General features: G+C 32.5%; 6 protein-coding genes across 6 annotated transcripts in view; 3 read left to right on the top strand and 3 right to left on the bottom strand.

Annotated features, from left to right (window-relative positions):
* Nucleotides 1–24921: 24921 nt before the first annotated feature.
* Nucleotides 24922–35755, bottom strand: LOC132938011 (titin-like). Its single transcript, XM_061004663.1, has 2 exons — nucleotides 34804–35755; nucleotides 24922–26251 (listed from the first exon to the last, which is right to left on the bottom strand). The coding sequence occupies exons 1-2, from the start codon at nucleotides 35752–35754 to the stop codon at nucleotides 25361–25363; spliced, it is 1842 nt and encodes a 613-aa protein (XP_060860646.1). The 5' UTR covers nucleotide 35755; the 3' UTR covers nucleotides 24922–25360.
* Nucleotides 35756–39728: 3973 nt separating this feature from the next.
* LOC132939406 (zinc finger protein 512B-like) lies at nucleotides 39729–40826 on the top strand. The gene has a single exon (XM_061006557.1). The coding sequence runs from the start codon at nucleotides 39783–39785 to the stop codon at nucleotides 40650–40652; it is 870 nt and encodes a 289-aa protein (XP_060862540.1). The 5' UTR covers nucleotides 39729–39782; the 3' UTR covers nucleotides 40653–40826.
* Nucleotides 40827–43906: 3080 nt separating this feature from the next.
* On the top strand, nucleotides 43907–44989 carry LOC132939407 (zinc finger protein 512B-like). The gene has a single exon (XM_061006558.1). It carries the CDS (start codon nucleotides 43950–43952, stop codon nucleotides 44790–44792), a length of 843 nt encoding a protein of 280 aa, XP_060862541.1. The 5' UTR covers nucleotides 43907–43949; the 3' UTR covers nucleotides 44793–44989.
* Nucleotides 44990–49028: 4039 nt separating this feature from the next.
* LOC132939408 (uncharacterized) lies at nucleotides 49029–50068 on the top strand. Its single transcript, XM_061006559.1, has one exon. The coding sequence runs from the start codon at nucleotides 49082–49084 to the stop codon at nucleotides 49919–49921; it is 840 nt and encodes a 279-aa protein (XP_060862542.1). The 5' UTR covers nucleotides 49029–49081; the 3' UTR covers nucleotides 49922–50068.
* Nucleotides 50069–52216: 2148 nt separating this feature from the next.
* LOC132938010 (uncharacterized) lies at nucleotides 52217–61009 on the bottom strand. Its single transcript, XM_061004662.1, is given in 4 exon segments — nucleotides 52217–52637; nucleotides 52639–53718; nucleotides 53720–53925; nucleotides 59658–61009. Coding segments are annotated over 4 exon segments (2820 nt in total). The 5' UTR covers nucleotides 60889–61009; the 3' UTR covers nucleotides 52217–52334.
* Nucleotides 61010–70821: 9812 nt separating this feature from the next.
* Nucleotides 70822–72089, bottom strand: part of LOC132939405 (mantle protein-like) — a 1539-nt gene continuing 271 nt past the window's right edge. Inside the window, exon 1 of the mRNA XM_061006556.1 lies at nucleotides 70822–72089. This exon is cut by the window's right edge and continues 271 nt beyond it. Within this exon, the coding sequence (XP_060862539.1) occupies nucleotides 71257–72089 (833 nt within the window). The 3' untranslated portion in view covers nucleotides 70822–71256.

Raw genomic sequence — 72089 nt, 5'->3', positions numbered from 1 at the left:
GGATCACTGTCTTAGATAACCTTAGTCCTTAGTAGGTTCTACGCTTACTTAAAAAATTACACAGCAATATTTATAGATTTTTTATGATAAACTACCTACATTTTTATTATTTATAAATAGCTTTAAATGTTGTTAATTAATATAAAAACATTTAGTATGTCTGTATAAATTAATTAAACTTAGGCAAATACATTGAATAGTGATTAATATTAAATTTAATAAATTTCACACACCTAGTTATCTTTGCGAACATTAAAAACAGCTGTAATTGTGAAGACTTATATATTTTTATTTTATTTTTCTCCATTCATTTATTGAACTTATTACTGGTCTACTATTAAGGGCTGTTGAAAGGTAGTCCAGAATGAAATCATTTATTTTTAAAAACAATATTATATAGTAAACTCAATGATCGATTTTCAAATTCTTTATACGCCATATAAGACAAACTAAAATAGGATTTATAACCAGACAAACTCTCAAGGCTTAACCGTCGATTGCAAAATCTTAAATTAGAAACTTTCCGCAAAAACATTTCATTACTCACCCGAAACACGCGAAATACTCGATCACAAAATATACCCATTGATTATAATTTATTATTATTTGACTTCAGTTGTACTGTTATCGTAGCGCCGGATTATCGTTAATAGTAATTACCGCGGACACGTCTGTAAGTAGAAATGCCTAGCTTCCAAGGCACCGAACATGTATTTTGTTTTATTGTACACGCATTGTTGTCACCCATTCGACTATGAAAACCTTATTGTATTGTGTAGACACATGTGCCTGTACCTACCATCGTTTCGGTTTAAAATGTTTCGACGGGTGGGGGTGAGGTGGATCAAACATTTGACGAACCTTGAAACCACTTATATGAATGCATAAAAAAAAGGGTTGATACGGCGGGCAACGGGTAATATTGTAATTGAAACTAACCGTTAACATGCGTTTACTAAAAAGGGTCCTAAACATGAATAATTAGAGACGACAGTTATTATATTATTTTTTTTAAGCTTATTTTTTATGCGGTCTATGATGTCGGCATTAAGCGCAATAATGTTACATTTCCTTGTATGTGTTTTACTCAACCATAATAAATCTATTTTTTTTATATCTATAATTTACTGTGTTAAAATGTTACGTTATTACGGTCGTAATTTTTCGATACTAAACGAATATTTTGTAAGTCATGATATACATAATATTTATTCTAACTACCACGCTTAGGTTTTATTAATATTTTAATTAGTTTTCATCAAAATAAATACTATTATAAAGTATAAATTCAATGTAGGTAAGTGGACAATTTTATTACTAATTCCCATAATAATTCGGTAAGATTTATGTATTTGTAATGTTTAAGCTAGAATATCGTAAAACCAAATGCCAATTATTGAGTAACAGACAACAGTAAATAAAACATAAATTATTATGCATTTCACGTGATTCTGTGAATCATATATACATTCTAACGATACTATAATAATAAAAACTTTTGTAGAGATAAGAAAAATATGTCTGTCTTCTAAAACTAGTTTTATGGTCAAGACATTTTGTGGACTTGTGTTTATTTAACTTACGAACTTCAGTGACAAATATAATTCGATTAAAGATGAAAACCTATACACCTATAAAATAATAATATATAGGTACGGTAATTTTAAATTAATTAATTTAGTATTAAAACAAGTTTAGGTCTTCTAGAAATTAGAGTCATTATAATCGTAAGATACAAAAATATAATTTTCTGCAAGAATATTTAAAATTTTGCAGGTAGTCAATTTGAATTATTAGTTTCTACTTTCTGATAACATTTTATTATTTAAGCGCAATTTCGTAAGTTCAAAATGTTTAGTATGTTTATATAAATTAGTTTAATTTCTCTTTGAAATTTGAAGTATTATCTTACCGACAAAATTGGCTTTTAGGTGTAGTCAAGTATATTTTCATCATCTGTCAGACACGTGGCACAGTGAAATTATAGTCACTCAGTAGTCAGTACTCAGTACGCACGTGCCAAGGGAACGAGTGGACAAATCACAAAATATTATAAAGGACACGCGGACAAGTGCCACTGATACAGTCACCGGTCTGTCCGTCAGTTTTAATAAAATGCCGCTTGTCCAGAGTATAATATTCTGAGCGAATATTGAAGAAAATACGTACAATTCAATAACAATATAAAATAATATGTCCTTGCGCTAGTCTGCGCCTGTCAAAAATTAAGAATATAATATTTAACATTATTATTTCGTATTCAATGATATTAATAATTTATCGAAGTGTTTCAGCGCATTCAAATGATTTATAATATAATTTGAATAATAATAGACATTCTGGATTATATTATTATATTATTACTCAACAACAACAATAATATTAGAGAGAACGTAACTTGAAAATTAACGTCATTTATATATTTAAATAGGTATAATATTATGTATTTATATTTTACGGCCTCGTTTAGTTGCATAAGTCTCAGATGGTATTTCTTAAGGCTATGGAATTGTTCAGAGACAATTATTATTATTATCTCAACTCCGGGCGATCGCCGCGATACACGGCGAAGTGTCGTGACGATAATCGATAATATAATATAATGCCCACGTATTTCCACACCCATTGTCTGTAAAAACCGAAATGACGAGAATTTGAAAACGCGAATGCGCTCAAGTCCCTAGTCAGCTAACCGCGTTTAAATGTGTAGGTACACACAATCGACGGACCGTTTCTACTCGAGGAGACCGTAAAATGCACTATAATTATTATCGTTACGGTACAATACATATAGTACCTATACTATATACACTTTGCAGGGTCCTCAGAACGAGCGCGAGGACGCGTACCATCATAAACACCGATTTCTGTACATGTTTACTTCGTGTCACGTCTTTACAAACACGAAATATTTGTACAGACAGACGGCGGTGGCGGTGGATTTTGTGGGTATTATTTCATACACCTACCAAATACGTACTATGAATTATATGGTGTTTACACGATCGAAGCTCAATATCGTTTACGAGCCACGTCGACGCCGAAAATGACCACCGAGTCGAAACGACCTAGTCCGAAACTCGCTATTGATCCAGTGGCGTATTTAGGAATTTGTCATGGGGAGGGTCCAGATAATTTTCAGGAAACAGAGCTGTGGGGGCAAAGTCCCCCACCACCCAATTACTCTTTATTAAATAATTATACCATATTTATAAGACGATATAAAATGTTTTGAGTTTTTAATTATTAAATAATAATATGTACGAAATAAATTTAAAAAAATCAGGTAAGTGGATGTCACTCTGCTGTACAGTAGGTTACAAGTGGGTCACTGTAATGGATAGTGTTAAATTTGAATTCAATGATATAATATCATTGTATAACAAAAACGATTCTGAGCGGAGACGGTTTGTCAGTCTGGATATTTTATAATTTATATTGTTATTATTTATTATAGACTGTAAGTTGAATTAATATTGAAATATATTTTTTTTATTCGTTTCTATGGTGATAAACAAAGCGTTAGAAATTAAAATCCCATTTTTCGGTGGTTTTTCTCGTGACATTAAATAACTATTGAGAAAATCAAAAAATGACCTCCCTAAAGTACCATCTTGATCCAATTTGCTAAAAGATAAGGTACTATGTATTGAAATCAAAGCATTCCTTCTGGTAAAAATTTTGTGTACAGGATAAAAAAAAAAATAAACACCATTGTAAAACCACTAGCTTCACTGCTCCGCTCAGAATCTAATATAATGTTATGTTATAACTTATAACTTTTATAAAAATATTTCCTAAAGGTTTGAGGATTTTAAGGTTGAAAAAGATCTTTCTGGAGTGGCTTTAGATACTGGAAATGTTCAAAACTACCAAATATTTTAAGTAAAAAATGAACTTGGTATTTTAAACCATTTTCGCTACCAAACTCATAACAAAAAAAAACGCAATAAATTGAAAATGTTGATAACTGAAGCTTCGAAACTTTTTACAAAATCCTACGTTTCTTATGATAAAATTTGTTTTTCTTAATTATGTGAAAACACAACATTTAACATGTACGAGTCACGAGTCACGAGTCAAGGGGGGGGGGCAGACCCCTTGGATCCCCCCCCCCCCCCCAGTAAATATACCATTGTATTGATCTGCCGAACTTGTCACCCTTTGCAGTAACAGACAGGACTCTCTCGCCTCCGTCCAGATATTGTGGTGATGTGATTGCGGTGGGGTGGTAAACGGTGGTCACTACAGGATCGCGTAAGTCTTGTTCGAATCGTATTGTTAAAATAATATATTATCATGATTATTGGTTTTTAGTATTTTGAATTCGGCCCTAAATAGATTTGCGAAAATTGGATTTCAGAACTCCCACACCGCGTCCTGTCGCTGACGGACTTTCGATGTTTGACGCCACTGTTATATACCTGAACACTGCGTACGTTTCTACAATAGAAATATGTTATCCAATAAACAATTATTTGTAAAATGCGATACACATTATACGACACGTGATACGCCACCAACCACGTGTTATTATTATTTATAAACTCCTCCTATGAATTCTAACTGCGGCGGCTCTTGTGGGTATTATTTCATACACCTACCGCCTACGTACTATGAATTATGTAGGTAGTGTTTACATGATCGAGTTAAACCAAAATCGTTTTTTTACTCCACGCCCCCGCCGAAAATGACCATACTAAGTCAAAATTACCTAGTTCGGAATACTCGCTATTGATCTGCAAAACTCGTTGTCCGTCACTAGAAAAAACTCTATCCCCCATCAAAGATTGAGGTGATGCGCGAGTGCGATGTGTCCGTGACCTCTGTATAGGGTGGTGAACGGTGGCCACTATAGGTCCACGTAAGTCTTATTCGCATCGCATCGTTAAGACAATATGTTATTATGATTATTGGTTTGTTGTTTTTTAAGAGGTGTTCAAAAAAGTTCTAGTCGAAGAATTAATGAAAGCCCAGTAAACGAATTCAATCAATATCTCGATGAACGCGAGAACGAAAACTTTTAATTTGTAATTATTAATAATCAGACGACAGATAGCTAAACAAGCGGCAGAACCTTTTAAAATGTCACAGAGTAACACTACTGGATACGACCATTTTTTAATTTGTTTGCCACACTTTGGCAGCCGTATAAACAATTGTTACCAAGTATTAGAAGGATTTGTAGAGGGACCAGTTAAGGGACTTCACACGCAGTTTTTTGGGCGATAATAATGTATATGTCTGCAGTGGTCTCAGACTTTCACCTAACTGTTGTAACAATTAAACAATATATCTAATCATTTACACGTATATTATCTTATGCATAAATGTGTGTCTATATAACTAACGTATGATATAACATTATTGAGAAAAAAATACAAAGCTATATTGTGTAATATATATATATATATATATATATATATGTAATACAACTATAAAGGTGCCAATGTTTGTTCTATATTTTGCAGATTATATAATGTTACATTAATTTCCTGTTAAAACGTTGAATGTAAAGAACATTATTATCATTTGCTGTATTATATTATATACAATATACTCATATATATATATAATTAAAAAACAAAGTTTATTATTCTACTATTAATTTTAAAACAACCAACTATAGATAGATACATAATAATACATAAGAATATGGTATACATATAATATTGCAAATGGTATAAATTATGTATATGTTTGCAGGCATATAACCTATAGGTATAGGCAACATAATGTACAAAATTAAATGGTATTTATCATAATATTTTTTTTCAAAGAACTTCTTATTTAAATTTTTGTCCATCTATTGACCACAATAATTGGTTGATGCGAATGCGGATAGAATATTTCAAATTTAGGATTAAAAATAATATAGGAACTGCAGTTAGTTAAACCTAAGATAAGTAGGTAACATAGTTTAATATTTTTAAATTTAAATTTATTTAAAGACTTTAGAAATGTATGAACAAATAGGTACCTATGTAGTTTCATTTTGTTACCATTAAATTTAATTATTACGTCGACAAACAGCACGATATTAAAAAAGTGCCTAGTAAAAATAAATCACGACTTTTCAGGCAACATAAAAAATACTATATTATGTAATAAAAAATGTAAAACAATAGTGTTGTTTTATTCCATTATAATATAATATTATGTACTCATTTTAAATAATTAAATCAAAAAATCAAAATTATATTTATACTTTATAGGTATATTTTGAATTAATTAGTAGCCACGAACTATTTGGTAATTAAAAATTATTATATATTATATATTTTATAGTAAAATATTTTGAACTACAGAAGTTTACAAAAATTACATTTTTATAGGTATAGTATATAAATAATTATTGGACAAAGTTCTATTAGTTATTAATAAGTTACAAATAGTGTTAAAAAATATAAAAATTAGTAGACATTACTGTTTAGTGTTTTGAACTTTGGTATTAGTAGCATTTTTAATTGAAAACGAAATCCAATTTCCAGAACTTTAAAATACACTTTTAAATTGTTAGAAATTTTCTCGAACCTTTTTCTATCGATGAAATAAAAAAAAAATGAATATCGGTACGCCATTAGCTATTAATATAAAATTCGACTTGTGATAACCTTTTCCAGGTTTCACATTAAAATTAAAATAAATATATATAGGTAGGTAATGTAGATTGGTCGTATTATATTATTATTACACTTCAAAAAATAAATAATTAAGAACAAAGCGTATTTATACGCACAATCACAACTATTATATAAAATAAGTCATTACTGTTAAATTGAAAAGTATTAAATGAAACTGTAATTATTTTTCTTCATATAATAATCAGCATCGCTATCATAAATATGTATACATATATTTTATGTTCATAGAAATAAAAAATCATTAAGCTTAAACCACTATTATGATAATAGGTCATAATTAAAAAGACAATATAGTTATAAATTTATTATGGTTTCCTTTTTAAACAAAAATATGAGTATGAATATTAAAATATCTCAACTTCTCAGTAGGTATAGGTACCCATATTAAAATAATTTTAGTCTTAAGATTCATTGTTTATTAAATTCCTGTGTGGTTGCAGGGCTCTCTATAATTATTTTATCGAGAGTAATTACCCCCATTGCTCTCAAGGTTACATTTCAGTCTCAAACATAATAATATTATTTGAAAACATTTTTAAAATTAAATTGAAATCTTTAGTGCTCATATTTGGTGTAAACCATGATTTTATATTACGAATTACAATTATCATAATAATTGAGAGAATTCTTTGAATTTAGTATCTACATATATATCTAGAAATAATAATTTCACTAAAATAAATTAGATGTTTATAATTGTTCATAAAAAAATCAAGTTTTATAGAATTTGTAATTATTACAAAATTACACAATTAAGTAAGTTGGCTGTATTTAATATAAACTTGTTCATTTGTATATTTTGCTATACAATTATTACAGATGGTTGTCCCACGTCAAAATAATATCCGTCATTCCGCTCGAAGAATTGTTTTATAAATCCACCCTTTTCTGTTTCTGCTGTATTTAGAGAAATTCATATTTTGTAAAAAGCTTGTCAAATGTCAGTTCTTGGCATTAAAACTTTTTGGTAAATGACATCCACAGAGCAATATTGTTTTGGCTGGACAGTGAAATAAGTTACTCACTTTCAAATTAAGGGTAGGTATTCTTTACAGACGTTCGTTTATCACAATGTTGAGTTTTCTTCAGAGAATATATTTTTTTACTACTTTAAGTTTATGTTTAAATGTTTTATGAGGAATGAATAATGATCCCATGCAAACATAATATGTAATTTAAGATCTTATCTCGAGTAAAACATACAATATCTCACTGGAATATGCCTAAAATGTTATACTTATAGAATATAATAAAATATGTATCTATTTAATTATATTATAATCTTGCGATATCGGTAAACTATAACTATTAGTACAATATTATTAATACCTGAGGTATTTTGAGTACGTAGTTCAAATAGCATCTTTTTTTCTAGTAATTCAGCGTTTGATTAAAAAACACAATATATTTTGTACTAAAATAAAAAAAGGGGCAAGTGGGTGTATATTTGCTGTACACTAGGTTACTGGTGGGTCACTGTAATGAATGGTGTTAAATTTTATTTCAATGATATAATTTATAATATCATTATATAACAATTCTGAGCGAAGATGCGAGGCGGTCAGACAGTCTATGATATAATATTACCAAGTTTATTAATTGATAATATTATTGTGAATAAAGTAATTTATATACCTATTAACGTGGAACCTTGTTTTAAATTTTAAATTCTTAGCTAATAAAAGTTGAACATTTTATAAATATTTAACTTCTAAATTATTTTTTAATTTTAAATTTAAAAAAATATGTGCCTATATATTTTGAATATTTCACAACTGCTATTATAACAATATATCAGGAGCCTTTGCCTTTTATTAAAGTTTCACTCTTTTTTACCCAACAAATACAATTTTATTGACATTTATAGAAAAAATAACTAAATAAATTGAAAATGTCTGAAATCAGTCAAAATATTTTGAAAATTTTATCAAGTATAGGAATCAATAAAATAAACATATGGTGTAAATGTCAAGTATCTATAGTTATTCGTTTATGAATTACAGAAAAATAAGATAATCGCTACATGAGATATCAAGTTTTCAATTTTCAGTTTTTAATTTCAAACGTTCATAAAAATTTTAATTGACTTTCAGATAGGCATTTTTTTTTTTTTTGATAATGGCAGATAAACTTATTAGAAATCCTGAATTAAATTTTCAAATCATAGAAAAATTCTTAAAAATGTTTTTTAAGAAATTTCTAATTTAAAATGATTTGCACATTTTCTGATTTTTACGTATTTTATCAAAATTCTAACTTTAAATGCTTATAAAAAAAATTGTGCAAATGTATTTTTAATATTTTTCAACTTCCATTGTAAAAATATATTAAGAGCCTTGTATTAAGTTTTCAAGAACTTTGATCCAATGAATGAAAAATCGTATTGATATTTATACAAAAAAAAAAAACTAAAAAAATTGGAAATTGAAAATGTCCGTAAACATCTAAAAACAAGTAAACATATTTTGAAAATTATTGTATCGTGTATAGAAAATGCTAATATAAACATTTAGTCAAAATTGCATGTATCAATTTAGTTGAAAATCCGATTTTGCGTCCAAATTACCGTGTTTCCTTAATAATTATTGTTGTTTTGTTTTTCCATGCGCTTTTGAAAATTATTGGGAATTTTAAATTTTGACCTCCCGAGTGCACTAACAAGGTTCACTTTCCCATCGAACTAGATACTGTTGAAGTAAATCGATGCAGTTTTACTGTTCCAAACGGTGATGACAAAAACAAAACAAAACACATCATTGTAAAATCAATACATTCATCGTTCCGCTCAGAATCTAAAACAATGTCTGCAGTACAACGGTCATTACTACTACGTCATTATTAATATATTATTATTATATTTACTATTACTCGTTTGTGTACCTAATACGGGAAATAACTATTATTAATACGAAAACATTTTCCAAGCACTGGAAGCACTCTGGAAAGAATTAAGAAAAAATTCCGTGATCACAAAACTTTGTACATACACATCACACTAAGTATATAATATTATATTATATTATCAGAAATTCAGAACCGTTGTGTAAGGTACCTACATAGTACATAGATTCTGCGGGAATGTGGCGTCAGGTGAGACTTTATAGAGCAGAGCTTATCAATAATAATTAATCTATTTTGCCGAAATTGAAATTGAAATTAATGCAAAACCGACTTGGCACTTTCTGCCGATTGGCGGCGAACGTAGGCACATTATTATACACGCACGGATATATTATAATTGTTATCATTATAAAATATATTCTATAACGGCGCGGGAAAACGTAGAAACCGTGAACGGGGTTGTGGTTGTTCTTGGCAAACAATAAAGAAACTATTCCGCCAACCCCGCAGACCAACTATACGATACATATATTATATTTACGCTATATATGTGTAATATATTAATAATATGTACGTACGCTTAACGGGGTAACGCGATAAGAACCAGAAATCTTGGAAATTTCCGGTTCCGCAAACAAAACTGCTTGAAGAAGACGGCGGCGGAGGAGGAGACTTTGCCCAATATTTGTCTGCTACTCCGCTCGTTATACTGGGTGTTAGCCCTTCGGTAGATACGTATTTATGTACTAAGTACTTATATTATACTTTCTATAAGTGTTGTATCGATTCCTATAAATAACTGCAGTTTACTTTTCTATGTTGTATATTTTTATTTTCCTATTTAATTGTATAACATATAATACTCTGGAATGATTTTTCGTGCTATATAATACTGTCATAACTCATAATATTATTATATATTTTAGTATTTATGTATTATAGAATTATGAACGTGTACCTTCAGTTGCAGGTGTGATCAATAACAATAATGCCAGTCGTAGATCTAGGATTCGTACAATGTGGGGGAGGTGTAATTTGCGAGGTATTTGAGGGCATTACTCATTTTAACCCTTTTACGGGATCAGATATAACTCTCTCCTGGCACTTCCAAGTTATTTTTCAATTTTTTCTTCTTCTACATAATATCAAATGTGTGGTACATGCATTAAATGCGTACATGGTTCACACTATAACGGTTTCTTAGAAGTTATGGAGTAGTTTTTTTATGTTTATTCGAAAAATGTAATTCTCACATTAATAAATATACTATCATTTTAGTAAAATAATATGTATTTACTATTTGGTAAACCTAGTTTTTAAATTATGATGTACTTAAAATCATTTTATATATAACTATTTAAATTTATTTCAACATTATAACATTAAAAAAAAGCCCTTAAATAAATAAAGAATAAAATAAAATATGATTCTATGGATAAGTTAAATTATTATTAAAATACTAATTATTAGAATAGTTTTTGAAAAAATTTGGTAAAATAATAGGTATAAATATAATTATATTATACCTAAGATATAGATGTATATAATATTATTAAGGGGGACGAAGTGGCCGAGGGGACTAGCACCGACGCCGGTTCAATCCCGGCTACGGGTGGCATTTTTCTTCGGGCAGTCACGGTGTCCGGAGAGAAAGGCCGCCATCCCCCACCCGGGCATGGCAGATACCTACGGGTGCCCACTTAAAAATTCTACTAAAAACAAACACTCTGCACGTGTAAAAACTCACCATTCTAAACCCTACCATCACCACAATACAACCCTACAAACAGGTAATGACCATAGATGCCGGGCTTAAGGATCAATAAAAAAAAATAAAAATATTATAAGATATAAACAGCCCTATTAATATTCTTCTCCCATTTTAGCTCTCAATTTGTAGAGTATAATTTAATATTCTTCTTTTTATTATTGGCCAACTCATCGATTATAATATGATATTATTAATAACAATATACAGCCTATACAAACTATCTTCGACTAATTGCTAAGTAATCATAAATTATAATAGGTACCCATTAAAAAACAATAGTAATAATAATAATAATAATAATAATAATAAATAAATATTAAAATCAAAACCACCATGAAAAAATGTACTTAGTACTCTACTGAACGGAAAATATTCAGTCTGAAGGTGAAATATTGAACACTTATTTCCTGAGCGGGGAGTGCACCCCCGCGCCACCCCAAAACCATGCCTAAACAATACACTGATTTAAGTATTTTGCTAATAAAACTGTTGACGCCAAACTACAAGCTAGTACCTACCTATTATAGCTAGTATACTTATAGTATATTGGACTGATAATTATTGTGGTTACGATAAACTGGCATAATTATTTTTTAACGTATTTTATCAAGGTTCCAATAATAACACTTTTTTTACACTTTACAAGGTAACCACAGAGAACATTTGAATAATGTAGGTATGATATTATATCGCACCGTCTCACTTTGACGCGCATTCCACGGCTTGTCATTTTTGAAAAATGGATGTCGTGATTTGTCGGACAGGAAATTATGAGGCTTACCAAACTATATAAGTACAACTGTACAAGACTTGTTCCGACAGAATTCTATTGCACTGTGCCACTGCACACCACTAAATATGCATTGGAATTCGTGGATGACGACACGAAAACGGTTTGATCGAAAGTCGAACGTCACGATGAACGCGGAGAAACAAATCGATGAGACTACGGTGACCACCATGTTTTCCTAAAGCTGACCGACAACAGAAAATACAACGCATATAAATGTGGACCGCGGTCGCTGGATTTATACTGCGGTCACTGTGCAGACTTTATACCATGTGTTTATCGTGTTAGGCAGGTTTCCACTATACACGTTCGCGTAAATCCTTTCCCGTGATTGGTTGGTTAGGTTAGGTTACCACACGATTAACCATGTTACCGTGTTGTTGGACGTAACTGAACATTTATCATTAAATTTGATTAAACATTTGTGGGCCCCCAGACAGTTAAAATTAGGCCCCCCTACAAAATGATTACCTACTTGCGTATTTTACTATACTTAATCAATAATTAATATGAGCAGTTTTAATAATAACCAACTGATTTTAATAAATAAAACAATGTTTATTAAACTATTACATTCTCATTCATTCACAGACGAAAAAAACAAATATTTTTACTTTTAAATAAAAATAAAATAATTCTTAAAAACTATAAAAATAAATTTAACTTAAAGTAAATTACGTAATGCTTAGTTTAAAAAACAAGTGTTCAAAGGTTAAACTCAGTCCAACTCAGAATATTTCCCAGAAAAACTCGCAAAGAAGTAACCGCGATATTATCGTTGGTCATGCACTCATCACCTAAAACGGTTATAGCCGATTATTTCTCCTTCATCTCATTCACGGAATGTTCGATCTTAACGATTCTCGATAAAATCGTTTTCGCATCACCAACCACCGTTTTTGCGAGGGAGGAGAGTGTTGGTCAGTGCGACGAAATGTAGGTGAAATAATTCTTGTGTACGTTTTTTGCGGGTCTCATCACTCACAGTTCACGTCACCTTATTGCCGAGGATTTGCCTAGGGCGGCGTGTCAAGATAAGTTGCACTTCAACTTTGTATTATAAGTATATTGTTCACAATTCTCGTACTAGGACGTCTGCCTGTCTACCCTCTATACGTCCATAATTTAGAACAGCGGTCACCAAATGGCGGCCCGCGGGCCGGATACGGCCCTCGGACAAATTTTATCCGGCCCGCAGATAATGAAAAAAAAGGAAAACCGACAATAATAAGTACATAATATTATTATATATATTACATATTATTATGTATTTGTTTGATTCGTCACCCGACAGTAGCTGTTTTTAAAGTTTTCAATATTAAACGTTATTATGAGACTTTACATAAATCATTTGCCGAAAAATGTCCAGTAGCTTGTGAACTTCGTAAATCAAAAATTCAGAACTGGCATATAAAATATTAAGTGCACGAATCATACACGAATCATACAAATTCATGTAGTTAGTTGATAGCAAGACTCACCATTTTTCACAAAAATTTGAACCAAATTTTCTATTTACATTATATTATATTTGTATTTTATTTTATTTTAAATAATTTAATTGGGTAATTATAATTTTATTTCCACTAAGCCACTATCACTATGTTACTGTTGCAATATAATAAGTAATATGTAAAGAATATTTGCTTTGCATTTTTATGGCCCCCAAAAATTTTCAAAATTCCCAATGTGGCACTCCAAAAATATTAATTGGTGACCCCTGATTTAGAATGTATTTTAGTTGCACATATTACCTATTATGATGTATCAACTTTGTGTGTACAAGTTCATAAAATAATAATTTATAATAATAACTATTATCAAATTTATTATTATATAACAAAAAAAAAAAATTACTTTTTCAAGAAAATATTTCATTTTTAGCGATAATGTTACAAAGGTGGATTATAATAATATAGTCTCTCCGATTTGGTCCGAAAGACTGTTGGTTGCTAGTCACGGCGTAGGTATGTCTGGTTTTATTAGAACTTATAGACTTTAGTAGACATAGTTCTGTGTTTAATGTTGCAGGACGTATTATAACAGTACTCAATAATCATAGTAATCACTATATTGATTTTGTATATATTTTGTCTTAAAATAATAAAAACCATACACATAGTATTATTACTAGGTATAAGCAATAAGAATATTTTATTTATGAAATATTATGTACTCATCATATAATATATTATATATTATATTATACATCACGTAATAATATGTATGGTCGTGATATATACTATGTGTAGAATGTAAATATTAAATATACACATATTAATGCGCACATCATAATATATTTACAAAATATTATGTACATATCGTATTCCTTCACTTGTACATAGAGTAACCGACGGTGAACGAGACTGCGTGGTGGTGTTTGAAGGGACGTACCGTATATTAGGTAGAGCGAGAGAAGATGAATGCTTAACAGGAAAAAAAGACTACAGGATTATAATAATAATAATAATAATATTAATATATATGGGTGTTTGCCGACGACGACGACGTTAATCCGTCGGGCAAACACTGCACTTGGGCTAAATTAGACGCTATAGGTACGTATACATTGTTAATGGGCCCCGGGTTTTAACGTTTGAACCTTCGTCTTATTTCGTTAAATTAATCGGCATGGACACATGGCGCGTATGTGTAGAATCGTAATAAACGTGCACACATATTATTAGGAAGAAATAACTGCACCTGTATAGTATAATATTATTGTGTCTGACGTATTCATTTATAATATTGTAAGTATGTTTATGTAGTTACCATACGCAGCTGCAGCTACGAGATTAAATTTCTCCTAAACATTTGAGCCAAACATGAAAATTGAGTCACTGCTGTGGGGACAGCCGTACGAGGACTTTTATTTTTCGGTGTAACGCTCACGACAGAAGGTAACGCAGGTATACAGACTATAATATTATTATAAAATACAAGTATATACTATAACATGTTAAACATTGTAATCAAAGTTCAACAATATAGCATAATGTTCTACTCATCAACTGCCCCGAATACACCGAAGCCCGCAAGATCCTTGATAACCCTATCGCACGTCTTCACCAAGCCCTCGACGAAGAGAGCACTGTTGCAATCGGTACATTTTTCCACGATATAAACCTAAGCCAACAATTGTAAATTGTTCAAAACATGTCAATATTTGTATTAAGACAGCGGTATAACCCAGTAGGACTAAGGGCTTCATCAGTCCATCCATTGGCCATGTTATGGTATAAGTTGTATATAATAAAAAGCAAAGTACATACCATGATATTTCTGAAAATGGTTTTGAAGAAACATTTTACAAACCGGGTTCTCACTACACCGTGAAGTATAAAATAATCACAATTACCACAGTTACCAAACGATACCGCATAGTAGAATACATTCAACTTTTGACCGCGTGGTTACATTTATGTGCGGAAAAGTTATAACTAAAATAAAATAATATTATGTTATTATCGGGTACAATATTCATATCATAGGTATTGCATTTTGGTATAAACATAAAAATAAGAAATTACACGACCACAGTGTAGTGTTATTTGTAGTCAGAGGTTATTACGGTTACGGGATATAGTAAGAACTACCTAGTATAAGGTAACGGATATCAAATTCTGATTTACTTTGTTTAACCCCTCCCCTCCCTTCAATGAAAAATCTTGGTTACGCACTGTGCATAATATAATGTATATTAATACTTTTTTTTTCTATATTAAGCTAATGTTGGTACGCTAAAAACCTCTGCAGTTGAAGACTTTTACCAAATATATAAAAACAATATTAAAAAGGGAAATTACATTTGGAAACAATTAAGTCGAATCACGAGGTCATCCAACTTTTGGTGGGTTTTATATATTTTTTAAATTTGTTCAATGATTTATAATTGTGCTTACTATTGCGTTCCTTTGTACAAAATTCGTTTCATGGACAATTCAAATTAAACCCTAGCATGATGATATATTTTCAAATACATTTTGAATATTGTAGCCGACGGTCAGCAAATTATTATACTGTTACAGCAATGGCAAACTAAACTGTCAAGTGTCAATTTTAATTTCCATTACGGTATTGACAATCTCTATAAAAGTATTAACATTATATTATATACTTTTAAATTTCACGCGTAAAAACGATGATGATAATGATTTGATTTAACTGTAAATTAGTTGAGTGCACTAATTTACGCTTAGTGCATATAAAAAAACAATTAAAGTATAGGGTGTCCGATAATAAAGAGGGTGGAAAGGATTTTGTTATTGACGTTATCCTGATGGTATTTACTGGTAATATGATATTGTTTAATTTATGGATATTCTGTGAATATAAAAAATTCTTACAAGCTTTGCGTAATATCGCGTCACACGGTGAGCGATGAAAAATATAGTCTTGTATAATTAGGCGTGTTGTATTTTTTTCGTATCTCAATCATATCTCGCCGTGTACTACCTATACTAATAGTTTAAGTAGGTATATAATATACTCACAAAGGAGATGACGCAATTTCGTATGCAAACTCTGTAAACTCGTTAAAACACGCATTATAATATACCTATTATATTATATTATACCAACACGAGCAGATTATTTTTTCGGCGTTAACGTCTGTGCAGTAGGTAATTTTAAAGTGAGGTCTGTTATCGTTGTGGTCACCTAAACCGCGTGAGAAATATTAATACTATTGTACGTAAGCACTCGTTGCGGTGGTGACTCTAGACTGCTGCAGACGTAAAGGCCGACGACCAATTAGAGCGTTCTTGGTAACTGGTTTTCAACCCACGTGTGTTTGTAAAAGTCGAGTCGACGTCTATGACACAATATATGACGTTATAGTCTGTAACGGAGTTTGCAGAGCTCAACCTCTTGAGGTCCATCATTATTATAATATAAAAGTTGTCGTTGAGTATAACTACTTAGACAAGTTTCCATGTGGTGCGTGGCTAGGCAAATCACGAAAATTCCATCGCTGTCGATTCGGGTCGTATATATGTCACGCGTTTGTCGCGCTGCATCGCCGCTGCCGCCGCCGCTTGGAAACCTCCCGCGGACGATCGTCCCTCGGGAACCACGCGAGTGAGCTTCGGCTCCCCCCCCCCCCCCACCTCCCTGGCCTTTGCACCCAGAACATGTTACACGCACGACTTTTGACATATCCAAGTATATATAATATATATATATATATATATATAGATGACGTCACTCGACGGGCAGATCGGATTACACCGCCCTTCCGCGACCCTCCCACGGGAACCCACGCCTCTGCTGCATGGTTTTCGGGTCGAATGCGTATCTATATATATACACATGACAGTTAATGCGAGTTTTCCGGTATGGCAATGGTCGTCGGCACTCGGTTCAGTGGGTTTTCCGAATGGATATCATCGTACAGGGGAAACGGCGTCGGTATACATAAACTGCAGTGCGTGTGTGAGTGCAAATTTTTATCATTGTGCGTATTAATTTATTATATATATATAACGCGAGCGCGAGGACCAGAGTCACCAAAGTCATGATATGATATGATATCGTTGCGAAAAAGCTACGTTCATGTAAAAATATTAATTCATACGCAAGACCGAACCGCGTACGACCACCCCCGCGTGACAAGTCACCGAAACAAACGACAAAATTTTATTGCATTTAGCTTTTTTATTTATTTTTTTTTTATTACACCTACGCTGTTACCTCATCGCCCCTCAACGGGTGCTCAGGACTTCCACACAGTCGTAGTAATTTATTACGGCAAAATCGAAGTTAAATCTTTTTTTCGTTATTATTGTTTTGTATTTAGGACAGCCGTGGCTGCATATTATTATAATATTATGAAGTATAAGCTCGCAAAGGTTTTTAAGGAATTATCAGCTCGATTACATGAGCCACATCGCTTACATGTGGCATTCACGAATCACAGCAGTTTAATATTTTTACGCCTATAGAATTGTCTATATATTATATATATGTGGTACACTGGCACACTGGTAAACTGGTACACTGGTACCAACGAGTAAATTTATTTTACTTTCTTACCATGTTATAAGTGTTTTTACACGAACGTGGTAATACTACATTGTACACAGTAGCGCTTTTCGTGTTACAATAATATCATCGTTAAAGAGCTAACGAAAATTCACTGTTTTTTGATTATTATTCACGAATATGTATACATAATATGTGTATTATATTATCGGGTCATGAGGGATTATAATGATATTATTACCTGTCAACGGTGTTTCGTACGAAAAAAAAATCATAAAATGAATCTTCACGCAAGGAATACCGCGGACGGCATTGCGGTCAGTGGTCATATCTATACGGCCAACACACTCAGATCCAAATACTCTGAGATCGTGCGATAATTCGATAATAATGTTATGCAATTTCATTAAATTTTGATTGTCTCGGGACCGCCGCCGAGTCGTTTGTTTTGTTTTGTAATACTAGGTACGTACATATAATTATTATAACACAATCCGTATTATGTATTTATACCTATATATACGTTATTCTATATGAAATTTTTTGAATTAATTTAGTATATCGTTCCATTCATTGTTGTTTTGATCGTTTTATATGACGTAGGTTGGTAGATCATTTTTAAACAGTAATTTCTTCTAACGTTTTCATATAATTATTGTATACGTTTTGATATTTATCACTCTTATCACTCCATCCTTTTTTTTGGAATCTATCATATTATTATGTTATTATTGTTAATGATAAATTTACATATATATTTCCATGTGTTATGTTATAACCAAATTTGTTATTGGTAGTTAAATTATGTTTTTTTTTTTTTGTATAGAGCTATTATCTTAAAAAATTAATCTTCCTATAATTATTATAATTTATTAATTGTACCTAAAACAATCAATATTTTTTTTTTTGGAAACATTTATATTATTATTATTATTATTATTTTATTTTTTTTTTTTTTATAAATCGTTTGAATATTTTATAATACATTGTTATATTATTATTTATTACAATATGCTTTTTGCATCACGTCGTCGCCAGATATTCAATACCTATAAATTGGCTATAATGTATGTTTAATGAAAGCTAAATATCGGGTTTATTTTATGTAATTCTTGTGTACATACTAAAATAATATTAATAATATTAACTCATGTGGTTTGTATTTCATATTTTATGAGTTGTATAAATACAAATTCAGTGCATAATTTCATTTGGTATTCAAGTTTTTAATTTCTTTATTTATAATGTAATATATCATACAACTTGCACAGTAAAAAATTGAGTACCTATAAAAATTAAATTACACAGTCGTTATATGTAATGCAAAATAACACTTCAAGAGTTATTTATATGGTAAAATTATAGCTATCAAAACATAAATAATAATACGTCCAAGTTGTTTGAAATAACTGTATATTATAGGGACAGGTGGATGGATGAATATAATATAATATCTAATAATATAAATTGACAAATTACGATCTACAAAATGAAAAGTTTCAATATTTTCTAATACCTGTAGGAAAATATTATTTTAGTCTTATTCAGTTAACCATTTCATAGCCATAGTGAATAGTTAACTTATGCTGTATGCCTGTATATAATAATGAAGGGAAGTATAAAATATATTTGAAAATTAAAATAAAGACACTACTATAGACTTATAAATTATATATAATACATACAAATTATTACAGAAAACTAGGTAATGAATAATAATAAACTAACTACAAAAATAGTAGGTATATTGTTTTTAGTTGAATTATATGTTATAGTTGTTATTAAGTACAATAATAATTAAAACGCTTAGATCCAAAATTATGTATAACTTCGTTTTTATAATATAATGTAATTTTGTTATTTTTATTGAGTTTCCTAACTGTTTAAATCTTGATTTCAAAGATAATTTATTTTGATGAATTCCGAACAAAACATAAAGTACACAATTTAATTTTAAGCTCTAATATTAGCTGGCATTTTTTAATGAGAGTAAATTTTGGTTGAATATAAATAGAGGTAATTTATTACATTTCATGGTATAAAAAATAAAAAAACCAGCAACAATGAAATAGCGCGTTGTATATTTGGTACATTATGCGTAGGTACCAAGCGGGGCTTACAATAATATTATAATATAGAGCGTTTCATTATAGCAGAGAATGTTTCCCACAAATATGATTATTATTGTTAAACAAAAACTTTTCTTTGTTTGAATATTTTTTTAGGTTATATTTTTTAATTCCGTGACGTGAGGTATTAAAAATATATATTATTATATTATACGATTATGCGACAATTAATATTACAAAAAAGAACGATGTTGCTTAGAAATTCCGGCGAGAAGCAAAACATTACAGTGTTAATTGGAGAGGTTTGGGAGGTATGCGAGGTGGGTATAGTATTCGTCCTTAGATGGAACATACACATACTATAATATGGACCCGCACCTGTAGAGTGGATAATAGCGGTTAGCAAAGAGCGAAATCCGCCGACGTCTTAATTACGAGGAATAACAAATATATAAGGTCGGAGGAATTCGCATCTCAAAAATGTTTTAGGTATTTTTCCTGCACAGGATTTTTATTTTGAAACCATGGAATTCATGTGTCGTTCACTGTTCTTGCGTATAGACAAAAAATAATCATCACCAAGGGCACCCACTAGGAGGGATTATTAGAGCTTATAAAATATTTCTGGAACAGAAAAAAGGAATTAACAACGGTAGTAATATGATACATAATAATATAGAGATTCTTTTAATAGTACACCAAAATATAATAATGAAATATTAATTATTAAATAATAATTAATAAAAGAAGACCTGAGAGAATCAAAAAGACATCTTCAATCAATACAATTTTTCATGAGGCTCTTAAAAATATTTAAAAAATTAAATAATAGTTTTAAAAATTAACAACAAATATATTTTGACCCAACTTCAATTCGTATAAGTGAAATGTTGTTTAAATACAATTTGTATGATCTCAAGACTAAAAAATACAATTTAGAGATGTCTTGTTGTTGCACTAAAATAAAAACCAGACATCTCCATTTGTATGATATCTCTGTATTTAACAGTTTGATTTGTCTGGTTGTTGAACCAAACGACGCAGTTTCTTTTCTCGACAATGTGCAATCGAAAGCTAATTTTGATCAAAATATTGAGATGACTTGTTGCTGCCCTCAGGTCTTGTCCTGAAAAACAAATTTTATCCATTGTGTTTAAGTCATTCTCCGAGTGTGGAATTATTTATTCTGCGGACGCTGTTCATCGTCGTACACTCGTACCCCATACCTATAATATATTTGTTTATTAAGCAAACGCCCGGATAGCTCAAGGACCTACTGTAATATATTTTAAATGTCAGCAATAACATAATAAATAAATAACATGATACAATATAAAATGACATAGTGAATACCAATAAATTAACTATATATAAAAGTATAAGACAGGTGTTGATAAGGTTTACAAAGTACATATGTAAATAAAATCAAAATAGATCATAACATGAATTGAAATGTTTAATGTGCGTGTTAAGAGTTTGAAAAGCAGTCTACCGGTGTTTTAAATCAAACAAATCGAAATTGTTTAGCCTATTACACTCACGAGAGATACAATCAATAAAATCATTGTAGTCATAGAGCTGATACGATGGGTTATAATCCCGTTAATTGGGATTTTTTGATTTTATTTTTGTAATAATTGGTTGGATGTCAGCATCGTTTACAGTATTAGGTATATACAGTTGAACTAATACTAATTTTCCGTCCAAGTCATCTGACATTACGCTGCAGTTATAATATTGCGTTTGGCATACATTTTATGTTAATATAGTTTTGGATGAGCTGCAAGTATAACCTGTATATTAGGTAAACACGAATTAATAATTTTGAATTTCCGTCATCTGTCAGAGCAAATAACGCTTTACCTTTATAATATATTGTGCCGATATAATTATAATTGTCGGTACGTCTTTGGTCGCCGGTATAAAAAAATATCCGGATGGACCATTGCGCAATTTCACGGCGCGTTGCACGCAAAAACTCACGTCTTGACCCTAATAAGTAATAATAATGATAATAATAATAATAATCGAGCCGCTCCGATTGCCCGCGGATATCATATTAATATATTATCATTATGTATTATATACGTCTCCACAAAATCCGTCCACTGTGCACGAACGGTCATTACGATATTTTGGGCGTATTTTATCGTACATGAATTACTTTGACATAGCTGTCCTTACATACTTTTAAACATATTATCATAATATAATATAGTAACTGTATCTAAACTAATATTTCTTACTGTATATTTTGTTACAAGTTTACGAGGAGAAAACATCGGGATTAATCGTAAAACAATTTTTAATATAACTCCAAGCCTGGATTCATATTTTAGAGACCCTAATATGAAATCAGAAAATGTATTGTCTGTATAATTTTATTTTTATTTTCACAAAATATTAAACACCTATAATATACTCTCATATAAGTATATTCAACTAAAAATTGTTTTCTAACTTTTTCTGAATCGAATTTTTATATCATATCATCTAAATGTATGACCAGACGCGTATCAAGTGTTTTGTTTTCAGAATTTAAATTTTGTCTTAAAATAAATAAATAAATCTTTTACTATTTTTTTTTTTTTTTTTATTGATCTTGAGCCCGGTAGCTGAGGCCATTAGCTATTTTTAGTTTTTACTGTAGGTTATTAAGTCGGTAGGGGGAGGAACACGTATGTGTTTAGTTTGGCAGAATTTTTGGTTGGGCACCCGTAGGTATCTGCCATGCCCGGGTGGGGGATGGCGACACTTGTTCTCCGGACACCGTGACTTGTCCGAAGAAAAATGCCGCCCATGGCCTAGGAATCGAACTCGGGTCGACTGCGTCGCAGCCGACGCCTTAGTTCGCTCGGCCACTCCGTCCCCCGTTTTACTATTTATATTAGAAAATAAATGTATTTTATTTTACGCACAATATATTTAGTTAGGTAATTAATAGATACAAAAATATACGGTGAAAAATAAGAAGCACCTAAAAAAAATCACAAGTCTTGAGACCCAGGGTCCGTAGCCCCATGACGACCTCCTCCCCCTAAACCGGACTCGAATCAAACCCGCAGAACGTATAGTCCTCATAATAGATCGGGTCCCGGACACCCATCGCTGCGAAACATGACGTATAATAGGTACACATGTTACGATACACACACGAAACACCGTAAAAACACGACTCGACCTGGTCCCGGTCCGGTCTGCGCTATAATACCGGCTACAACATAATAATATCACAATAAACCCGATTGTGTTATGTAAATGACGTTAGCACGCGCGCGCGAGCTACGCAATCTCTTAGGCGAGAATAAAAATATCTAAAACCCGAAACCGCTCGAGGCCGTGGCAGACACCGCACAAACCTTATACGACTCTCGCCAATAATAATTATTACATTATTGTCTTCCTGGATCGATCGTTGAGCGGCGTCGTCCAATGACATAATATTACGAATATAACTCTTATGTTTTATAATTTATTTTTTAAGATTTCTGATACGTTTTCAGCTGTGTGTCGTGTGTGGGAATTCTAAAAGTCCGAACGTTCATCATCATATTATTATTATTATTATTATTTACGTCTGCAGTTGTCGTCCTCCACACTCGAAACGATTTATTTGTCGGCGATTTGTTGAAATAGAAATCGACAAATCTACAATCTACAAATTCACCCATGAGACGAATTTTGATTTTTTTTTTTATCAACTTGGATAATTATTGTCGATGATGTTTTTATACATAGTCTGGAGTGGTCAACACTGCAGGTGGTAAATATGTAGTCGAAAAAGAAAAAAAACACTACTCACAATAGGACTTTTTACGTCTCGCATATAAGACGTCGAAAATTATTATAAAGACATTGTGAAAATTAAACACAACACTGATTTATAATAATGCTTGCAAAGTGATATGTCCTATACTATAATATTATGTCCGTATCATAATAGTAGAAAATATCATTATATTGTCGGGTCTTTTTGACGTCGAAAAAAATTACGATCGGAGAACGGACAAAATGATAATATTATTATCTCGTTTTAAATCGGAACGTGTAACGCATATCACAATGTCATAAACATCACGTTTGCAGGGGTGGCCGCACACACTTGGGACGCGCGTGCTTCACACGATTTCAATTATTACCTACCTATTGCAAATGTGTGAATATCATCATCATATCGCAACAATCGGATTTTCCACCACGGGGGCGTTGCGCAATGACGATTACGGTTTCGACACTGCAGCGCAGTCGGCGAGGTTTAGGGCATTTAAATGATCCGCACACTCACGCACGCTGCGCAAAAAACAGTTTTCCCGGGAAATCAAATCGTTTGCGATGACCGATATTATATTACAGCAATAATAATTTACAATAATGTACCTATTATAATATTGTGATTTGTATAGTGTTATGTGGCACACTGATATAATAATATATTCACCGTCCGAACCGATTTTTACGAACAATTATAAATTGTATAACGACAGACACAATAATATAATTGTCATCGTCGTCGATCGGAGGACATTTATAACTACCACTGGGCGGTGACGTGAGGCGCGCGCGAATAAAACAATAATACTATAATAATATTGTTAACATTGTGCCTATATGTGCGTACGATATTCTGCACATGATAATAGTAATAAAAACATATTATATCAACCGTCTGAAGTCGAGCATGGTAAAGCATATTATCCTCGATCGAAATCGCTAAAACTTTTCCAAACTGATGGTCGTCTGTTTTTATTTGTTTATTTTTTTATTTTTTTATTTTTTTTTAAATCGTGTTTATAAATATTGTCTAGAAAAGAACAAAACAAAATGTCAAAGAAAAATAAACTTTATTCATACTGCATTATACATCATACCAAATAATATTGTCCCTCGACAGTTTCCTTTGTAGAGCTTTTTTTTGTTGCCAAAGAGAAGAATTGCTGATTATGGTATAGGCGGAGAGAGGGTTGGGGGGGGGGGGGGTGAAAGTTTAATATATACAAAAATAAAAGTTAATTTAAGGTCGTAAAAAAAAGATCTTAGTCGGTAACAGTCAAAGTCGAGAGAAAATGTTTTTAATTCCGTTATATAATTAAAATTAATTTCGTTTAAAGATAGTAGTATAGGAAGTATAAATTTTATATCATAAAATTAATATTTACAAAGTAAAAAAAACAAAAAAGTACTTAACAAATTAGTGGTAACTATTTTGAGGTTACGGAAAACCCTTTCGATGCGATAAATGTTTATTAATGCCGTGTTCATTTAGTTAGTAGCTGCTGTGGTGGTAGTCATCGTGATGGCTGTAGTGGTGGTCGTGGCTCTTGACCGGGTACGGTACTGGGACTTCGACTTTCACAGGAACTTTGACCGGATAGGCGACGAGCTTCTCGACCGGGTATGGGACGGGCTTCTCGACTGGATACGGTATGTGCTTTTCGACTGTGACCGGGTAGGGGCGGTCGACGGGCACTTTGACCGGGTAGGGCACATGCTTCTCGACGGGGTAAGGGACGTGCTTCTCGACGGGCACGTGCACGGGGTAAGGGCGGTCGACTGGCACTTTGACTGGGTACGGCACGTGTTTCTCGACTGGGTATGGGACGTGCTTCTCGACGTACACTGGGTACGGTTTGGGCACGTGCACGGGGTACGGGCGGTCGACGGGCACTTTGACTGGTACTGGGATCTCCTTGATCACTGGGTACGGCTGTGGCACGGACACTTTGACGGGGTATGGCACGGGTTTCTCGACGTGCACAGGGTAAGGTTTGGGTACGTGCACCGGGTACGGGCGATCCACTGGTACAGCCACCTTGACGGGGTACGGCACGTGCTTCTCGACGGGCACGGGGTATGGGTGCGCCACCTCCTTGATGATGGTCTTGGACAGCACGTGACCGTGACCGTGGTAATCTCCGCCGCCGACGCCTACATCGTATCCGTAACTCGAACCGGAACCGTAACCGTAACCGGTGTCGTACAGGCTCCTCTTGTCCTGGGTCTTGTCCGCGGACGACTTCTTGTCACCGTCCACCGGTGCGTCCTTGTTGACGACGGCTTCGTCCTTGCCCAGCGCGTAAGCGCACAGTCCAAATGCACACACTGTATACAGGAGACCTCTCATCGTGATGGCGAGCACGCTCTGTATATAAATTATATATTAAATTCTATATTTATACACGAGTGATGTTATAATACTGTCGTGTGCTCCTCGCTCCGGCTCCGGCTCGGTCCAACACTGACTGCTAACAACTCGGGTCCGTCCGTTTTGTACTGGCCGGCTGGACCTTGAGGGGGGGCCACGTTTGGGGACCTCCCCTCTCCCCAGCACACTGCGGGTGTGTGCTTTTCTCGATAGCACCCGGTCAAGTCTACTTTCTCGCGGGACGCGATCCAGTTACGACTCATTTGCTCGTAACGCATGTTATTTCGTTATTTGTTCCCACATCGATCCAACGGACATCTGCTGCAGTGTTTATAGGTACCTACACACATAATATTATAATTTGAAATTGAAATAAACCATCCGAAGTGCGCATAATAATAAAAACATTATCATATTACATTAAACATAATATAAAATACGTAATAATATATTATATTATTATGATAATGATACGTATTTCAAGTTATCCGTAAAATACAACTACTATTGGGTATATCGTATATACATAATAATGTAAGACACATATAATAGGTATATATTATTATACACCTAACCTAACCTATACAGTGGTATATAATTGTGAGTCACTCAAAAACTCATTTATCTGGATTTTTTTTACCGTGTATTAAATATAAAAATATGTTACACATCAGATTTTAGTTATTTTCCATATGGTAACCGTGGTGTCTGTAGATAATGTGATATACCGGAATTAGAACAATATCGATTCTATAGCAAATAAGCGATTATTCTTTGAGATCATATAATATTTAAAAAAAAATTAAGTTTATATAACAAAAAGTTATTGACGGATCACTAAAGACAGTGATACACTATAACCGTAATTGAACTTACACGATGCTAGTCAAGATAATATAGACTATCTTAATAAAGATAGAAAATCATAAGATATTCCAAAAATTATAAAATTTTTATGTGGGTATTTATTTCTAGCTTTTAGAATCTATAGTTAAATAAGTGATTAACTTAGTTTAGTTACTTACAAATAACTATAAATGTATTCGTAAATAATTATTAAATGTAATATTGTATTATTAGTTATTACAATATGACTTATTATTCATATTTGTATTACTCCAAACGTAAAATGGGCGAAGGATCCCTATAAATCGTTACAAATTATAATTTTTATAGTTTGTCTGAGCATAGCTATTTACTATATTATTGTAAAAAAAAATGAAAGCTATTAAAATAAATGTAAATCTTTACATTAGAATGAATTTAAATTTGATTAATTATAATTATGTTCTAGGTGTATCATGCCCATTGCGTGTTCATGTCACCCTATACTAAAACTTATACTCACCACACATTTAGACTGTTAAAACCTGAGACGTGCAACCGACCAACCAAATTTTTTATCCGGAGATGATGTCCAAACGAAAAACGCCTAGCAAAGACGAGTGATGTTTGTATTGCAATTCACGAGGTCCTCTTATGCATTTTTTCAATGGCGAGGATATCGGAATTATCGGAATATAGTTTTGTCTACATTTTTAGACAATTGGCTCTAACAATTTTAGCATCCCACCTAGTACCTACTGCTATAAGTTAAAACTGCTTTGATTCTCACGATATTCAGGGTCATTTATCGTTTACATTTTATGTCTTCCCATTTTTTTAAGACTATTTTTCAAATACTTCTAAACATAAAACAAATCGTTTATATTATCAAATTTGTAATTATCTCATTGTCCTTAAAAGTTAGCATTAAATATTAATATGATAAAAAAATTACAACATTAATATTTTTTTCCTTTTTATATAATAATATACATGAGCAAACGAGAACGATATTACGTTCAAAGAAAAGCGATATCACGTTTACTTTTTTATTATTCATTCTTCAGTGATTTAGGAGCAAAGTCGGTCAGTGACCTAGAGAAGGACAGGTTTCTTATGCATCTCTTGGCCAAGTCACGGTTATAATATTTCTTATGTATATAATAATAACAATAATAACGATATATATATTATTATTGTTATAAAATACGATATCTAACGCGATTATAAAATCATCAAGACACAACATATACATGTACCTAGGTATATAATAATATAACGCGCTGATGGTTATTGCATGAATTTATATTTTATTGCTGCTGTTTAAATCACCTGCAGACCGTCTTTATTGTTATTATTGCGCTGTGGTTAAAAAGCGACCTTAGATGATATTATCATGACTTTATTTTAATTCGATAACGTTAATTATTTATATAGGTAACAGTTAAATTCAATCTCTTTGTAAATATTATAGACTGTAAAGTGTATTTTACTATACGGTGTGATCCATACGTAAGACACTGATTATTTCAGAAAGCACTAACGTTTTTCAAAATATATCTTTTTAAGTGAATTAATACTTTTAGTATGTACTTACGGTTTTCGATGAGCGGAGTAGTGGGCCAAAATTAATTAGCGGGGCACTTATGTACTATTGTACTACTCCGTTTATCAAAACTTTAAGGGGCCCGGTGCCAGTCTTTGAAATTGTCTACAATATGTTAGTTGCCACCTTAATACTTTTCCACTAATCTACTACCCGATATCTTTTTAGAGGGGGGGGGGGGTGTGTTGATAGGGTGCATTATTTCGAAATTTGTGTACAAAATTACATTGACACCGGGTGCCTTAAATACTTATATAACTCATAAACTACTAGTCCAAAATTAGATGTGTATACCTATTTCAAAATATTGAATATTCCGAAAAAAACTAAAAATTTAGTAAAATTATTACTATTATATTATCGTCGTCGCCATAACAAAATATCGTAAAGTATTGTATTATGTGCTGTTTTAAACACAATGGATCTCTTGGTCGTCTGCATGCGTATTGCGTAGGTACCAGCGTACATAAATTCGATTTTATTATTAGTAAAACTACGTGTTTAAAACTTTTGAAAATGTTATAAAATAATTGCCTATTAAAAATAGAGAAACACGTCTTTTTTTTGTTTCAACGAATATCATCGATTCATAATTGTTAAAAAAAAAGCCACGTACAATGAAATAAGATACATCCTGTATATTTTTTGTATAGTGAAAAATTATACAATAATATAAAGTCGTTAATATGTAATGATACAATTATTTTGAAGTTAAAGTTGAAAGGGGGCCCACTAAGTGTATGGTGTCCCGGGGCCCAATTGATCCTTAATACGGGCTTGTGTGTAGCATATATAATTGTGTAAATATGATTAATCATTAGGGTAATTAATTAAAGTATAGGGAACATCATCTAAACAACACAACGACAGACATTTTCGTCGTGTTTATGTCAAACTGTTTTAAAATATAATAACTATAACTGCTACTATAAAGATACTTTTATACATTATTAATTATTATATTCGGAACATATGATATAAAAATTTAAAAATGTTGTATACTTAAAGTATATTATGAAAAAATTTAGTATACTATTAACATTCGATAAGAATGTAGAGCTTTTAATATTGTTCAACAAAGCCCAAAAGACACTAAATTCGTATTGTGGAACAATGTTTTTAAGTTTTAGTTTCGATTGTAGTGTTTTAGTCTTGGCACCAAGTATTACAATGTTATACGCATAGATTTTTGTTAAATTTTCAATAAAATTCCAACAAATCTCTAACAATGTCCAACATGTCCGAGTATAGAATTTGTTGGAATGTTTTCGGCTGGGCACTTATTGTAGTGCTAACTTCGCGTACCTCAGATTTCGTCGTGTTTCGTGGCGTTTTGTTTTGTTTTCTCGAAAACCTCCCGACCGGAACGATGACGCTACGAGACGAAACCTATCATGTCGGGTTCGCTCGTCACAAAAAATTGCGCAAGTCGCGCATATCTGGAATAGTGTGAATCGTCCGAAATAAAACGCGCACATAATACAATACTTTACGATATTTTGTTATGGCGACGACGATAGTATAATAGTAATAATAATAATAATTTTTTTTTTATTATGTACACCTAATAATAATAATAATAATGATGTATTTATAACAAATTCTTGTTAAAAACGAAATAATAATAATTATCTCGTCTGAAATCTCGGGCGCGCACTATAAAGCTCTGCGACGACGTTCGCGGACGCGGTCGCCGAGCCCGAGAAACACACTTGACCATCCACTGTAAACGCAAACGAAGAATTTTTAATTTTTTAGGTAATTTTTGTTGTCTTTCGCAATTTGGTGCACGCGCGCGCGACACGATAACAAACATAATATAATAATAGTATTATATTGTGGATTTAGATTTTTGACGTCTGGACCCGTCCCGTCCACCACCACCTGCCGAAAATGGATTCGTCTCGATCTGCTGCTGTCTCGCGTACATATTAATAAATTATACTATTTTATCCACCGTTGTTCCATCGAGCTGACCATAATACAATAACATCGATGACAGCATAATATTCGTTTCAATCGTGTTTTTGAGGATTACAACGCACACCAAAAATTTTACGTGAATTCGTGGTCGCATATTATTCGAATGTAATGACCAACGGAGTTACCGACGAGCCACCGTGTATTATTATATGGGTAAATGTGTACACCCGACGAAATGTTGTTAGAAAAATCTGACAAACCTATTTGAGTCTATATTTTGAACGGTTCAACCATGATAAACCCATCGCGGTCCATTTTTGAAAAAAAAATTCAGTTCTCATCAGCTGATGTTGTAATATAAAATCCAATATTTTTATACATTTAAAAGGTACAAAATTGTTTAACTGTCTTAATGTCTGTTGTGATTAGTGATTACGATCTTATATTATAATAATAACAATTAATAAATAGTATTCATCTATTATTTTTCAAAGTTAATTTACTACCTTATATTGTCGTTATTTTTTTTTTATCATCTCGGCTTTCGTATTTTACTGTGTATTAATAACACGTGGTTATTCGATTCACCCTCTCCCCCTCCTCGGGGTCATCCCTTAAAAAGGTCTCGACTGTCTAAATGTAAATTAAAACTTAAATGGTATTCTTTAAGTATCGGCCGCGATACAGGTTTGTGTAGTGGTGTAGTAGCTTCGACATTAAAGAATAACCATCGCTCGTTTATAACAATGAATGTAGATAAAATCCTAGTCACATTTATGAAGTTTCGGTAGCCGGTCATGATCTAATTTCGTTTGATCAGTTAGAGGTACAGATCTATAACTTATATCTGCGATTTAAATTTTAATAAATATATGCATAGACCATCAAGGTCTTTATACACGCACAAACACACAAACACAATGGATCTCTTGGTCGTCTGCATGCGTATTGCATAAGTACCTGCGTATAGGTATAATACCATACGTCGCTGTTAAGTATTTTAAAGGTCATGAACCCTTTTCGAATATTTCGAGTTTTCGCCTAAAGAATTTCCACGGGGTTACTTTGGCCGGAGGGAACGGCCGAATTCCATTTACCTTTAACCTGGACGTGGCCCGATAAGGTCCGGTCACTGCATGGATATAATTGAGTGAAACCTGTACGTTGATTTAATGTACTACTAGCACGAAGTATATGGACTTACGAAGTCGTAGGCATTTTGTTTTAACGGGAACCACCGAAAACGTTCACGTATCATGATATGGTCCAAATTTTATATAATATTCTAATTATGCGTGTAGATAAGTAGTAGCGTACTTTTGGTCACGCTGCAATGAGATAAATTTGAATTCCAAAAATAGGGAACAAAATTGATTTTCACTCTAGCCGAAATATAGCAGAGTGCAGAACTGAAGATAATTAATGAAATAATTTTTTCAATACGCTGTAAGAATTTACACTCAGCAGAATCAAAATGTGTTAGCTTTAATATTATAATATTATATTATAACCTAGTTACAATAATGCGTATGTTAATAATAATTATGCTGTTATCATTTATATTTCGATAAAAATGTTCATCAAAAAATATGTACCGAAAATATATTTCTTGATTGGACCCTCTATTAAAAAATCCTTGTGGCGGTATATACTGACACAACTTTCTGTGATGACTTAAGACTTTGTTTAGCAACGAGGCATCAACGCGCACGCTCGCTTTTCAATTATTTCAAATACCACTGGTGTTCTGAAGTTGTTACACGTCATGCGAACAGTATATTTTGTTTCTCGTCGTTTACCATCATTTTTTCCGACTTAGGTTGTTTGTTCAAAAAGGAATCTTCCAATGCTTTGCGTCTGGCTGCCTAGGTCGCCTGATCTCACATCACATTTGGACTACTCATTTTTGTAGGAGACATGTCAAAGATATCGTGTAGAGCCGTGTAGGCACCGCCAATATCCACACCGATCACAGAGGACCTAACCTAACGGAAATGCAAGTGGAATGAATCTGAGTTCCGACTATTTTAGACGTTCTTCGTGTGACCGAGGGAAGCCTGCAGCACATAGAACATGGCATTATTGTTGTACCGTTATAATATAAACTTGAAATATTGTTCTATTTTTTTAAAATCAATGTATCATAGGTACCTCATAGGCCAAAAAACCTAACCTAAACCTAAAAACTTAAAACGAGCGTACTTTGAAATCGGACGCGAATCGTTTTGAATATCCCCGCTGCAGTACGCGTTATATTTTTCATTGTCCTCGCTGCTGCAGTACTATTTATTATATAGTTATACCCACATCGTTTGTCTTGCCCGCTCGAGTCTCCGAAAGCGGCAAAGACTATCGTCGTGGAATCGCACGCGCCAAGTAGAGTGGAACCGGTCAACGGCGGTCACTGCTCCACTGCCGTTGCACCGGTGCACATATAGAGTAAACACACACACACGCGCGGTGTATGCATATTATAATACCTATGGTGCCTTAACCTGCCTACACTGCCGAGTCGTCAGCCGTATATCATTATATTTCGCGTTGTTCTCACGTGCACACACACATACACGATCGCGTATATATATTATTATTTTCTTATTATTTCGTATATACGAGCAGCTCGAGCGCAGTGGAGTGTTATATAACCACGGCGCAGTGCTCGCAAGATTATCATCGGCGGACGCGGTGGCGTTATAAATGTATAATATTATAATACAGTAGGTATTACGCTGCTGCAGAAGTGGGCATTATAATGTACTATTACATATTATTATCATGAGTGCGTACCTACCTATATGTATTGTGCGTCCGTCGTCGAGACAAAAATGTCGAAACGTTCCGAATTAATTCGTTCGGTAATAATTCTTACTAATTATTATTATCATAATAATATAATAATATATATATATATATAATACTATGCATTGCGACATACGTGCGATAATATACGATATGCTATCGTCGTACGCACTGCACCAGAATTAAAACATAATAATATGCAATAATAATATATTATTTTTATCGTGATGTGCGTATGCCACACGACTCGTTCGGTACCGTTTCCGTTTACGAGACGATCCTTCCCCGCGGCCCTCGTCGACTGTACCGACGAGTTTCTAGTGCTGCGGGCGGAATATCTTCTTTGGTTATTATTATCTATTCCGGATGACACGTTTTGGGAGACGAATGGTATCCACTTTGGTACGTGACGTTTTCCGCGGTATATCCAATTTTATATAAATGCGAAAAACCGGCTGGATGCGGAGAACGCCACGCGCGTGGTGTAAACAAATCGTACAGAAAGAAAACACAATCTGTAGGTAGGTACATATTAACATAATAATAATAATATATTACAACGTTTCGGTCACCCATACTAATAAATCATATATTTACCGAAATAAATATAATAAATGAAAACGAATCCTGACGGGTTTGTCGCGTCATTAGAAACTCGCAGAGTGAGCATAGTATAATATATAAAACGACTTCCTCGAGTATTGGATGACATTATAAATCGCATTAGTGACGAAAAATGCGTTGATAATAATATTAATATTATAACTAATGAGTTACAGCTAGATTGTGTGGTCCATTATCAACTTCGAGTTTCGTTTTTAAAACAACTCGAACAAAATTAATACAAGTTGCTGTATAGTACTTCGAACCTATTTTACGCATATAATTTGTTTTGTGTGAGTATTTTGAAAAATATTTGACCTTTGTTTATTATTTATTGAACTCTCGTATCGACAGTAAGAAAAGTATAAAATCAAATATAAAATCAAAAGTGGCGTAAATAACACCACTACACATATTATTATACCTGAAGCAGAAACATCACAGTTGTCATAAACGCTTTAATTTTTGACGATTGTTGTTAAATACTCACAATTTTTAAAAGTATATTATGAACATACTGAAAAATCAGGTATTAACGCTAAAATAATTACTATTATTAAAGGTTTCTACTCTGTAACACTGTGAAATGTATGTACCTACTGTGAAAACAAAAATAAAACAAAAAAATCGAATAAGGTAAAAAAAATAGTTTTTATTTTACGAAATATATACATAATAATATATTATTATATACGACGTATATACACGCGTAGACATGAACAGGTACAATGGTTAAATCAATTCGTTTACGTTATATTATTATATTACATTTTACAAAATGTTAACTCGGATCCTCGAGACCTTGTTAATAACTGTGGCTTCCGTGTTCACCATACGAGTGTTCGCTGTATGAGTGTTCATCGTAATGGTGGTGGTGTGGCACTTCGTATGGCACAGGGACTTCGACTCTGACTGGAAATTTGACAGGGTACGGCACTGCTTTCTCGACCGTGTATGGCACTGGTTTGTCGACGGGATATGGCACGTGCTTCTCGACTGTCACCGGGTAGGGGCGGTCCACTGGCACTTTGACCGGGTACGGCACGTGCTTTTCGACGGTGTAAGGGACGTGCTTCTCGACGGGAACGTGGACTGTGTACGGCTTGTCGACGGGTACCTTGACTTCATATGGTACGTGCTTGGTGACCTCGTAAGGGACGCGCTTCTCCACGTAAACGGTGTAAGGTTTGGGAACGTGGACGGTGTACGGTTTGTCAACGGGTACCTTGACTTCATAAGGAACGTGTTTGTAGACGGTGTACGGTTGGGGTACCTTCACTTTGACTTCGTACGGGACGGGCTTGTCGACGTGCACTGGATATGGCTTGGGCACGTGCACTGGGTAAGGGCGGTCAACGGGCACCTCGACCTTTACAGGGTACGGTACGTGTTTCTCGACCTCGACGGGGTACGGTTGGGCGACCTCCTTGATGATGGTCTTGGACAGCACTTGTGGTTCGTGGTGGAAGTCATGACCGGTCAGCTCGTGGCCGAAACCACCGGAGCCGTATCCATAACCGGTGTCGAAAATGCCTCTCTTGCCTTGGCTTTTACTGTCGTCGGTGGCTGCTGCGGTGGTGGCAGCTTTGTCAGCCGATTTTCCTGCAGCGTTTTCCGATGCCAATGCGTAGGCGCATAGGCCGAACACGCACACTATTTTGAATACTCCTCTCATATTGTTGTTAGACTTTGGATCGGATCGATCGACTGATGCTATTCTGTTGGATTCATCCGTTTTTGTAGTGTCCTGAACACCCATAATGGAAGTCATTTTCATCTCCCCCACCATGACAGGGGGGAGGCGAGCTCTACATACTTTCCAATGCTATTAGAATGGCTCCCATGTAATCTTCATACGCCTATTTGAACCTTGAAAAGTAAACGTAACCTAAGTATTGCTCAGTATTATTACAGCGTAGGTGACTGTTACAAATACACGCATAGTAAGTATACCTACCTATATAATATAACTTGTGTTTTCAACGTAGCGTGCATATACTCAATGAAAATGTAGAACTCTTTGTTTTTATCGACATTGCGACTTCGTATTGTATTACTACACACAAATCAGATTACACACGATTTAAAATGCGTTATTTAAAATTACTGTGATATAATACAAATGATTTCATATTATTATTATTGACATATAATTTTAAAAAAAATCAGCTAACGAGAAGTATCTCGGCATACGGAATAATAAGCTATTATTCAAGTGTCGTTGAATTTAGTGAGCTTGCATAACCATTCACTGTAATATAATTTATAATATAATATTATGCACTTATGTACTAAACGAGTTTTATTTTCGAAAAATATTTACCCACCTTTTAGGCTATAATATTGCCAATTGGTTTATAAATAAATTGTTCTCGTAATTTGTTGAAATTTGGCTAACGATTATTTGAAATAAATTATTTTAATTTTACGACCAGAATCCAATATTGTCAGTTCTTAAGTTGGATTGTTAGAACTAGGGTTCAAGAAATTTAGCCTGCATTTTTGATTTGGCTGTAAATTAGTTTAGGACTGATATAAATTTGTTTTGTAAAATACTAAAATTAAATACAAAGTTTGACTTTCCATATTTTTACATACTTCGTTATATATTAAAAAAGGAATAATTGACAAATTTTAGCATTTTTTTAATTAAGTTATTGGTACCTATCATATTATCGCTTACATATACATACCGTTTTCACAATTTTAGATTCGAAAGAATATATAATATATTGGTTTATTATTATTATTTTTTTTTTATTAATATTATTGTATTTACAATGATGTGTGTTTTTTTTCTGTCTGTCATCAATATTTGGGGTACTAAAAATGCTCCGATTTTTGACATCGGCATATTTTCTAATAGAAAATTGAATTTAGTTAGTATTTTATAAGATCAAAATTGAAAAATTTCAGTTGTTAAAAAGCGTCAGGAAAAACGAAAATAAAGTGGTAGTTTAAACTTAACACGCAAAACCAATTTTTGACAAAATCGATTTAATTTTTGCTGGTGTTGGTCAAAAACTAATAACCACAAACACTTGACATTTTCACCAAATATTTATATTGGTATTTTATATATATGGTAACATTTTCACAATATTTCGATTTTTCAAAGTAATTATAACCGTGAAAAATGTTACAGATTTTGTAAATATTTTTAAAATTATTCTCGATAAAAAATTTTCCACTTAGCTAAAGTTTGAAAATTTCATTCAAGGTTCCTTATACATTTAATTAAGGGTCCCGGTGCTAGTTTTTTTAAATTTTCCACAATTCTACAAAAATTGAAAATTAAATTTTATATTTTAGTTGTTACCTCAATTATAAGATTTTTCCACTAATCTACTACCCGATACCTATTTAGGGGGTTGATAGGATGAATGATTATCGAAAAAAAGGCTTTACGGGAATAACTCTCAAACTTTGTAGAATTGTCGGATTTTGATGACTATTTGTTTATCTGAAAGAAGAAGACTTCTTACAGCCCGCATCGGTCTTTTTTTTTTTTATTTTAAATAAATGTACTAAAAAATGTGTAAGAAAAAATGCTTTTTATCTTGTATATTTTTAGACATATTATAAAGTTTGAGAATAAAATATTGAAAAACAGAGATTGATGCGGGCTGTAGAATATTTTCCTCTAGCAATTAAAAAAAAAAATATGAAATTTGGTTGATTCTACAAGGCGGTATCGTTATTCTCGCAAAGTGTATTTTTGAGGACAAAATGGCATCGGCACCGCGGCCTTAATGGAAGTTTGAAATTATTAAAGATACATAGGCACGATTTTTTTTTTTTATATGAATTTAAATTTCAAATTATTTTTTAATTAGAAATATATAAAAGTTTTATTTCCATAGCTAAAATTAGACATTTTAATAGAAGATACTCCACACATGTTTTTAACTTAAACAAAAAAAAAAAATACTGGAAAGTAGCATTAAATTCTTATGAGCGTTATTGAATTTAAAATGTTTACGATATTGGATTTTCACTGGTAAATTAACGAATTTACATCTATTGATATTTGTTATTTTGTTGTAATTCAAAAACGAAGTATCGTAGATACTCGTTATTTTCACCAAATGTTAAAATTATCATTTTATATACGTCAAGGTAAAACTATTTCAATTCTTTTTGAGCTATTTATAGCCATGATAATTTTTTTAAATGTTTTGAATTATTTTTCAGTTAGAAATTCAGAGTTCAAGTTTATAGCCAACATTATAAATTCTAATATAAGATTCTCAATAAGTTTTTCTTCATCTATCAACAAAAAAAAGTTAGTTATGCTATTATATATAATATAATATACTATATATAATATATAGCCGTGAGAGATTTTTAATTTTTATAAATTTTTTTTCAACTATATTAAATTTGATTATTTATACAAATATATTAGGATAACACAACTTCTTCACTCAGAATCGTTTTTTGTATTCAATTGTTTATCATTGAATTCAAATATAACACATCCGTTACAACGACATGCTCGACAACAGAGTTAGCGGTACTCATTTTTTCACCTTTTTTTCCTTACATTTTTTGCTGCATGTATTTTAACGAACTTTTTGGGATCTTAAATTGCATAACATTTACATGCATAAGTAATTTTCAAATGTTTTGTTCAACAAGTCCCGAATCCTAGTTATTATAACACATAATTTGTAATAGAACTATTTTCCATTAGCTTCAATTTCTATTTTTTAACAATTATATGTATAGTTTATATGAAAAATGTATTTATTTTTTTTGTAAACCAAATTTAAATAATTTAATAAGTCCATAAAATATATTAAAATTCAGTCTGCAGTCACACTAATATATAATACAACTCAGTCGGTGACGCTGGGCGGATTTATTATCGATTAATATGTATTAATTATATTTGTTATTTCATTAATTTGGATTATAAATTATAATAATTATTATTTTAACTATTTATACAGTCTTAAAATAGAAGATACAATATTTTAATTATTTATTGATTATGAACTATAAAGACAAAACAAGTTATAATTACCTAAATCATAATTTATCGTATACATTGTATACTGATGTACTTAATACAATGAATAAATTATAAACACTATATTTTCTTTATTTTATTACTTTTCGTTAGATAATAATAACATCGTAATAAACAACTGTCAAAGTCAAAAATAATTAATCAGATTATCAAGTTATTTGCATACTGATTTTCAATGAAAATATGAAAATTAAAATAAAAGTAGCAAATTAATTCTAACTAGTATTTATAATTATATCTAATACAGTAGGTACGCGTAGGCATGATATATTGTAATATTCACGGACATTCAACATAATAAGAATGTCATTGCTGGTAAAATTTATTAATCGGATAACTAAACTAGTTTAATAAATAATAAATTGTTCTATAAATAAATATTACATGACATTGAGGTTGACCAAGCTTGGAGTATTATAATATATTACCTAAACTAAGTCGGTGAGTAAATATATTGAAGAAGACGCGTTATACCTACAAGTAATAAAAAAAAGTCTCGGTTTATTTCATTTCCTTGTACAACATCGCGAAGTGATTTAATAACGGCTATAATAATATTGTCCATCATAAAAAAAAACGGTCAACGACGATGATCCACGATAGAAAGTACATTGGCAAAATACAATAGGTGGTGGGGATGAGGTGGTTCGGCAAAGACGAGTCTTCCTAGGTGGACACACAAGTCACTACAAAAGCGTAGCACGCGGACCAACGGACATCAGTCGACTGCATCTCTTTCAAATCGAACGACAATGAAGACGTTTTTACATATGGCGTGCGTTATTGGGTTGTGCACATTCGCAATGTGCGCGAACCAGCCCGAATCAAATATATCTAAAGAAACCAAGAACCACGACAAGAGAGGCATCATCGACACTGGGTATGGATACGGCTCGGGTTTCGATCTGCACGAGCCGGCTGGTAATCACCAGATACACCAACATCACCACGATCAACAAGTGCTGTCTAAAACTATCATCAAAGAAGTCGCCCAACCGTATCCGGTCGAGGTCGAGAAACGCGTACCGTACCCGGTAAAGGTAGAAGTGCCCGTCGACCGCCCTTATCCGGTGCACGTGCCCAAGCCGTATGCAGTCCACGTGGAAAAGCCCGTCCCGTATGAGGTTAAAGTTGAGGTGCCACAACCGTACACCGTCTACAAGCAAGTCCCGTACGAAGTCAAGTACCCGGTCGACAAGCCGTACACCGTTAACGTGCCCAAACCATACACCGTCTACGTTGAGAAGCGAGTACCTTACGAAGTCACCAAGCACGTCCCATATCCGGTCAATGTGTACGTCGACAAACCGTACACCGTAAACGTACCGGTAACGAAACACGTACCATACACCGTCGAGAAGCGGGTGCCCTATACTGTCAACGTGCCAGTCGACCGTCCATACCAGGTTATCGTCGAGAAGCACGTCCCATACCCCGTCGACAAACCCGTACCCTATACCGTCGAGAAACCAGTACCTTACCTGGTCAAATTTCCCGTGAAAGTCGAAGTGCCAGTGCCGTACAAAGTAAACGCACACGAAGAAAATTACTCTTCTGAGGCAAAATACGAGGAAGAACAACCACAATATGCCAACGATCAAAACGAACACGGCAGTTATTGATAAACGTGTCATATTTTTCTAGTCATAACACATGTTATATTTCTGATTGAATAAATTGTAACCTAAGTCATATTATATATCTCTAACATTAAGATATGTTCGTTAAACACGAATATCACATATTATAATACTGTATATAGATTATGAATATAAATAAAGACTATTTTTTTGATATTTTTGTATTTTATTTGGTATAATCATCGTAAAAATATAGAATATATATTACCCATTGTATCCTAACAGTTATTACCAGAAAAAAAGATGTGTTTATGTGTGGAAATGATTTATCCCGTTGCAATATTAGTTTTAATTCAAAAATACATACAATTATGAATAAAAATAAATTAAATTACCTTGATATAAGAAATAGTATTTTACAGGTATTAGTTACTAGGTAAAATTAACGGCATATGGGTATAATTTATTCCCATATAATTATGAATATAAATATATTATAAAATCATAAAATATATAATATTATGTAGATATAATAAAATTCTCGTGTATATAATTATTTTAATAGTGGTAAATGTTGGATATTTTAACTATATTTTATTTTTATTGGACATAAATACTATAGTTACTTTATTCCCTTTTACTTTTTTCGTAAAAAAAATAATCTTTATTATAAACACAGTGTTACAAGCGTTTTAAATTTTATGTTTGTATTACGTTTCAGTTGAGATCACTCTCAATCGTACATTTGTCACACTTGTTATTTTAAATACGATTTTATTATATTTGAGTTAGTAATTTTTTTTCATATAAATGAGTATTTTAAATTCTACTGTAACTAAATATTGGAGACAAGAATCTATTGTCCATGGGATCGAGATTAAGTAAAATATGTATAAAAAAGACCAAGTCGTTAAAGTCGCTGGCCGTTGTATATAAATCGACATGCGTCTAAATTATGCGTACCTACCTACATTATATAAACCATGTTTGAACAAATTAGGTATATATTGTGTTTACGAGGTTAATAACCATAAATAGCCAACTATTAGTCGTACAAATGATACTACATTTATGTCTCAGGCTTAAGAATTGTGTTCAGAAAGAAATGAACGGAATACTGTGATGATATACATCACATCAATAAAAATATTAGCAACAAGTCTAAGTACATACAAGAAATATACAATATTACAATGTTGACATTGGTTAGTCATAATATAAGTCCTTCATTTTTATGTCAGTATATAATATAAGGTACACACCGAGTGAACGGTAGGTGCGAGTTAAACCAATTTATTTTTGTCAAACTGGTGTGAGAGTATTGAATAATAAAACGTTATAACTTATAAAATACGATTTTAAATGTAGTAAAACGTTTGGAGCCAAGCAGTGTGCAAACAGTTCAGCCTCCATGTGGTGTTGCCACAAGAAAAAAAGAAAAATAAGATTTTGTTAACCATACTGGAATAAAATGTCAGTAATAGTTTCCGCTAAATTACCGTCCTTAACTAAATTACCTAATCTGTATACATTTTAATTTTGAGAACCATTTATAGCAGTGTTTCTCAAAGAAGGCAATAGCAACCCTCTGTTGGCGTCAGCAGCTTCCAGGGGGGTGGTTTAAAACCCGAATACATTTTAGGGGCGTTGGAGAGGACTAGAGCGGCATTAAGTGATTAAAAAAATCGAAAGAATAATATGTTATTCTTATACTTCAAATCAAAATTAAAAAGCAAGTAAATGTCCACATAATTCCACTTACGACTCTTTTTAAGTAAATCCAAGCCCGATATTAACAACATTGTTAAAGAGCATCAGGTTCATCCTTCACAGTATATACGTTTTAATTTAATTTTAATTTTAATAACTTTAAATAAGATACAGATTAGTGATTAATGTTTGAACTTTAAAAAAATATAATTTTAAAAATGATCAAGTATTACTTGGGTATAACAAATAGGTATGGTTTATTTAAATATAACAATTACAATAATTACGTACCGTTACTGAAAATATCAATTCTGAAAATGGGCGGTGGATTAAATAAGTTTGAGAACCTGTGATTAAGAAGTACCCAGGGGCCTCTACGAAGGTAGCTCTCATCGAATCCCAAAAATGATTTGCCCTAATTTTAAGATTAAGTCAACAATTTTAATTAAGTTGATTGTAATTAAAAGTGTGTTACAATGTATAAAATATATAATAATATATTATACATAAATGTCATTCTTGAAATAGTTTTGTTTTTATATTCTTTTTTTTATTAGGGTTAAGGCTTTAACTACTAGGTTATTAGCCTGTGGTACTGTAGGGGAGGGTACTGTAGATTGTTTTACACGAGTGTGTTTGTTTTGGCAGAATTTTTAATTTGGGCACCCGTAGGCATCTGCCATGCCCGGGTGGAGGATAGCAGCACTTGTTCTCCGAACACCGTGACTTGCCCAAAGAAAAATTCCGCCCGCGACCGAGGTATCGAACTCGGGTCAGCCACTCCGTCCCCTTTTATATTCTTTTATAGACGATATATTGTATTATATAAAGATTTTTTATTTAAAAACTATTGGAGAGCGTTGTGGTAAAAGGTAAAAGGTAAACAATATATTTTGTTTTATTTTACTACCTTTGCCTAAAGTTATGCAGCAAAACCAATCAATTAGTTTAGTTAAACCTGACTATCATATTTTCTTCTATGATAAATTCAAATCAATTATGTTGAATACAAATTATACTTTTTAAATGAAATTTACACAGAAAACCGTGACTCATTTTTGAAATCCATAGAACATGAACATGTAACCGGTAGACTAGGTGGAACAAAATATGTTTTAATACAACATAAAATTGATGAAAATAAATCTGGGTTATTGATTATTCAATTGAAATACAACAAGATGTACCTAATTAAACAAATAGTTTCATTCACAGCGACTTAATTTAAAACTGTATTATCAAATAATATAAATAAGTTTTATTTAAATAAGTCTACAATAGTATAGAAGATTTTATTAAAGTAAGTAAGTAAAATACTAAGATAAATGTACGGTTTTAAGAATAATTATATAACAATTTGTTTGTTTTACATTATTTCCTTAAAATAAATATTATGAAATATCATAAAAAAAAAAAAAAAATAATGATAGTTAATATGGTCTAATAAACACGAACGACGATAATGTTAAATAGAAAGTATAATATACTAATATATCACCGGAGAAGGGTATGGTGGGAACACGTGGATGAAGCTTCCTCGTTGAACATCACACAATTTGATTCACTACAAAAGCTTAGCGCGCAGACTAAGTAGGCATCAGTCGATCGTTTCATTCAAATCGTATAACAATGATGAGGACTTCACCGGCAGTTTGCGTTATCGTGCTGTGCTGCAGCGTTTTCGCTTTTGGCGGAAAACTGCCAGACGAAAAGAAAACGACGTCCGACGACGGAAAAAACCTTGACAAGAGAGGCATTTTCGACACCGGTTATGGATATGAAGCGGGTGACGACTATCAAGGACATGGCAAAGTATTGTCCAAAACCATCATCAAAGAGGTCGCCCAACCGTATCCAGTCGAAGTCGAGAAACACGTACCGTACCCGGTAAAGGTCGAAGTTCCCGTCGATCGCCCTTACCCAGTGCACGTGCCCAAGCCATATGCGGTCCATGTGGACAAGCCCGTCCCATACGAGGTCAAAGTAAAAGTGCCACAACCATACACCGTCTACAAACACGTTCCATACGAAGTAAAGTACCCGGTTGACAAGCCGTACACCGTCCACGTGCCCAAACCGTACACCGTTTACGTGGAAAAGCGCGTCCCTTACGAGGTCACCAAACATGTCCCTTACACCGTAAAAGTTTACGTCGATAAACCGTACACCGTCCACGTACCAATAACGAAACACGTACCGTACACCGTCGAGAAGCCGGTACCATATACGGTCAAAGTTCCGGTCGACCGCCCTTACAAGGTTACCGTCGAGAAGCACGTGCCGTACCCTGTCGACAAACCCGTACCCTATACCGTCGAGAAACCAGTACCTTACCTGGTCAAATTTCCCGTGAAAGTCGAAGTGCCAGTGCCGTACAAGGAACACGAAAATGAAGACAAATACTCTTCATCAGAGGCCCTATACGAAGAAAAACAACCGCAATACGGTCAACACGAGCACGGCAATTATTGATTGATATACTGTCATATTTTGCTAGTCATAATGTAATACTTATAATATTATGTTACTTATCTTGTTCTGATTATTTTTTGTTGCAAAAGTCATTGGAAATATTTTTGTTTTATGCTAATATTTTGTATTATAATATAGTATAATAATATGTATTGAGATAATATTATGTTCTTAAAATAAAGACTTGTTTTATAATATTTTTCTATTTGTGTTCAAAAAAATATTACTAAAATCCACATAAATAAAATGTCGTCTGCTACATCCACGAGAGAATTGTTGTGTCTATGAGTGGTAACTGTGTAAGTAGCAATAACTTTTCAAAATTGGTTTTACGTCATAACTGTAACTAAATCATCAATTCGTTGATTTCGCTAGTCGTCGTCAATCGATTATCAACGATAAGTTCCCAAACAAGACGTTTGTTCTGAATTGTGGGAATGTGGGTAATATTAAACTTTTTACACATTTCATAAGCAACTTACCTATCTGTTATATTATTATATATTTTAGTCATATGGTTATCTGTATAGGGGACTATATACGACGTGTAGCTACATATTCACTTTGACTTTATCCCTAAAATGCATAATATTATAATTTCAGTGATTGTAAACTGCGCCAAAGGTATAGATAAACAAAAAAAATCACACATGTAAACTGCACCCGAGTTATTATCAAACTTAAATTGGTGATATTATGTAAACTGAGGCCGGATACAATTTTAAAAATCAATAGGTATTTATATTTTTGTAAAATCAAACAAAACTACATAATTACAAATCTTAAAAATCAACAATACTTTATTATTGCATAAATAATTCAAAGAACAATTAAGAAAATACGCTATTTTTTAAACTTATTTATGATTTACCTAAGGAAGTTGAGTAATGAGAGTTTGGTTTTGCGTTAGTATCTTTTCTTTTGAAACTAATAATACCCACGTGAAATCAAATAATTTCTCTTCTTTTAAATTGAAGTAGTTTTAATATTTATTTAAGTACAGTTACGTTGTAATAACTATCAGACGTATACTTATATACATATATTGAACTGCGAATATGAAAAGATTTTTATGTTATATTTTACAGGATACTAAGTTTCACCTAGTACAATATAATTAAAACGTCATAAACATTAAAATATGTAAGTATGATATATTTTGCTTAACCGATGACCTAGGTGTCTAGAGTTGAAACGAAACTATTTCAGTATGTCTCACCATACTTGCAAATTGCAATTGCCGGTCGACGTTTTAATATTATTATAATTAATTTAATAAATTTATAAGAAATAGTTTGTTAAGGTGGGACTCCATGTTAATTCAAATAAAATAAAATATTATATGACACATAACGTGTCTATTATAATTTTAGATTCTGAGCGAAGCGATGAATGTATTGATTCTACAATGATGTGTGTTTTTTTTTTTATTTTTTTTTTATTTTTTTTTTTTATTTTTGTGTCTGTCATCACCTTTTAGGACAGTAAAAGTGCTTGGATTTTCTTCAATAGTAACTTTTCTGATAGGAAAGTGAATCTAGTTGGTACTTTGGGGGGTCAAAAGTAAAAATTTCCCAGTAGTTTTCACAAGCGACGTGAAAAACAAAAGAAAAATTAAGGAAAAACGGGAATTTTTACGCAAAATCTGTTTTCGAGAAAATCGATTTTGGTTTTTGGTGTAACTCTAAAAAAAATGACCGTAGGGACATGAAATTTTGACTGAATGTTTATATTAGCATTTTCTATACACCATAAAATTTACAAAATATTTTGACTCTTTTTGAGCTGTTTACGGCCATTGTCAGTTTTCAATTTTTTTAGTTTTTTTTTCTATAGATATCAATAAAATTTTATCTGTTGAGTAAAAGGCTTGAAAATTTAATATAAGGCTCCTAGGTTATTGTTTCAAAGGCAGATGAAAAAAATTAAAAATCCTTAGTCACAGTTTTTAATTATAAGCATTTAAAGTTCAAATTTTGACAAAATACGGAAAAATCACGAAAAATAGCAAATTATTTTGATGAGAATTCATAAAAATTTTTCTTTTTAAATCTAAGATTTGAAAATGTAATATAAGATTACTCATAAGTTTGTCTACCTTTATCAAAAAAAAAATGTCTAGAAGAAACTTAAATTAAATTTTTATGAGCGTCTGAAATTTATATTTTTACAACATTTGATATTTACTCGATTTCTCATGTAACAATTTTCTTATTTTATTGTAATTAAAAAACGAATGACTGTAGATACTTGAAAATTTCACTGAATGTTTATATTAGCATTTTCTATACACCATAAAATGTTGAAAATATTTTGACTCTTTTTGAGCTGTTTACGGACATTGTCAGTTTTCAATTTTTTTAGTTTTTTTTTCTATAAATATCAATAAATTTTTATTTGTTGGGTAAAAAATCGTGAAAATTTAATATAAGGCTCCTGATATATCGTTCTAATAGCAGTTGAAAAATATTAAAAATACATAGGCACAATTTTTTTTTATAAGCATTTAAAGTTCAAATTTTGACAACATTTATCAAATTTATAATTTATTAATTATTTTGTAGTTAAAAATTTATAAATTTTTAACTTTTATGGCTAAGGATTGAAAATTTAAAACAAGGCTCCACGTAAATAGGTTATATATAAATTACTTTATTCACAATAATATCGTCAAATATACTTGGTAAAATCATAGGCTGACTGACCGTTTTCGCTCAGAATCGTTTTTCTTATACAATGATATTATATCATTGAATTCAAATTTAACACCATCCATTACAGTGACCCACTTGTAACCTACCGTACAGCAGAGCGACATCCACTTATCCACCTTTTTTTTTTTGAACTTGAGCCGGCAATTATGGCTATTAGTTATTGTAGTGATTGTGGACTGTGGTTTGTAGGGTTGGTATAGGGTAAGATTATTACTGTAGTTACGCAACACGTGTATGTGTGGCAAGGTTTTTGCTACTACAAATCCGAGTGGTTACCCATCCGGGAACTCGTAGCATCAGACGTTCCTTACTCTCAGTCACATTACATGACTGATAGCAACTAACGCGCTGCGCCAAGCTACATATTATTATAATTTATAAATTACTATTAATACATAATAGACCATAGTAAAAAACTAAATTCCGTAATAATATGAAGGAAGTGTTTCACGCCATTATACTAGGTACCCTCGCAAATAGCTCATTTATTAATAAACTACAAACAATACATTTGAGGTCGTGACAAATTCAGAAAAATGAAATCAACCCATTTCAAATAGAATAGTATTTTCATTTCCATTATATCAATTAAAAATACATAGGTACCTATCAGTTACATTGTTTTACAATGAAAACACTTTCATTGGATTTTTTCAAATTCTCCAAGAGGAGGTACAGTAATTAAATATTTATAACTATTTATTTTATCATAGTATACAAATACGTTGTGTAACAGGGTGTTTTGTGCTACCTCTACGCTGTTCTTATCATTATTATTAGCTGCAACCAAACGTCTAATTATGTAAGTCACTATAAGTTACATAGGTACGAGTGTTCACGCTCTACACTTCCACAGAGATTTATCATACATGTTTATGGATTTTAAACATCACGAGTTTTGAAATTAAACTTGTCGATCGCGACAAAAATATGATATAAATAACGTGACAGAGAAAATTGTAAAATATACATTTTTTAAAATATATTTTCTAAGAATTACAAAATTGTATTAATGGTAATACGGATAACATAATATTGTTTCGAAATCATAAAAACGTTTAATGTAAATTATTATGATTTAGTATGATATATCAATACAGAAAATTATACAGGTGAACGACGGTTTATCTGCAATAAATCGATAAAAACTGCAAGTGCCCAATATTTATTGTGGTTTAATTTACATTATTATAACGAATTATGGATGAAATAAATCTTTATTTACATTTTACATAACAAAATAATAATATAGTGCACATACTATTAAAAAACAATCTATCATATTTTGGATAACCGTTCAATATCAAAGACGCTTCAATTACATTGTCTTACACAAACTACAAAGTGTTATGAAATGGTACAAAATTGATGGTATCATGTAAAAAGTAAATAGTAGGTGGTAGGCGATAGACAACAATAGAAAGTAGACGCGTGCAGTGTATCAATCTATGGCCGAACTGTGAGTGGGGGCGAAGCACTGGACTTCATTGGTGCAAGACACTGTGGTCACTACAAAAGCCGAGCGCGCAGACGAACGGACATCAGTCGATTGTTCCGTTCAAAACGAATAACAATATGAAGAAGATTTTACTCGTGGCGTCCGTGGTTGGGTTGTGCGCCTTCACTCTGGCAGTGAAAACGGAGGACGAGAAGAAACCAGAGTCCAATGACGGCAAAAACCAAGGCAAGAGAGGCATTTTCGACACCGGTTATGGATACGGCTCCGGTGGTTTCGGCCACGAGCTGACCGGTCATGACTTCCACCACGAACCACAAGTGCTGTCCAAGACCATCATCAAGGAGGTCGCCCAACCGTACCCCGTCGAGGTCGAGAAACACGTACCGTACCCTGTAAAGGTCGAGGTGCCCGTTGACCGCCCTTACCCAGTGCACGTGCCCAAGCCATATCCAGTGCACGTCGACAAGCCCGTCCCGTACGAAGTCAAAGTGAAGGTACCCCAACCGTACACCGTCTACAAACACGTTCCTTATGAAGTCAAGGTACCCGTTGACAAACCGTACACCGTCCACGTTCCCAAACCTTACACCGTTTACGTGGAGAAGCGCGTCCCTTACGAGGTCACCAAGCACGTACCATATGAAGTCAAGGTACCCGTCGACAAGCCGTACACAGTCCACGTTCCCGTCGAGAAGCACGTCCCTTACACCGTCGAAAAGCACGTGCCGTACCCGGTCAAAGTACCAGTGGACCGCCCCTACCCGGTGACAGTTGAGAAGCACGTGCCATATCCCGTCAACAAACCAGTGCCGTACACGGTCGAGAAAGCAGTGCCGTATCCTGTTAAATTTCCCGTCAAAGTCGAAGTACCTGTTCCATACGAAGTACCACATCACCATGAAGAACACTCGTACGGTGGACACTCCTTCGGCGAACACGGAAGCCACAGTTATTAACATGGATCAGATTTTTATATTTTGTAAAAACTATGTATACTTGTAACTTAAAATGTGATTCGATTTAAGGATTGTAATATACCTTGTACATGCCACTAATATAATTTTGGATATAGAATAAAAACTGTTTTTTTTAGTTTATACAAACTTACTTTAGATGGGTGTTTTTTCAGCAAACTCCTTGTTTAGCGATCTGGTTATTACTATAGAACTATTTAGTAGTCGTATATATTTGTACAATAGAAAATGTATAATATTGGATATCTCAATCGGCAACCTCTTATCATAAAATCAAAAACAATAAGCGAGGCCATAGCATTTGAAGTTTGCCGCATGGTGCACATTGGTTCTCATCACTACAATAATAATCCGAGTAACGGGTTGTGTATCATAGACGCATAGTTGAATTTAATCTGTAAACAAAGTTGTCCAACTTTTGTCTTTAAATTAAACAGTTTTCCTTGTTTAATATTTTACTTGTATAACAATTATATTATCTTTTTAAATCCGTAAGGGGTTGGGGTGCCCATGTTAAGATTATAAATCAAAAATATTTATGATAGATAATTGAAGACAATTAATGGCTTAAGAGTCCAAATTACATAATATACTAGCTGATCCCGTGCATTTTGTTGCCCGTTAAATGTATCAACTATATATGACTCAAACTTTTTTCAATTCGTTATTTAATATTTGGTGTATGGTATTCAAGATTTATCTTAACTTTTCCGTTGCCCCGAATAAAAATTCTGATTTGCAGCAATACATTATCAAGTAGGCAATCTACCTGCGGTAGATCGCGGACTCCGTGCTGTTTATACGCAAGTGTATTATTTAACGCCAAAGTATCAAAGGGGTTGATTCTCTCCCTTTTAAAATTAGCCTTTCTTTTAAGTTCGGTCAAATTACACACATTGTAAAAATTTCATCAAGATTGGCTCAGTAGTTTCGGAGTTTATTCCGGACCAAGACGTGACACGGGATTTTTATATATAAGATTATTATCAACATACAATTTTTTACTAATACAGTTTTTTCCTTCTTATTTTTTTTTTTTTTTTATTGATATACTTTATATTTCCAAATATAATTTATATAATGATTTGGTCGGTAATCATGTCGGGTTCATAATGTGTATTTCTAAACAATAAATTATTACCAACGGTATTCTATTAGCATTAGCTGCAGATAATGCTGTTTTTAAATTACTTAATATGACATTACAGTTTAGTTTGCTACGGTCGCTGCATGTAACTGCATACATCAAAATAAGTAAAGCGTATACTGGTCTGCATAATACGCTTGTTGTATAACTTGTGTATGAAATAGTAAAAATAGAATTGTTTTAAATATTCTTCTACCCGTGAACTTTTTTTTAGCAGTTTTTAATGTTCACGAAATTATCATTAATGCTTTAATTATCTATTAAATATTCACACGAATGATGTTTAATCACTAAAATATATTATCATGTAGATGGAAATATAAAAAATGGAACAAATATTGCGGAACCCTTTATATAATTGTAATTGTAGACACCTCGCAAAATATAATTAATTATTGTTATCGTTACCTATATAGTTATATCACAACGACTTAGGTATAACTATTGTTATTATCATTTGTATTAATTGTACAAAATATTTGATTAAGCAATTATATATCTATACACTTTATTAGTAAATTAGTAATCATATTTTAATTCAATAACTGATTGAGAGTATATTATAAATATTAAGGTTACATTTATTGATATTTCATATTATGAGTAACCAATTTTTTAAATACTTGTTATTTACTTTTATATTATACTGATTAATTGCATACTACCCATCAATAATACCTTTTATTTACACATGGAAGTCACAATATGCGTGTGTTTAAAATTATTAAAATTAAGCAATGTTTAAACAAATATCATTTTTAATCATAATAATATATTGATTTAGGTAATCATAACATTATGAATCTATTTTTGATTAATTAGTTTTAAATTGTTAATATTATTTCAAATATTTTGTTCAAAAACTTTATGGGCACAAGTGCACAACTATAATAATTTATCGAATAAGATCAAAATGCTTGAATAATTCTTTAACTGTTCAAGTTGATCAAATCGCGTAAAACTGATTTAAGTTTAAAAATAAACTTTACATAAAATGTTCTCTTCCAGTTGTGGACCGAAATAAGGAGGAAAACATATCCAGATATCAACCTCATCTGAATAATAGACATATTATGTTCACATAAATTATATTATCAAATTGAAAAAAAAAATAGATTTTAATATAAAATAAGTCTTTATTTGATTATTCATTAGATATATCTATTTACATACAATTCGTTATCAACCGAGGTAAGTACATTATATCGTTGAATACATATTTTGGTTTCGGTAACTGTGACACAATACCTAACCTAACAAAAACAATACAATAATATAGACAATATAGTTATGACTTATGACTAGTAAAAAATAATTAAAAAAGTTATCGATAATTATTGGTTCGCCTTGTTGCTGCGATTGTTCTGAGTGTTCGTCAGACTGTTGTGCTTGTTCAGCGCTATCATCTTGCTTTTGTAGTTGTTCTTCGTTTTCATATTGTTGTTGTTGATGTAGTTTTAATTCGTGCACATACTGCTGTTGTGGTTGCGACTGTCTTTCGTTTTCATACTGTTGTTGTGGATGTGGTTTTAATTCGTATACATACTGCTTTTTGTGGTTGCGACTGTTCTTCGTTTTCATATTGTTGTGGTTGTTGTGGTTTTAATTCGTGCACATACTGCTGTTGTGGTTGCGATTGTTCTTCATTTTCATATTGTTGTTGTGGTTGTTGTGGTTTTACTTCGTGCACATACTGTTGTTGTGGTTGCGACTGTTCTTCGGGTTCGTATTGTTGTGGTTGATATTGTTTTTCGTGTTCGTATTGTTGTGGTTGTGTCTGAACTTCTGGTTTAAATTGTTGTGGTTGAGATTGTTCTACAGGTACGTACTGCTGTGCTTGTGACTGTACTTCTGATTTATATTGTTGTGGTTGAGATTGTTCTTCGGATTCGTACTGTTGGTGTTGCACTTGTTCTTCAGGTTCGTACTGTTGTTGCTGTTGTTCTACTTTTTCTTTACGCAGCGTTGGCCAAAATAATTTTTGTTCGTGACCTTTTACTTCATAAGGCACTGGGACTTCAACTTTGACAGGAACTTTGACCGGATACGGCACTCGTTTCTCGACTGTATAAGGTACAGGTTTTTCGACGGGATACGGAACGTGCTTCTCGACGGTTACCTGGTACGGGCGATCTACTGGTACTTTGACTGGATAGGGTACGGGCTTTTCGACGGTGTACGGTATGTGTTTGTCAACGGGCACCTGCACAGTGTACGGCTTGTCCACGAACACCTTGACGGGATAAGGGACGTGTTTGACGACTTCATAAGGTACGCGCTTTTCGACGTAAACGGTGTACGGTTGGGGCACGTGGATGGTGTACGGTTTGTCTACCGAGTACTTGACTTCGTACGGGACGTGCTTGTAGACGGTGTACGGTTGCGGCACGTTGACTTTGACCTCATACGGGACGGGCTTGTCCACGTGGACTGGATATGGCTTGGGCACGTGCACCGGGTAAGGGCGGTCGACGGGCACTTCGACCTTTACCGGGTACGGCACGCGTTTCTCAACTTCGACAGGGTACGGTTGGGCGACCTCCTTGATGATGGTTTTGGCAATGACCACTCGCTGCTCGTGCCCGTGCTGGAAGTGTGGACCGCTTACCACGTTACTGAAACTGGTGGCCCCCATAACCGTAACCGGTGTCAAAGACGCCTCGCTTTTCGTGTCCTTTGCCGTCGTCCGTCATTGTTGTCATCGTCGCTGCCGCTGTCGGCGTCACCGTAGCGTTCTCCTCGGTCTTGTTGGTCTGCAACTCCACTCCGCCAGCGACAAATGCGCACAGCCCGACGACGTACGTCATTCTCCAGAATATTACCGTCATCGTTATGGAAACTCACTCAGTGCTCGCCAATGGGTAGGTACGTCCTATGTGAACGCAGCGATGGACTGATGTCCGTTCGTTCGCACGCTTGGCTTTTTGTAGTGTGTATTGTGTATCTAACATTATACCACGGTTCGCCTAGGAATTCTGTTGTAGAGATGACCCCCCCCCCCCCTCCCCCTTTAACGTTTTCCGCACTAATCTACTTTCTAATCTCGACGAATTGTCGCATAATAATATTATAATAATGTCATAACACGTTTTAGGATAAACGATACTTTTATACCAACAAACTTTATTAGTGCGTGATATGAAAATCGTTCGTCTAATTATAACACCTTAATAATAGAGTTACATGTTGTTGTTGTTGTTGCTATATTATATTATTACGTTAGTCGGTATTAGAATTTAATATTATTTATTACATTGTTATAAACATGTTGTGTTCGGACTTAGATTTTATGTTTTGTTCGAAATAAAAGAGGTAACAAAATCTCATCATAACAGTGAAGAATAACATTTTTTTTAATTTAAAATACCTACATTAATTAAATAGTTGTTAAACGTTTCGACATAACTAATCGATTTGATTGAAAGAAAATATTTGACGTTTGGGTATAAAAATTGATACCTATTTTTATGCATAGTAATTATTCTCAACTTTTACCATACATTTTAGAAGTCCAGTGGTTACAAGATAGGTACTTTCATTTTTTGCCGCTCTATTTTACTCATAGAATTGTTGAATTTTTAATAATTAGAGTATATAATAGATAGTTAAAAGCAAACTAGCGCCTCTGATTAATGTATATATTATTAAAGTATTAAATAATATTAAATCCATACTAATATTATTAAACCATGATTTATCATAATAAAATATTAAATTGTAGTTCATTCATGAACCAGGATAAAAAAAAAACTACCTAACAGAGCATAGTTAATAATATTTATAATTTTTAATTTTAATTTGTTCATCAGTATGTTATTATAGTTTTTTAAACACATATAATAATGTCATAACATTATGAGTGTTATGGCTGATAAATTTAAATAGTAAATTACTGGTAACGATAGTCGAATTTACACATCGTATATTTGAGTGCAAGATGCATCAAAATAAATCGAGTTTATAAAAAAATAAATGTTTAAAATAAACATTATTATGATATGTATTAGGATTGGATATAATTGACTGTGATGTTTATTAATATGTATTACTTTAATATATAATTGAACCGTGCTGAATGCTAACATAATAAATATATATACTATAATAAAATTAGTGTTGTAGTTTTATTGTGTTAATATACCATATTACCTCTAGGCTTATTAATAAATAATGTTATTTCAAAATAATCAACTTTGTATTTTTTGATTTAAATTACGTGATCGACAACTTTTGAATAGGGTAAAAATAGGGAAATACAAATGGTAAAATTATAATATACGAAACAATGTTATAGTTAATGTTAAATGAGTGAATTAATTTTACTTCAGAAACTAATCTGTTATAGTTATAGGAGGAAAAACGTGAGGGGGGCTTGAGTCGACTTAGTCCCCCCCACAAAAAAGTTTTAATGAGAGCCATGAGAGCTTAACCCCTCAAAGTATCCGATTAATATTTATGCTTTTAAACTGCATAGTACTTACAGTTATTGTAGCATAAATAATAAACCTGAAAGTTAAATATAATTTGGAAAATAAAAACTTCCCTAAAAATAAATCCACTTTTTAAAAATTATTTTTCTGACTTAAACATTGTTTGTCAGTTCTCGATAACTTAAAAGTCATGATATTGATTTATTATTACTGAATATCTAATAATATTTCAAAAAATCAAGTAAAATTATGTGTGTAAACTAACATAAATCACAGTAAATGTTCTAATCAAACAAAATAAAAAAAAACGTGTATAATATAAGTAGGTACCTATATCAATTATAATTATTAAATAAGAATTCCAATTTCGATTCAAGACCTATGGGATGTGGTAAATGGTGAATCTAGTATTTATAACTAATTAAGTTATTAGTTATTAGTTTTTCAAGTCTATAATATTTACCCGTATTTTTATTTATTATCATAGTCTGTTTTACGGTTTAAAAAATAATAATATATTTGATGTTTATTCAATCTCTACAAAATGAACAAGTGCATATTATAATGTTTCAGAATCGATTTAGATGTACCTATCGTCGTATAAATAATTTTGAATTACACAAAAAAGTTGTCGAATAATGTATGTTTATTTGGATAAAAAATTAAACTCGCAGATGAAATACTTTTTAACACAATAAATATAAAAAGAGTAGTTGTTGTATTTAACATCCATCCAAATCTCATTTTTTATACCATTCACTTTAGTCCAAGAATACCTAGAGACATTAGTTATACCTTTGGAATATTACTTTGAAACTTAAAGCTACATACTTATATACACAATTTTTGTTTAGATCATTGTATGACATAGCGAACATATTATTCTGCAGTACATTGGACAGTTTTATATTCTCCAACAAAAGCAAACAATACAGATATCCCATATATTGTTCACGTATTATATACAAGTTATATATATACCCTCTCAATGATGGACATTTTTCTTATACAGCTAACATAACCTTTTTTTCAATTAGTGGACAGCGGACAAATCCCTTTATCTCATATCATTCAACTATGTAGTACCTAATGAATAATGATACCGCTATACAGGAGGGTTTCACTCGGTGGTTGTAATAATTTTGATTCTAATGTATGTTGTATTGTTTAGTATATGACGTATCTTTCAACAAATAGTATTATACTAAATATAAAAGCTTGATTAGTAAGAACTACGTACTACAATATTTAAAAATATATACAAGTATTTATTACATTTTTCAGCCCCCCCCCCCCCCCATTCCTCATACATAGCAATACAAAATAATACTCCCGGTTACGCCAATGATTTAATATAAATTATAATATTATTAGTTGATTTCGCGATCGGATTAATAAGCAATGGTCATATTATATTATACTATTTTTACATTAAAATAGGTAACTGTTGTTTGTATAAAACATTATGATAGTTAAAAAAAATAAAAATAGTTCACTGTGATTCATGGACGTTTCAAAAACGCGCTGCAGGGACAGCAGTCTTCGTGTGTGCGATTCGAGGTGTTGGAGGTCGATATAGTTCCGGACAAACCGAAAATTACAGTGACGGAGTATGGACGGAGACACGACGGTCAATATAAAGTCAGCAGCAGCAGCAGCAGCAGCTGAACAATCGTGACACATTCGTGATAGGTTTTTTTCTAGCTGCACTGGGGAGGCGAGTACTCAAGGTCACGTGTTGCGTTTGTTGTAAATAATAAGGGTGGTACGGAGATTCCCGATGAACTCGACTGATTCTGTGAGACGACGATGACGAGTAAGATTGAGTGGACGCTGACAGAGTGTTATTAATCCGAAATCCGTTATCACTGATAAGTACTGCGTGGTATGCAGTGGCGCCCGAACTAAATTTGTTTAGGTGTGGCAATGAACGATAACTTATACCCACCTACCCCCATAGGATATTATTATATTATTTCAACGGAGATGCACGATGAACTCGACTGATTCTGTGAGACGACGATGGCGAGTAAGATTGAATGGACGCTGACAGAGTGGTGTTAATCCAAAATCGGTTATCACTGATAACTACTGCGTGGTATGTTGGTATAGTGGTGTAATACTCTGTGCCATTGATAATCTGTGCAATATTTCAAGTCACTATAGTTATAGTCATGGAAGTTTTACCTGTGTATGATATAATCTATTATCATACCTATACAAAATGTAATAACCCCTGCAGAATTTGTAATTAATTATTTGTTTTTATAGTTATTTATACAATTTTTTGTATACTTCTATAATTTAAATATAAGATAAAAATTACTTATTTACAAAATACTTGTTTATTGAATTTACTTGTAACATGTGTGTAGGATAAAACATTTCAAACGCAATGATTCTAATATTCTGTAATAATGTAAATTAAAATGCAGTTCTGCAGTTGTAAATGTGGCAGCAATATTTTATTTTATTTTGAAAACGTTTAGAACGACCCTACCGAAATTAACTTTGTCATTCACAACTACCATATACATTTTATTTATTTATTTATAATAATTAAACGGACGGAGTCCTTATACAAAACAGTTTAAATTACAGCAGTGAGAGATTACAATTGATAGTAAAATAGGTCAGGTACACAAAGAAAAATAAACGAAAATTATTATGAATAATTATTATAAAACTATTAAGATAATTAATAAAATACAATAAAATAAGTTAGTGTAAGACAATATAAAAATAAACTTATTAACATAACTTTAGTTTTATGTCGTAACACATACTTCCTTCCTCGCAATTATTCTGAGCTAAATAACTCATATTCAATTCTATACATTAAATTAATTTAATAATACACAGTTGGAGCCATATTGATACTATAATTTAAAGTTCTATATGTAGTAATAATATATATTATTCAATATATTAACGACGTCTGACACGTATGACAATATTAATTTTAAATCGTAGGTATAATAATGTATTACATTAAATGAGTTGAAAAAAAATCAATTAATTGATTGCATCGGGCGAGAAGCCAGAAACATTCATGCCTACGTTATTTGAATAATAATTTCATTTCCATGTCAATAGAATTATTTAAACAGGTTAGTACGAAATAAAATATATATTTTTAACCGAAAACAACTTATTAAGTATCTACACCTACAATCTACATTCATTTATTCTTCACTATATACAACGATTTTTACTACCGATGCCCAACATAAAACCATAATATAGTATACTAACTAGATAATAATATGTTATCTCTTTGTTTGGAAATATGATTTTAACCGATACGATATTATAACTATTTAAGTATTATGTAATATACTAATATGTATAATAGTATAATATTATTTAAATATAAATATAAACAATAATAATTATGTTATAGTGAATACTTACTAAGTTTATGAATCTGGCGTAACTAAAAAAAAACTTAACCGTAATGAAGTTAAAATACGTTGAAAAATGAGTATGTTAAAATACAATGTTGTCAATATAAGGTCAGGCAGTATTTTTCAAATATTTTTTGTTCGACTGTCTTGAGTTTAACGCTTTGTAAACTTAAGTATGTATTTTTGAAATATAAAAAAGACGTATAAAATGTACCCACTTACTTAATATTTTTATACGTACAGGGTACATACGTTGTTCATGTTTTACGTTAAGGTTTTTAGTTTATTATAATATTTTATGTAAACAAAACGTTTTGTTACCAACGTTTCCCGACTCTGTGCACTACATTATAAGCTCAAATCGTTAACTTGGCTCTTCAGAGACCATACTATATTATTAGGTATCTGTCTTCTATAATATATTAATATTAATGGTACGCTTGCTTCGATACTAACTGTAGTGTACAAGAAATAAAAACCACTATAGGAATCCAATTATTATTGGAGAATGGATCGATATAAATAATAATATATGTATATATAGTATACAGCGAAAGCACTTTGATTTCGAGTTATATAGAAATATAATAATATGAATAACAAATTTTGCATAATAAAACATAAAAAAAATTGTATATATTTACATAATATAATATAATATTTATGACAAGCTCAAAATATTCTAAACAGCGAATATAAAGAATGACTAGGTAGAGGTATAAGTGTACGTATTTAAAATTTATGATCATAACCATGATAGTTTAAACTTTTTTCAAAATAGTGTCCGGGTTTTTTACCAGAGAATTCATTGCGGTACGGCATCCACGAATCGTACGAAAAGGGCCTTTCCGTTTGAGTACCAGCCGTATGGTACGGTACCGGGACTTCGATTCTCAGCGGGAACTTTACCTGGTACGGGACGGGCTTGTGCACGACGTACGGGACGGGTTTATGCACGGTGTATGGTACGTGCTTCTCGACGATCACCTGGTACGGCCGGTCGACTGGAACGTTGATCGGGTATGGAATCGGCCTCTCCACCATGTACGGTACGTGCTTCTCGTAGGGCATGAACACGTGGTATGGTCTGTCGACGAACACACCGACGTGGTAAGGTACGTGTTTGATGACTTCGTAAGGTACGCGCTTTTCGACCAAAACAGTGTATGGTTTGGGCACGTGGACGGTGTACGGTTTGTCGACGGGTACCTTGACTTCATACGGGATTTGCTTGTAGACAGTGTACGGTTCTGGCACATTGACTTTGATTTCATACGGGACGGGCTTATCCACCGGCACCGGATACGGCTTGGGCACGTGAACCGGGTAGGGGCGGTCGACGGGCACCTCGACCTTTACCGGGTACGGTACGTGTTTCTCAACTTCGACCGGGTACGGTTGGACCACCTCCTTTTCGACCTCCTGGTATTGGATTTTCGGGGGCCCGTCCGATGTATTCTCACTGTGTGCCTCTTGGACTTGAGTGCCTTGCAAATCGTACGATCCTTGAACGTTTATAGCTTGTTTGTATGTCCCTTGGTTTATCTGTACTGCTTGTTCATATGTTCCTTGGTCGTGTGTTATTTGATTAAGTTGAACTGATTGTCCATATGCACCTTGGTCGTGCGATCCTTGGATTAGCTGCACTGATTGTCCATATGCGCTTTGGTCGAGCGTCCCTTGATCTACTGCTACTGCATTTCCATGTGTTGCTTGATCGTTTTGCAGCGTTCCTTGTTCTAGGGGCACACCTTGTCCGTATGCGCTTTGATCGTATCCTCCTTGGTCAAGTTTTCCTTGGTCGAGTGTTCCTTGATCAGTCGTTCCTTGGCTGAGTTGTACTCCTTGGCTACTGTCGGTATTGTGCGTACTCCTCTTACTAACATCGTTTTTATTGATTATGTTTTGGCCAGCAACTAAAGCGCACAATCCACACACCAAAAATATTACTCTGTTCATCTTCATTCGATTTACATTCAACCGATCGACTGATGATCGTTCATCCGTTACATCTGCTTTTGTAGTAACACGCGAGAGAGTAGGTACCTTCCAAAAAGAAATTATTTCCTACTATTCCCTCCTCACAAGATATGTCACAAATACTTTCTACTGCAATACTGGTTTTAAGTTTTTTTATTACCTATATTTATAATCCGGTGATAGTCCAAATGTTTTATTTTAATATTTCGTCCGTAATAATATCATATACTCGTCAGTCGTCTTATAATGTCATTGCAAAAAAAAAACGAGTTAACAGAAACATGTATTACGGGTGCACTGGACGGAAGTAATGGAAACAATTTTATCGGAACAACAACGGAGGTGTTTAACTTAAATATCAATTCATTTATATCTGTCAGTTGTTTAATTTTTTATTATTTATTATGATCGTTAATAATATGATAGTACCTACTATATTTTATTATCTTTTTATCTAATGTGGTCGATACGAATTAACTGGAGTGTTTTATGTAGGTACAGGAAGCAATTGCCCCCATTTCTTCATATTTTCCATCTACTGCTGCGAAATTTGAGACTCTTATAGCCTTTTCCCCTAACTAAATTATATTATAACATAACAATATATACTATTAATATTCAATTTATTCCGTTTATTCATTGTGTCAAATGTCAATTCTACCGACTGTTTGTTTAAATTTTACTCCTAGGTCAACGTGGTTTGTGTCTGTGTATAGGGGTGTATAGATAGTAATTTATTTTCTAGTGTTCGTGTTTTTATTATATTATGATATACACGTATTATTATGCGTTTGTTTTTAAAACAAATATTCATTGAAATATATAGAATTAAATTTTTTCGGACGTAATATTTTTTTTTTTGAGTAAGTAGATGCCGGTGTATAGATATACGAGCACATTTGTACCGATCTGGAGGAGGTTAAACTCATGTGACGATAAAAAAAAAACATGTTTATGTAGGTAGGTTTAATGTAGGTATATACATTATTTCCTTTGTTAGATTACACGATATTCGGTTGAATACTTTTTTTAATATCGCACACTGTTGTACGGTAATAGTATGATAATAGTATAAAAAGAAAATATGGATGAACGAATTCAAATGAGTAAACACACTCTATTATTTCAACTGAACATAATATACATTTAGTATCTTGGCACTGGAAAACAACCACTTGTGTAAGAACGACTCTAAAATAATTTTCTATACATAAGCATTTGGCACATAGGTATAGGAATGTACAAGACACATTTTGAACGAATTTCGATTTTTTTTTATTTTACCCCTCATACGATGAGTATCACTCCGAAGGTTTATGAACTATAACAATGTTATCACTACAATTATTTTAATAGTCATAACATGATGGGTACCTAACCTAGCCTATATGACACAATCATATTTTATCACTCGATTAAATTCATACATAAGAACAATTTATTATTGGACTACCATTAAAAATAATAAAAATTAAATAACTAGCCTGTGACAAATATAGTAATATTACGCGTACAAGTTCAATTATATTTGTCCTTCAAAGTCGATGGTGTAAAGAACGGACTTGTCAACAATCGATATAATATAATACTATGCTTATGATCGTTTATGTATAATCATATTATGATTTCATTATACTCGAATGCAGTGTCAGATCTAAAATAATTCTTACGCCCGTGGCGAATGGTATAGAATGGCATATTGGCATCAGCTTTATATGCATACATTTATTTTATACCAATAATTAACCATTTCCCTTTAAAACCTATGGTTGATTCGTGATTTATTTTTTGTTACGTACACACTGCTCACCATTTACACTGTTGTGCATTTTTAAATCAATAACAAAAGGAACCATTTGACGCGAAGGAGCCCCCTCCCCCCCCATTTGGACTGACTATATAATAAGCAGCTACAGGCGATTGTGGAAACAATATCCAAAATATATACTTTCCACAAAATGATACAAACATCGTTTGAAAATATTTTTTCGTTTCTCCACAGTAGGATCGTCCATATGGGGGGTGGGTATATACTGTAATCCTCGAGACTCACCACTTACATTATGGGATATTAGACGTGAGACGACTTTAAGTCCATCAAGGACAAGCATCAAGAGCATCAGCTGTAATGACGATTTATTTAGATCATTGTCGCGGTGATACAAACGCGCCGCACAATCGCGTTATGTAAATCGTTTGTACGAAAAATATAAAATATGTCTATATTATACCATATATACGAGTCGTATCCCGTAGCGTGCGTGTTTCGACCTTCTGCAGGTGTGATTTATTCGTGTTGGTTTATTAATTGTTCGTTTTCACTCATCTCACGTCATACAATGTGTTACATGTGATCGGTTAAAAAACGATAACATGACGTACCTACTTGTGTACAATACCCTTGCCACGCATAATAAATTAATTAGAACGACGCCGGCACGTGATTGCACCGGCACGTGCATGGTCCGCGACGACGACGACGCCGCCGGGTGAAGGACCTGCATGGCGTTGGCGTCCGGTTTTGTAGTCTTCATTAAAATATTATAATATTATTATATTATTATTATGTTGTGCCACGCGAAAGTCCGTGTTTTAATTTTTGTGTTCTATTCCTGTTGATCGAGTGCGACAAATTCAAAGTTGTGTACCGCCTTGGAGTATTGTAACCAGCTGCAGGTTAGTCAATACCTTGAAATTTCATCCACCCCCGGCCCACCCTTACTAACACAACTGTCTACAAAATGTGTTTATTAAACGAACAATCCGCACGTTGCGATTTTGTTATTAAAATACCTAGAACTTAATAAAATATTATAATCGTATTGAGTCTGCAAGTATCATGCATTTGTATCAAATTTTCAATTATGCATACCCACAACTTCCCAAATTCGGTATAAAACGCATTGGGATATTGTATGGAAATAAGTATCGAAGATTAAGAAGACTAGAAATCCCTACTTAGGACCTAACAGTAGGAGTTCATCAAAGAGGCTGTCGAGTATAGTTTGCTAGAGAAAAAAATCGTTGCATTAGATTGATTGATTTAAAAAATAAAAAAGAATAATAATAATTATATAATATGCTTTTTAGCAAATGTCAAATTTACTTAATTAATTGTTATAATTAATAATAATAACATAAGTAATATTACTAAAATGTATTAAGAGTAAAAAGAAAATTGAGCCCCTCCTCCAGAAAAATTGTCGAGATTATCACACATGAATCGTTCCGAAAACGGCTGGGCGTGGGCACCTATATGTACTATCACTGATGATGGCTTGCTTTCTCATATTATATATGTACCGTTATTATTTTTGCATATTATATATTTAAATATGTATTAGATAATTATCAAATTTGCTTCTTGTGCCAATCAAGCAAGATTGTAAATATTGCTCTTTAAAAATAAAATTTAAAAAAATTTGTGAAAAGACAAATGCGAAAACGAATAATGGAAAAAAAAATCGTACTGTTCACAATCGATAGTACCTTTATTGGTGCCACTGCTCGCCGATAGAGACTCGTATCTGCGATTTTATAACATAATACCTATACCAATTTTTTTCACGATCGTGGTGAATAATAATTATGCGACCACTAACGGTTCGAAAGTCTAAAACGAAATTTTTCGATCTCCCATACCCTTCACACACGATTCCAACAAACACGATCTATATTTTTTGTCATATAAATGGAACACAACTTTTTATTAGGGGGGGGGGGGGCTGAAAATGTAATTTTCAGCTAAAATGTTGAAGTTACGGTACTTACAAAGGTATTACAATATAGCATAATAGGTATACGCATGTGGCATATAATATGCAGCCATTGCGGTAGAATGGAACACGCGCGGCACTAGTGCAAATGCTCAGTTTTTGTTTTTGTGGTGGGTGAAGGGGTGGAAATCCATTTACTAGTTTATCTGATGAAAACGGCCGATCGAGGGGAAACATATATTATTACCTATACGGCGTATACCGGAAAACGTATAATATGTATACATATAGCTCATAATAATATGTATATTTAGGAGCACGGAACGCACGATTTAACGATATCGAAATTAATATTATAATAATATTTTATCTGATGCAGTCGTAAACAAAACTTCATAACTACCTATATGATATACATAGAGGTACCAACTAAAATAGATGAAAAACAACGCGTGTAAAAGCCCACGGAAATGCGATCTGCAGACATTCCAACGGGTCGACGGATGCACGAGCAATAAACTCGTTTACTCGTGTAGTCGTGTATAGACGTATAGTATAATGAATTAACAGTATAGAATAAAGTATTATTATATCATATAATATTATATTGTGAAAAAGTGGACAAACCAATGTTATGGTAATAATACAGAGACGAACAGGAAGCGTGGACATAATATTATTTTCTAATCGAACGTTTTGATATTAATGGCCGAAGCCGATTATTGTTATTATATTATGCGGAATATTGTACAACTGCCAGACATTGAGACATATAATAAAATGTATCATTTATAATATATTACAATATTGTTGGATTCGGCTTAAATTCTTGTCGTGTGGGTCGTGGGCGGGTGTTTGGAAATAAAATAACATTTACGTACTTTCGTTTTTACAGGTCTGTGATAAAATATATTTATTATTCTATAATAATGACGACATTTTTTTTGTGGACATTATAATATTTGCATACAAGAACATGTTCGTGTGCGTTACGTTTACGTAATTTGTTTTCATTCCTCAAATACCACAAAATATGCAATTTCCGTAAAAAAAAAAAAATGGTCCTCCAATCGATCTAAACGCCGCATAACTCGATGTGTAAAACCGGTTGTTGGAGCTAAATTTAGAAGCATTCGCCATATTAATATTTTATGTGAGTATTTGGACATTAAATTTGTACTCATAATATTAATAGCTTCTTGTATTGCCCTACAGTTACTAAAAATAAACTTAAAAAAATCTATAATAAATAAATATATAACATCAGTATAGGAAAATTTGTGTTCGTATTAATTACATATTACTAAACCATAATTCTTATGTATTATATTACTAGCCACTAGGTTTAGTACCTATAACTATGTAATTAAGACCACATAGGATACTTATGACTGAGTTATGAGATTCGTGTATTATGAATTAAAATACTGTATAACATTTGAATAGTAATTATTATTGTACCTATGTTAATAATTATATAATAGAAATATCAAGAAAAATTATTTTATTTTTTTTAATTTTATTGATCAAAATATAATCTTTGGAATCCAAATCGAACCTTGACGAGTTATTATAATTACTTTTTTTTTCGTAAAATTATAAGCTACCCTGAACTTGAATAAATCACACCAACTTTATGTGTCTATATAGGATAAGAATTTCGTGTATTTATAATATTATAACTAATTATTTTTTATAGTACCTATGTAGGTACTTATATAGTTATATGACATTGATTTGTCTCTGACATATTAACTAGGAATGATTTATTTCATAACAATAACTGGACAGGTAACATCATTTATACCAAATAAAAAGCCGTGTTCATTTTTTTCTCCTTGAGGCTTTTATAGAAATAATTAAATACATACCTCGAATGTTTATCGTATGTGTACACCGAGGAAGTCATCGGCTACACTTTGTGGTTTCGTCTCCCACTCGTACTACCTATTAACTATAAGTACTTTATATTGTACTATATCTCTGACCGATTAATTAAATTGTTTGGACTTATAATAATATGCAATTACATTTTAATGTTTTTTTATTTCTCGAATGGGATACTATTTTATAATAAGATAGTAAAACGCATTAATATTATTTTACATATCGAATAGACGCATCGCAAGCTCTAGTGACAACGATTTTAAACTTTTAATAATTTTGTTTTCAGTTCCTACAAGTGTTTAGATTGAGATATTATAATACAAAATATCATGTTATAAATTTATTTTTTTTACCTACATTTTTACGATACATTTATTTTCAAACAGGTAATAATGGTTACGTCGTTGTTAATTAATGAAATCGAGTACAACTAGGTTACTGCAGTTATGATAACACGGTTACCAGAGCTTTTCACAGTTCTTGAGTTGTTATAAAAAAAAAATAATAATCGCATTATGTAATTTTCCGTATAACGTAAACGCGTAATGATTTCAACTGTTTCCAGGTTTTTTTTTTTTTAAAACGTATTCCATTACATTCGGTTACGAAGTATATGAGTATTATATACTGACAAACAAATACAAATGGGATTCTGTACGAAACAAATATATACCTACCAACCGATTGGCGATTGCGTGTACCTGCAGCTGTATATAGATTCCGGTCGAGAACGGATTTTCGAAAAGCAATAGCTGTTGGATAATAATACACGACATATACATACCTACACCATGGAACACACGTTGTATTGTGTTGCGTATGAAGAGTAATTTAACTGGAGCCATGGTTTTGCACCCGTGAAAAGCGGGCCTGGAAACGCCGCACCTATATATGCGCCCGGGAAAACGGACCGAGGAAACGACTGCAATCCATTACGCAGAAAACCCCTCCGCGTGTCTGTGCTGCTGTGTAGTTCGAAACCCGGAGAAAAATTATTTACCGACGATCTAGTGATTTAGGAGAAAAATTATATTTAACGCGTGTTAGTTACCGGCATACTATATTATATACCTATATACACGTGCGGTAGCGATGGTTGTTACCATCATCGTTTTGCCGGAAAACAGTTTTTACGATTGTAAATTATATTAATATTATAGTATTGTAGTATACCTGTATACCTAATACCCATAGGCTATCGGTTGGATGGATTATACCTTACGAAGGGTTTAGAGATACGAATATATTTTTAATTTTAATTTTTATAAAATTGTATACATATATATTATATGTATAGGTGCCCGATGATTATTTTAACAGTAAACACTCATTGTCTCGACAAGTACCATCTACGTATATATCTACGTTCAAAAAAAAAAAGTTCCTTCCTTAAAGTCATAACAAAACAAAACTTTTGAAAAAAACTACGTAATTCCATAATATTATAATATTATATTTTGAAGCAGAAGATTTTTCTGAAAATTATGATATAATAAATCGAATTTCTAACGAGTTGTTAATAAGTACTTAGTATTTAAAGTTATAATGTGTGGAGTGGATTGGCAAAGTTCTACTTCGTAAAACCTTGGTCCGCTACTTCGCTCATCAAAACCTTAAATGCTTATTGGGTATGACTAATTACCTACTCGTTAAAAACTCGATTTTTATGTATTTCAATTTTCAGAAAAATATTTTGCTTAGGAAAATAAATTTAAAAATGTATATCTTTATTTATATGTATATAGACACATATACCTATATTTTTATTTTCGTTAAGAAATTAAAAAGTTAAGCAAATAACTACAACGTCTAAAAATAGAAATAAACCATAAAAACAATTTTAAAAAATTTTCTTTTAATATTAAATTTATGTTAAAATTATTTCCAAAACATTAATATTAAATTAAGGTTTAACGTTGAAATTTTTATCCTGTATAGATGTGTATGAAAATCTGGTAGATGTTCATGTTTCGATGATTCATTCGAAAAGTTGAACGTAAACAGACTTTTCCGTAGCAAAAGTTTCTGTTTTTAATGGAAATCCTTATTTCACAGTTCGTTGTTTCGATGCTTTTTGTTTTTTTTAGTAATAAATCGTTATATCTAAAATGTCATTCATGTTACAACAATATGTTCGTATAGTACAGCTAAAGCGTTTAATTCCAAAAAGTAACTAAACCGTAAAAATGAGATCCCTCGCTTCGCTTAGAATCTAAAATAGTCATCTTAGACGCCATCTTCATTGAAGCGTTAACAAATATTATAATCGAAAATAAAAACTAAAATACGTCCCAAAAGAAATTCTTTTTAAAATATGATGCACAAATATGATAAAAATTAAAATTAAACAAGATGAAAAGAGATCATCGAGAGTGCTGAATATTATACGATATTTAAACGTATTTGTACTACAGTGCAATAAACTATAGTAACATATGAATTTGGTAGGTAACCTTCATTAATTTAAATACTGGCTATAGTGGTTAGTATAAATTTTCTTTTAATAGAACCGTTATAAAATGCATTGATGTAGCCGGTATTTTTCTTTGGGTGGGGTTGGCTGATAATGTGATTTCACAGAGTTGGTTTAAATAGGGTCTTCCATAAGTGTAGCATACTGATGTTTTATTTTAGGTTTCGGTTCCTGTACGGCTATAGGTACACTTTGTATTTGCAGTAACTTGCTTAGACCATAGAAATAATTTTGAATGTCTTAATTTGTTTTTTTTTTTTTTTTTTTTGGGGGGGGGGGGGGGGTACAATCGTAACTATGTATAGTAACTAGTCTATTAACTATTTATAAATACCTTAATATCAACAACCGTAACTCTTTACTGGTAACTAACGAATTGACACAACGGTGATACACCTAAGGTGCTATAAACTTATGTTTAGAAACCAAAAACTAGGTAATTAATATAAATCACATATTTTATAACTTCCATTATTTTTTATCTTGAAATTTTCTCTGTTGATTTATTTGTATTCCTGCAGCAAAGTTACTAAACTTAATATACTGTATTTCTGGTTTTGTGCATAACTTCAGCCAAACCGAGCACTATTTAACCAAGTATTAAATATTTAAATACCTACAAATTATTCAATTATAATATATTAATATGTATAAACACTCTAAATAGTAATAAAAAAATATGTATTAACTCACATGGCCTCTTACCTTTCTAAAAAATATTACCTAATTCATTTTATTTTGGTTAACCTGTGAAATCACAGAAATTATAAAGAAGTTGTTATTTTTAATTTTATCGTTCATTATTTTAAATTGTTATCTAATGATATGTATAGGAAATAATAAATCGAAGGATTACGTTACTTATATAATTATTTATGTACACAAATTAACTAAATATTAAAATATCATTACGTTAGGAAAAGAATGTATACACTATTATACACGATATTTAATAAATTCTTATCAAAATACAGGTATACAAATTATTAACGTAAGTGAATTAATTCTAATCATAATATTATAATGAGAAGTTTGTAAGTTTGACTGTTAACATAATATTTCTGGCCAACGAAGAAGTAAAATTAGTATAATTTATTATTCTTAATGTTGAGTACAATCAACTGATAATAATATATTTGCATTTGTATTAGACCTAATGTAATTTTCTTACGTTATTGTGTTCTTAATTAGATTGACATAATTTATAAAAAAGATAAAATACTATGGTAATTTATACATTTTGTCGTCAGCAGCATAAGTCATTCAATTTTATGATTATTGTTAGCTAAAAGAAAAAGTGCACCATAATATAAACAAGGTTTTTTTCAATGGATAAGGTCAATGTACTTATCTAAATAATATTATATTAACTAGAGTGATAATTGATAATACGTTAGTACATCTTACGCATTACCGATTTCTTATTTGTAATTGCAGTATTAGGTACACATAAAATCTGGGTGATTTGTCAATTTCTTTGTATTAACAACCTTTTATCGAAATTGTATTATATAGAATGCTGAGGGCTGAGCTCATAATAATATGCAATAATACCACTTACAGCATTGACATTCGTCTATGAAAATTAAGATATTATTATAGTACTATACTATTTGCCGACTTCAGTACCATTACCTATAAATGCTACCCCAGACCCACCATAAAAATAAAAAAACACATTTATAATGAATAGGTTGGTCCAATTAGTCACGCCATTTCGATGAATTATTATAATATAATATGTAGAACTATAGTTGAATAAAAACATAAGGCATTATGTATACACTTTTTTTTATTTAAAGTATAATATATTATAGAATAGGGCATCAAAAATTATAAAAATATAAAATAATATAATATATTATCATACTTTTTTTTCACATATACAAAGATAATATATTATTTGTAAAAAGTATAGTACATATTATTTAACAAAGAAGTATTTAAAAAAAAAGTACAAACACAAATATTACTTTCATAATATTTCTGTCACGCAAATATTGTACTATTATCACATAAGTATACTAAATACCTTGTTTAGTATAATAATATTGCGACCACACAACTTACGAGATCTTTTCACTTTTAAAGAAGAAAATATTCAACAAATTATTCTCATTAGCTTCGATCACAAAATAATGTAAAATAAACATAAAATTAAAATACTTTACATAATTACATCGTGTAAGTATGATATAGGTACCATACTTGTACACGTAACATACGTAAACTGGTAACTTTGGGCTCGAGTGTGACTAGATTGAGACGTGAGTTGAATTAATATCCACTGCTTCCGTGATGGTAATCGTGTTCTTCATGGTGTTCCTGGTGTTCGTAGTGGTGTTCGGGCTGGTAAGTCTTGACTGGGTACGGTACTTTTACTTCAACTTTGACGGGCACTTTGACTGGATATGGGATTTCCTTGACCACTGGATACGGCACATGCTTCTCGACCGGGTAAGGGATACTCTTCACCACTGGTACGGGGTACGGGCGTTCGACGGGAACCTTAACCGGGTAGTGGACGGGCTTTTCGACCGGGTATGGTACGATCTTCTCAACTGGTACGTGCACTGGATATGGACGGTCGACGGGCACCTTGACCGGGTAGTGGACAGCCTTCTCGACTGGATACGGCACTCGCTTCTCGACGTACACCGGATACGGTTTGTCTACGTGCACGGGGTACGGACGATCTACCGGCACTTTGTAGGGTACGTGTATTTCCTTGACCACGGGATATGGATGGGGCACTGGAACTTTGACGGGGTATGGTTTTTCCACGTGCACGGCGTATGGCTTGGGTACTTCCACGGTGTACGGCTTGTCAACGGGAACGGCCACTTTGACCGGGTATGGGTATGGTTTGGCTACTTCCACGGGGTACGGTTGTGGTACATTTTTGGTTATGGTCTTGACGGGTACGTGGTGATACGATGATTGTTGGTGGCCACCGTATGATTCACTGTAACCTCCACCGATGTCTCCTGAACTATAGTCACCGTGTCCGGCACCAAAGCCTCCTTGTCCATAGCCGCCGCTCACGATTTCAGAGCCGCCATGTCCGTAACCGGTGCTTGCGAATTCAGAGCCACCATGTCCGTAGCCGG

Source organism: Metopolophium dirhodum, chromosome 2, assembly GCF_019925205.1.
Source record: "Metopolophium dirhodum isolate CAU chromosome 2, ASM1992520v1, whole genome shotgun sequence".
Taxonomy (NCBI): domain Eukaryota; kingdom Metazoa; phylum Arthropoda; class Insecta; order Hemiptera; family Aphididae; genus Metopolophium; species Metopolophium dirhodum.
The sequence above is the reverse complement of the archived record's forward strand: the minus strand, read 5'-3'. Positions and strand labels throughout refer to the sequence as shown.

Coding starts and splice junctions, on each gene's coding strand:
- LOC132939408 (XM_061006559.1), top strand. CDS start 49,082: ATGAAGAAGATTTTACTCGTGGCGTCCGTGGTTGGGTTGTGCGCCTTC.
- LOC132939406 (XM_061006557.1), top strand. CDS start 39,783: ATGAAGACGTTTTTACATATGGCGTGCGTTATTGGGTTGTGCACATTC.
- LOC132938011 (XM_061004663.1), bottom strand. CDS start 35,754: ATGGGTGTTCAGGACACTACAAAAACGGATGAATCCAACAGAATAGCA. Junction 26,252..34,803: donor AACACGGAAGCCACAGTTAT/TAACAAGGTCTC, acceptor AGAATTTAATAT/ATAATTTATATACAGAGCGT.
- LOC132939407 (XM_061006558.1), top strand. CDS start 43,950: ATGATGAGGACTTCACCGGCAGTTTGCGTTATCGTGCTGTGCTGCAGC.